Source organism: Emydura macquarii, unplaced genomic scaffold, assembly GCF_026122565.2.
Source record: "Emydura macquarii macquarii isolate MOO-44397 ecotype Brisbane River unplaced genomic scaffold, CSIRO-AGI_Emac_v2 contig_2722, whole genome shotgun sequence".
Classification (NCBI taxonomy): domain Eukaryota; kingdom Metazoa; phylum Chordata; order Testudines; family Chelidae; genus Emydura; species Emydura macquarii.
Genome location: NW_027132859.1, coordinates 1 through 52,036, shown reverse-complemented (window position 1 = coordinate 52,036; position 52,036 = coordinate 1). Strand labels below are relative to the sequence as shown.

General features: G+C 63.6%; 1 pseudogene; it reads left to right on the top strand.

The window, feature by feature from the left end:
- Window positions 1-13,514: 13,514 nt before the first annotated feature.
- LOC137165000 (carcinoembryonic antigen-related cell adhesion molecule 5-like) lies at window positions 13,515-51,896 on the top strand (annotated as a pseudogene).
- Window positions 51,897-52,036: the final 140 nt, after the last annotated feature.

The window sequence follows — 52,036 nt, the reverse complement described above, 5'->3', positions numbered from 1 at the left end:
TTCCTGCTCAGCAATGTCTGTAAGGCAAGAACCTGCAGTGGGCTCTCTCCGCAGGCGAACTCCCAGGCAAACTCCCTCCTTCTCCTTCTGTTAGCCACCCCTCTGTTCGCTGCTCAGCTGGTTCACAGCTGGCTGCCTTTTATAAGCCTGGGGCAGTTGCCCCGCCCCTGCCCTTACCCCGCAAAGCCCCCCCCCCAGCCCTCCATCTGCTGGCAATGCTCCTACTAATACAGCCCAATATGCCATTAGTCTTCCTGGCACCCAGGGCACACTGCTGACTCATATCCAGCTTCTCGTCCACTGTAACCCCAGGTCCTTTTCTGCAGAACTGCTGCCTAGCTCGTCGCTCCCCAGTCTTTACCAAAAAGGTTCTCCTGACCCCAGGGGGTCAGCCACAGCACCAGATTAATGTAAGTTTGGATCTTACCCAAAATCCCACGCTGGCAGCCAATCCTTTAGTATCTAAACTAAAGGTTTATTGTAAAAAGAAAAATAAACCAGGAGCGAAATGTTCAAGGGTTATTGGAATCAGATACACATGACTGAAAGTCCAGACACATCAGGTTCTAGAAGAAATGTGGGGCTGCAGCTTGTACAGTCCCTCAGGTGCACACCCAGTACCTGGCTGGTCTCAGTCCTTTGTTTCACAGCTGTGGGGTGCTGGGGTACTTTGGGGGGCAGATTCACCCCCGTCTCCTTCTCTAGGAAGCTTCGCCAGCCCCATCCGTGCGTCCTTGACCTCGGTCGGGATCGGGGCCACTGGGGCTTGAGATCATGGTTCTGTATTGACTGGTGGGTCCCTTCCTCCCCAGAGACCCTGGGTCCATCTCCCCGCTGCCCCCCAGTCCCCAGCTCTCTATGGGTCCCTGTCCCCTCTGGGGGGGTTTCTCTCTAGCGCACCCTGCCCCAACCCCCGCTGGTGTCCATCTTGCAGTGCGATCTGTGCAAAGTTCCTCGCACGCCCTAGTGCAAACCCCACCCCCTGGCCTTGCACGATGCTGCCATTCACAGGGTGCCCACAAGTATCTGTCCTCTCCCTCTATCGGGGGAGGGGCCCACTCACTGGGCCTGATCCTACCCCACCTTTGGGCCCCAGCCCCACATCCACCCCTGGACAGACTGGAAAGGAGGGAGGAGGCAGGAGCAGAGCCCACCTTGAGATGCTGAAAACGGTGGAGGTTTCTTGTTCCTTCCTTCCCTCTCCCCACCCCACAGCGTCTCCCCTTTTTGGAGACCGAGCAGCCTGCTCTTTCCTAGGAGGGGGGAAGTGAAGGACGAAGCCTGGCAGAGGCTGGGCCAGACTCCATTCCTGTGGCAGTGCTGGCCATGCCTGCCCAGCGTGTCGCTGCATCTCCAGCCTGACTAGCGCAGCCGTGGCCGGGCAGCGGGGGAATTCAGACTGGCGGCAGAAGAACGTTTTGCTAAAGGAGATTTTGACAATAACTTCCCTGGAGTTGAGAAGTAGAATAGTCAGACTGCCCCAGCCATTCATTGCCTCTCTCAAGTCCCGCTTGCCCCAGTCCGGTGCTGCTCCCTGGTCCCCAGTGCGGGTGCGGTCGGTCGGGATCGGGAGATGGACGGGGGCTGTGGGACAGAGACCCTCCCCCGTCATCCTCGGTGCCCCCATGGAGCCGGTGCCCGGCGCTGGTGGGAAGCCAGGGGCTGGGATCAGTTCGTGTCTCAATTTGTATTTTCTTCTCTCCCCACAGTAACAGGAGCAGAGGCAGTCCTGCTGCTGGGGGTGATGGGGACTCTGGGGGCTCTGTGGGGATGCCAGGCCACCCCTGCCCTCCAGCCGGGTCAGCAGCAGCACCAGAAACCTCGCCTTCCTCCTCCTGCTCTGTGAGTATCCCCGGCTGCGCCTCCGCCTCCCGGCTCCCTGCTCTGTCGGCCCCTCACCGGGGTTAGTCCATTTACATCAGGAGCAGAGATCTCCCAGCATGCCGTGCGCCCCTGCTTTGCCAGTCCCAGAGTTCAGTGCGGTCCCTGCTTTGGAGCTTGGCTCATTCTTGTCCCAGCTTCCATGGAGCTGAGGCTGGGGTGTTGCCTGAATCCTGTCACCCTCTTGGCCGGGTTTCGGTGTGTCTGCGCTGCCTTTTCATTGCTTTTGGTTTTGTTCAAGCAGAGGCTGGGGAGGATTCAGGGGAGCCAGAGAGAGTCGGGGTTTGTGCCCTGGTTCCACAGGAGCACAGAGCTGCCAGGTAACAGCACACGCTCCTGCGCCCTGTACCACGGTCGTTAATAAAACCACTGGCTAAGGCTGGCCCCAGGACGCGGCGTGAGAAACGCCAGCAGTAACCTCCCTCCACCCCCGGGACTCCCCGTCCAGCGCAGCCGTGGCCTCCTCCCCGAGCCGGTTCCTCCCCCCCTTAGCAGGCTTGTGCCGATCCCCAGCGCCCCGAGTTTAGCTGCTGACGCCCCCATGGCTCCGTGTCAGACGCGTCGCTGACTCCCCGGGCGCTGGCTTGGCTGCACGGCCCTGAGCGAAACCAGCGGGTCTGCGTCCAAAGAGGGAAACCAGGTGGGTTGGGTCCCCCGGGCTGCGTTCCGGCCCCGTTCCCATTTCCCACCAGCAATGGAACGGTTCTTCCCTTCCCCATGGGGCGCTGAGTGAACTAAGCCTGGCCGCTTGGGACGTGCCAGAGCCCGTGTCTGCCCGTCTGTGCCGGGAGCTCGCACCCAGCAGGGTCAAAGCGCCCAGGGCTCAACATCAGCCTGGCATGAGTCCCCAAGGCTGTGCCAGGAGCTGTGGGGGAGTGAACAGCGAGCCAGAGTCAGGCCCAGGACAGCCCAGTGCATGCTGGGAAGGTCCCAGGTCGAGCCAGCAGCACTAGGAGGAGCCTGGTGCATGCTGGGAGGCCTAGCAGAGACCCCTGAAACCGTGACCCAGGTGTAACCGACGCAGCCTGAGTCTGCAGAGAGCCTGAGCCGATCGTGTGGGAGAGCCCAGAGCTGCCCTGTCCCTGGAGCTGGCTGTTAACTCTGGCCCCTACTGACAACAGTGCCACGCTGGGAACACTTTGGCTTCTGGTGACTTGGGAACATCCAGCCAATGGCTCAACCCCCAGCTCTGCCTCTCCCCCCCCCCGTTCCCAGCTGCAGATGGTGCAGAGAACGGGCAGAAATGCTGCAATCGGTTCAGCAATAACCGGGGGAAGGCGCTGACAGTGCTCAGCAGCGATGGGAGGGGGTGGAGGGTGGGGGCTGGGCAGGAGTGTGAGCCCCGGCTTCCTGACACCCCCCAGGACGTGGCAAAGTCACACACACAGACCCACAGGCTGCTCACACACAGGCACATGCACACCCTGTTCCCTAGCAGCTGAAGGGGAAGTGGGCGGGTGCGGTGGGGGGGGGGGGACGGTCTCTGACAGGAGGGGCCCTGTGGGGCTGCCCTGCCCGTGGGTCCAGGCTCACGGCACACACTCCACGCCCCCCGGATGGAGACGGGTCCTGCTGCAGACCCAGGACAGGGATGCGAGTCAGGCTGGGTCCAGCCGGGCCATCCCCCAGCTCACCAGGAGGGGGTGGCAGCAAGCGCCCAGCCTGGCTGGGCCCCAAGGCAGACACTTGCACCAGGGTCTCATGGGCCCTGCTGGCCCCAGCATCGCGCTGGGACCTCCAGTGGTCCATCCCCTTCGCGCTGCCCCCTAGGACCTCTGGGAACCCCTGCTGTGCAGCCACGGCCCAGCCTGCAGGGCAGCCTGACCCCTGGGGTGGGGTGACCCTGCCTGGGCGGGGTTTAAACACACCTGGGCTGAGGGGGCGCAGACCAGCTGTCTTGGCGTGAGGGAGCCTTGTCTGCCCCTGCCACAGGTCAGCAGCTGGCGCCCCCCCACGGGCAGCACAACCTGCCCCTCAGCCCTGGGCAGTGCTAGGGGCCCCAGCTTCCCAGCATCCCCTGGGGTACCCAGCCCCTGCCGTTGGACCCTGGCCGAATCCCCAGCTCCGCTGCCCCCCAAGGTCTGGGACCCCCAGCTTAGCAGTGCCCCCCCGACCAGCGCCGCTCACCCCGTGCCCCCCCCGGCCATTCGATCAGAGCAAACAGGCTGCGTTCATTGCGCAGAGACCAGCGCGTGGAGAAGGAGCCGCTGCAGTTCATGGGACGATGGGTTACATGGAGAACAAAACGGGCACGCGCCTCCCAGAGCCCGGCCGCCCCGAACACGGCCCTGGCAGCTCCTGCGGGCTCAGCGCCCCACAGCCTGTCTGCCCGACCCACGGCCGGCCTGGCTCTGACGCTCCCTTCAGCAGACAAACGCGCTGGCAGCTGCTCTCCTCGGTGAGGGATCCCGGGTGCCCCGAGATATATCCCCCTCCCGTGCCCACACTCACAAACACGACACCCCACACTGGGGCTTTGCCCCCTCGGCTTCTGCCCCGGCGCTTGTGCAGACGTTGCTGGGCCTGGCTCCGGGTGCAAATAGCCTCTCTGGCGAGCTCTGCCACACTCAGCCCCACGGAGCCAGGCGGGGAGAGACTGGCCCAGCACCTCCTGGATGGGACCCTGGCGAACACTACACACCCCCAAAGGGCCAGGCACCCACCTGCAGTCAGAGGCGATTCCCAGCCCGCGCGGGAGTCGGGGGTTTGTTAGGTCTCAGGATCCCAGCGCAGACACACTTTGTGAGCAGATACATTAGACGTTACGGTAGCGACCAACTGGAGAGCGACTGAGCCCCTCTCGTGCCCTGCTTCCCCGCACACCCCAGGGGACAGCCCCTCCTCCCAGCCCCCAGACACACCTCCCTTGTCCCTCCCCTGGCCTCTGTCTCTTTCCCGGGCAGTCCCATGTTTCAGCTGGTCTGACCCAGGGGGTCCTGGCCAGGTCTGCAGACGTGTGGCTGGGGAAGACCCATCCTCCCTCTAGTGGCCTCTGCAAGGATCACACACCCGGGTCACCGACACATGAGTAACATGGGGGAAACTGAGGCACGCATAGCACTCAGAGGAAACACTGGGGCATCTCCACTTCAGCGCATCTCTCCCCTTTGAGACCAAACTGAACAGGGTCATCTCAGCCGGTGACCTGGGGAAGTTCAGGGCCCTCTCCCCCGTGACAGAGCATCAGCGCTAACATAGGCCCTGCCCGTAACGTGGCCACCCCCACAGCGAGATCCTGGCAGGTCAGACTCCATCTCACGAGCTCGGCGTTAGCCCCTTTCATCGGGTGTCGCCAGGGCAGAGGCGAGGGGCCATGCACACAGGGATGCGCCGACCGAGCAGGTACGGCTGCAGTTTCATGAGTCCCGCCATGGCCAGGCCTCCTTCTCTGTGACATCACAGCTCTGCACCCGGGCAGCAGCGTCTGCTCAGTACACACTGGGGGCCTTGCCCCCTTGGCGTCCGTTTGCATCAGCCCCGCACCAGCCCTGTGTCTGAGGCGTCTGCGAACACTATAAAGGGCTTGTGTAAACCTGGATTGGCCAGAACCGGGCCCTGGATCAGATCCTCTGTCAGCGCACACAGGCTTTCTGACACTCTCGGTCCAGACCCCCTTGTCTGGCTCCCCTCCCTACACAGCTCAGGGATGGGGGCTGTGGAGCTGCAGTGAGGCACAAACCTCCGGTAGCACCCGCCCCCCCCCGCTAAAGGCCTGGACCTGGGTCTCAGTCTGGGGACAGGCCAGTCTCTGCTCACCTCCACCGTAGCCAGCTCGGGCTATAGGCAGCCGCTCCCCACCTTGTGGCCCAGGTCTGTGACCTCGGCCATCCCCACCTTACCCGTCTCTGCCGTCACTGTCAGCCCTGCCTCCGTCCGGACACCCAGCCCCGCCTCACCCGGGACACAGGGTCTGCCCAGCTCTGGCTGAAGACGCAGGTATCGTCGCTGTGCACCAGGGCAAAGCTCTCCATCCCCCTCGGGAACTGGGCCACCAGGCGCTGGGAGGTGGCAGGTGCCCCCGTGAGGCCGAATGGCAGGACCAGGCACAAGGGATCTTTTCCAGAGAACAAGGCCATAGGGCAATATACCAGTTTATTGTGAGAAAACACAACTGTATTAATAGCTAATAACTGATACCTAACACTCACACACACACACACACAGACACACACCAAATGTTCCGCAGCGGATCAGGTGTATTTACCAGTCCTGATCGTAGCTGGAGCTCATAGCTTGAGTTCGTAGCTGGTGACAATGTTATAGAACAAGCAAGGTAAAGGCCTTACTTTCGTTGCAGTGGTAAAGAAGGAATACTTTAAAGCAGCGTTTATCAACCTTTTTGATAGCAGGGACCATCTTGCTGTCTTCTGCTGTCTTCCTAAATTGGGCCAGGAGGATCTCAGGGACCGGCGCCGGTGCAGGGATTGGTCGTTGAGAAACACGGCTGTAAAGGAGTGGGATTTCCATTGTGGCGATGAGGAAACGAGTGACATAAAAGACAATTTCTATCACAATTTCTGTCAGTGACAGTAAGAGGAGAAGTGACTTAAACAAGAACAGGACGAGCGGCAGGTGGCTGGAAGACAGTTTCACCAGTTTTAGCGGCTTTCTCAGTGAGTGAGCGACAGCGGCTCTGTCAAGCGGCTCTTCCGGAGCGCCCTGCAGCGGGTTACGAAGGGGGCGGGTTAGGAATGAACGCAGTTTCATTCTATGAGTGTCTGTTCTTAATTTAATTTAAAAAATTATTTTAAAAACAATTCATGAATTCCTTTGATTTTTGCCTGTGCCCCTGCCCAGGAATCACAGGGGATCTTCCCCCTTCTCCTCCCACGGGCCACACCCGGCCGGCACCGGCCCCTTCCCGGCACACTCCTGCTCCCCGTGTGGCTGTGATACCCCGGTACCCGTGCGCCCGGTTACTCAGCTCCATCACGGCGCTCCCCGCACTCAGCTGTTCGACGACCTTAAAGAGCCCATCCCTGGTGGCCTGGAGCATCTTCCTCTGCAGCGGGATGCAGCCCATCCCCAGTCCCAGTGCCGTAGGAGGGGCACACGCGGTGCAGTCGTACCAGACTCTGCTTCCCTGGCCTGGCTACGTTCTCCCTGGCCAGGCCATGAGCTCAGTGAGCTTCTCCTGGAAGCTAGCACGTGCTGCACCCCCGATTCCCCCTCGGGAGAGGCCTTCGCCTCCCATCACCCCTCACCCAGCGCAGGGTCCCCTCCCCCTCCTCCCGCACAGCGACTGGAAGGGGCAGAGCCCCGTGCATTCCTGGGGCACCTCCCGGTATGTGACCAGCAGGGGGGCAGGTACTTGTCCCAGTCCTGGGGCGCTGGCCATAAAAGTCCTTCAGCATCAACTGCAGGGTCCATTAAACCTCCCCACCCGCCAGTTCGATTCCGCCCTCCCCGCGAACAGCCTGGCTCCAGTGCCCCATTGGCTGCTGGGATCTCCTAGCAGGGGTGGGGCCCAGGCAGGTCACCCCCGGGGGCTTTCGCCCACCCCGGAATCTCTCCTGGGAGGCCTCGGGGGTCAGCTCAGACCGGAGCAGCAGAGCCTCCTCGACCCGCTCTAACCCCAGGCCCACCCGTCCGTCCGTCTGTCTGTCTGAACAGCCCGATGGCTCTTGCCCCAGGAGGGGGTCAGGTGCCGCAGCCAATCTGCAGGGCCCCGGGGCAGGTTACAACCTTCTCGCAGGCCGTGAGGTAGCACCTGTGCCCCTCCCCCTCCAACGGGGCAGCAAGTTAGCGTCTCTGTGCCCTGCGGAGCTGCCCCCCGGGGTCTCTCCCGCTGCCCACGGCCCCGCCTCTGCTCTCAGCCAGCTCCAGGTCCTGCCGCCTCTGCCTCTCCTTCTCCTTCCTCCCACGCTGCCTTTGCGTCTCTGCGGCTCTCGCTCTGTCATTGCTGGGTCGGTCGATGTGCAGCCCTCACACACCCGTGCGTCTTGAGGACCCTGCCGGCCGCTTGGCTGCTCCCAGACCCCTGGAAACCCCGTCTGGGTGGGGTCATCCAGCTGCGCCCTGGTGAGCCTCCCCTCTGCACAATGTGCTTCCTACGGAGATGCTGGCACCGCATCTCCCGCCGTTCCCGCTAACGCCCCCCACTGCTCCCGCAGCACTGCCTGCCCGACGCGCTCGCCCACGGGTCCCTCCAGCCCCCTCTGCTGCCACGTGTGATGGGCCCCGGGCACAGGGTCTGGAGCCACTCGGGGCGCAGTCGCCAGGACTCTAGTGCGTCAGTCTGCCGCCTCGGGGGCCCTGCTCTGCCTGAACCCCCCTGTGGGTCCCCTGGATGGGCCCCTGGAGAGCTCGTCCATGCCTCCAGTGGAGCCAGGTACCCACCTTGCAGCCAGAGGCGATTCCCAGCCCGCGGGGGGATCAGAGGGTTTATTAGTTCTCAGGATCCCAGCGTGGAGAGACTTTGTGAGCAGCTAATTAGCAGTTACAGCAGTGACCAACTGGGGTGTCTCGGAGCTGTGCTCCCAGCCCTCCTCCCCCACCCGCATGGGGGCAGCCCTTCCCCCAGCCACCACTGGCCAGGTCTGGGTACCTGTGGCTGGGGAAGGCCCATCTGCTGGCATCATTAGGCTTCAGGGTTAATGCTCCCAGGGGTGAGTGACAGCTGATCCCCCCACCCCCGAGTGCTGTTGGGAGCAGGGGGGAGGGTTTGGGGCAGCCCTCAGAAGGAGGCGTCAGTGGGCGGTTTTGCCCCTGCCAGTGGGTTCAGAGGTGGGGGTGAAGGAGCCGCTCACGGACACGAGACGGGAGCGTCCCCTCGACCGGGGTTTTATTGAGGGGGCAATGGCGACACGCCCCCGCTGGCTCCACTCAGCGCCCCACGAGCCCCGGGCAGGGCAGCTAGAGGGGCAGCAGCAGCCCCTTTGCCAGGCTCTGCTGCCGGCACCGGGTCGGGAACTCGCGGCACCGCTGCTGTCTGCGCCTGTGCTGCTGGCGCCCTCGGCCCCTGCCCTGGGGGTGACGCCCTGCGGGAGAGACGGGGGGTGTTAGCAGGAGTGTCTCGTACTCCCCCCTAGACCCCAGAGCCCCTCATTGCCAGACCCCAAACCCGGGACCCGTCCCCACCCGTCCCCACCTTCTCTGCACCCCGCTACCAGCCCCAGTCCCTCCCTCAGTGCCAGCCCCAGTCCCTGCCCAGCCCCTGTCCCAAGCCCCATTCCTTGCACCCTGTGACGAGACCCCAGCCCCTGTCCCCTCCCCCAGTTCCCCCCATTCCCTGAGGCCGGTTCTCTGCCCCTATCACCCCGAGACCCGAATCTCTGGCCCCGCCCCCGACCCTGATCCCCGGACGCTGGGAGCTGCTCTCACCCCTGCCCTGCCCCTGGGGGGCGATGCCGTTGCAGGGGCACCGCCCTTTGTGTCTGGCCCCGGCCCCAAGATCTCCTCCGAGCTGGCGCCGTGACCCCGACCGGCCTGAAATGACAGGAGACGTCACCAGGTGCAGGGGTGTACGGCACCCCCCCCCCTCACCCCAGCTGGCGGGGACACTGACCTGGGCACTCGCAGACGCCTGCTCCGGTCCCCTGCCTGCGGGTTGGGCTCGGCTCCCCCTCCGCGTCGGGTCCCCCACCGGAGAAAGGAAGCTAAACGCTACCAGCGCTGAGACGCGGCCCCTCTGGGCTGGGCACAGGGGCTGCTCACACAAGGATCCCTCGCCGGTGCTGAGATGCAGCTGGCTCTGGGGTGGGGCGTGGCCTGGGGGTTGGCTACACAGGGCCCCCCATCCCTTCTCACCTGGCACGTGGGGCCAGCTGGCGGCCATGCCTACAGACAGCAGCAGCAGGAAGAGACGCGAGAGTTGCTCCATTTGGGCAGCGCTGTCTGGGGGCTGCCGCAGCCTTTATACCCGGCGGCTGCCGTCCCGGTGCCCGCCCGGTGCCCATTGGCTGCGGTTGGGCCCAGTGGGGGGCACCCATCGTCCTGTCACCCTGACGGCTCTGCCGGGAACCGAGCAGGAAGGATTAGTGCAGAGCGGTTACTGCTGGGCCGACGCCCAGAGCCTGCAGTGCCCCAGGGCTTCCCCATTCCAGAGCCGTCCCGCCAGCCCGGGCACCCCCAGCAAGGGGAATGACACCGAGAGCCGGGATAGAACCCAGGAGTCCTGGCCCCAGACCTGCCACTGCTCTAACCGCTAGACCCCTCCCCCCTCCCAGGGCCAGGAGAGATACAGGAGTCCCAGGAGACCCAGTTCCCCAGGAGCTGCGCTGGGGGACACAGGGCCAGCTGTGGGGTGAGGTGGGACCCTGACCCCAGGAGTCGGTGTCCCCCCCTCCGGATGAGGCAGGAGGGGCACAGCAGGACTCCCATGCCCTGGGTGCTGCCACCCCCCCTCGTCCCCATCCCCCGCTGGCCCCTGGGTGGCGCTGTGGGGCTGTGAGCTCCGGGTGCCCCATAGCAGCAGCAGGTTCGGGGGTTCCCAGGCCAGGGCTCAGCTGTGCTCTCTGGGGGGTGGATCTGAGCCACTCACCCTGCCCGGGTCCTTCATTGTCCCCCCTCCCCGGGGCAGGAGAGCAGCCAGAATAACCTCCCGAGGGATCCCAGGCTGGGACCTGCCCTTGATGGCGCCAGTTGTGCGGCTTGAGGGGACAGAGGGCAAGGGGCGCGGGAGCGGGCAGGGGGCACCGAGGGGTTGGGGGTGGAGAGAACTGGGGGCACCCGGGGTTGGGCTGGATCCTGTTCGGAGAGGTGAGATCTGAGCAGCGATGACACACGCGGGGGTGGGGGAGCAGCGCAGGGAATCATAATGGGAGGAAACCCCCCCTGTTTCCCTGGAAACAAACCCCAGGGTCCGCAGCTGGTGGGGGAGGGGAGATAATGACCCCCCCTCCCCCCGCACAGGGCCTCTCCCCCCTGACAGCTTCGTGCCCGCCTGTGAACCAGCCCGGCCAGTCTGGGCCAGGGCAGCCTCTGGCATCGCCTGGGCCCGGGAGTGCCAGTTCCCAGCCCGGACAGGCGTGTCACAGAGACCGAGAGACCCCAGCCCGGATCGGGGCCGCTGTGCCCGGCGCTGCACAGACCTGGCTGGGCGAGTGTGTCCCTGTGAGCTGCTCCCGGTGCCGACACAGCCGGGCTGCGTGTGCCGAGCTGCCGGTGTTGCACCACAAAGTGTGGGCAGACAGAGGTGGTGATTCGGGCTGTGCTGAGCGTGCGCACAGGGATCAGACTCCGTTTCCCGCTGTTTAGAGGGGCTGAAAGGGGCAAAGGGCGCACACTGGAGGCGGGGACGGGCAGGATCTAATCCGGGGACAGAATTTTACTGGCCTGGGGGTGAAGCCGATGGAGGCGGGAGTAGGGGAGGGGCTGAGGACCAAAATCAGGGACGGGGGGTAATGAGCCGGGGTTAGCGCAGGGCGAGGCGCTGCCAGCTCGTGGCAGAGGCAAAACCCCAGCCCAGGGAGGGGCAGAGGGGGTCACAGTGACCCGCTGGGATGAGCCTCCTGTGACCTGCCCCCTTTGCAAACATGGGGTGGGGTGGGGGGGCTGAGGGGCTGTTTTGTTTCTGCTCTCATGTGTCTGTGTCTCAGGGCGACTCAGCACTCGCTTGCCAGAGCTGGGTTCTTAAAGGCAGCGGCATCCCAACGGCTAAACCAGCAGCTCCTGCTCCAACGTTCTGGGTGCTCCAGGGGAGCTGAGTCCATGGACGAGGGTCACACCTTTGAAGTTTGCTCTGTTTAGGATGTCGTTCTGATTAGTGTCAGCACGTCCTCCTTTCCCTGTCTGCTCACTGTGCGGCTGCATGTCACTGCGCCGTAGGTTAGTTATTTACACCGCAAACACTCACCCTAGGTGTGTGTCAGGCAAGAAGTGGAGTTACTGCTGGGACGGAGATCTGTCTGTTTCAGATTGTACTTGCTGTGGTTCTTGAGAAGTTCTAGTTGTGTCATTGTTGTATTTAGATAAATGTCTGGGTGTTCTTGGCGTAACGTATCTGGCATATCAATGGAAACAGGGAAGTTTGCTATCACTGTACAGGTCATTAGAGGAAAAAAGATGTTGATAACGCTGGATCATAGCTTTACACAGCTGGTTTTGAAGACACGTCTGATCGATCTTGGTTCTCGGTTGTGTATTTGGATACAATAATAAAGGTTTGAAAATTAGAAGAAAACCTCGTTCTTGGTGTAGTAGCAAAACTGAAACATGGACGAAGGAGGCTAAGGAATGGGATAAAGTAATACCAGGGAACACACTCATGGTAAGAACAGACTAGGTCGGCCTGCTGGGGACGGGCGCGATACATGAACGGGAGCATATCACCCAGTGATGGAAAACTTTCAAATGAAGGAAATATAAAATGGCCTGTCTGGGGCTCGTACTCCACGCTTCATGAACAGCAATACAGCAGCAGGGCAGTACTCCGCCCGCCTGGCCAGCAGGGTGATTGGACAGTGAAATGGTGTGGGAGATTACAGAGACTGTCAAAATAGAGAACTGAATAGAAATGGTGGATTTCAGCTAGCCCCAGATTGAGTCAGTATGTGTGAGTGTGTGTGTGTAAGTATGTGTCAGTGTGTGTGAGTGTGTGTCAGTATGTCAGTGTGTGTCAGTGTGTGTATGTGTGAATATGCGTGAGTGTGTCAATATGTGTCAGTCAGTGTGTGTGTGAATGTGTGTGTGAGTGTGTGTGTGTAAGTATGTCAGTGTGTGTATGTGTGAATATGTGTGAGTGTATCAATATGTGTCAGTGTGTGTGAGTATGTGTGAGTATGTGTCTGTGTGTCAGAGTGTGTGTGAGTGTGTGTCAGTGTGTGTCAGTATGTATCACTGTGTGTGAGAGTATGTGTCAGTGTGTGTCAGTGTGTCATCTCAGGGCGGGAGGCAGAGAGAACATTTCCAGGAACTGAACTGTAAGCGTCTTGGGGCAGCTACTCCTGGGACACAGAAGAGCAGAGGAAATCTTTGCTGTAGCGGTAAGTGGAGCAGGGATGTGGTGCAGGAGGTGAATACAGACGGAGGACTTGGTACCAGTGTAAAATGAAACTCCCATGTGGGAATGAAAACAGCAACTTGGACCCCGAGTTAAAGGCAGATTACTGCAAGTGACGTGTGTGAACGGTGCATGAACTGAAATCCTGCTGAGGAAAATCGAAAGGAGTTGAAATGGTGGCAAGTGGCTGTAAAAACAGAATTGGGAAAGAGAAGCAGGAGTGTGAAGAACAGGTCAACTAACTAAACACAGAACAAAGCACAAATGACAAAGTCATTCAGAAGCAGGGAGAGTTTTGCGGCGGTGCTGCGGGGTCGCAGGTTTCCTCATCTGGCATCGGAAGTGCCAGAAACAGAGACGGGCACCAAATCTGTCCGCCCCCAGTCTGCCAGTGTGTCCCTGCGAGCTGCCCCGGTGCCGACACGGCCGGGCTGAGTGTGCCGAGCTGCCGGCCGGACCGGCGTGTTGGCGCTGCTGCCGGTGCCCGGCCCAGCCACAGCCCAGGGGCCCCCGAGACCTCCACGTAGCCCGGGCCCGGCCCCCCGGCTCCCAGCTGCCCCTGCTCGAACGCCCCCCCCCCTTCGGTGCCAGGTCGCTCCCAGCGGGGCGGGGGAGGGATCCCCGCCCGAGGGCGGCCTAGTCTCCGCCCCGCGGCTCAGAGCCCGGCCGCTGGCACAGCCGCTCCCGAGAGAACCCAGGCGTCCGGTCGGCCCCGCGCCGGGCTCTGTGCAAGGCACCGCAGTAGCGACCCCCGGGAGGGGAAGGGCCATGGGGCGCCTGCCCGGGAGCTGGGACCCCCCCGCGTGGGGCGGCCCCTGGGTGGGGCTGCTGCTGGCAGGTGCTAGCCGGGCGGGGGGGCCCGGCAGCTGTGGGGCAGAGGGCGGGGTCACCCTCGGGGGTGTTAGCTCCAGATTGGGTCCCCTGCGCACCCAGGGAGCCTGCCCCGCCCCCAGGGGTGCCCCGTCTGCCTGGCAGCTGGTGCCCGGGTGCCCTGAGTTTGCATCGTCGTTTCTATCCCCCCATCTCCACGGAGCCATCGGCAGCACCTGCCACTGGGCAGCGACAGGCAGAGCTGGGCCCCGAGACCCGCACCCGGCACGGACGCGCCCAGACCCGCTGCACGCACCTGCTGGGCTCCCTTGCAGGACGATGCTGTCGCCATCGCGACGTCGCTGCCTCCGTGTCCCCGGCGCAGACCCAGCCTGGGGGTCCCGTTCCCAGGGGCCGGGCAGGTCCCCCCAGGCGGTGCCGCGCTCTGGGAGGCCGGGTCTGGACCAGCCCAGGTCTGCTCCGTGCCCCACGGCTGGTGGGTCTCCCCTGGCAGGGCGGTCGCTGGTCGTGTCCCCACAGACCCACTGACCCCCCAGGCTCCGGCCTCTGCTTCCCCCGCAGCCTCCGTCCTGAGCTCCTGCCTCCAGCCGGCGCCGGCCCAGCCCATCCTCATCACCCCGCCGAGCCCCGCGGTGGGCGGGGACGTCAGCCTGGCCCCGCAGCCGCCTGCACAGAACGTGTTGCTCTGCAAGTGGTTCCGATCCGCGATCACTGATGAGAACAGACGGATTTTCACTTACATCCCAAACACCCCCCCACAGAACAACGGCCCGGCCCACACGGGGCGGGAGACAGCGGGGCCCGGCTGCGCCCTGAACATCGCGGGGTTAACGCTCAGCGACACCGGGAACTACACGGTGCAGGTGGATCTGAACAATGGTTCTTCCCGCATCATCACAGTGGGTCTGCGCGTCTACGGTAAGTGTCACCCCCGGGAGCTGCGCTGACCCTGGGCCAGGCCCCCGCCCCACACCCTATCTCTGCCTCAGCGATGGGGTTCTGGCCGTCTCCCCTGGGGGATGAGCCCACCTAGGACGGGGGGAACCTGCCCCCAAACACAGACACTGCCCAGTACGGGGTGTCCGGGGACCCCGGCTCCCTGGGAGATGGTGCCCCCCAGAGATGTGGGGCTCTGCCCCCCCATCCTGCCACTGGCCTCCTGGCCCCGGCTCTCCCTGGCAGTGCCAGCTGTGCCAGCGGGTTGGGTTGAGCCGCTCTGGGCATGGGGGGAATCCTGGGCTTCCCAGCACCCACCAGAACCTGCCGTTCCCGCCGATGCCCATTCAGGGGCCCTGGGTGAAATGAATTTGCTGGGTCTCAGCTCAGTTCCTGGCCGCTGAGTGCGACCCGGCCCCTCACTAGCAGCTGCAGCAAAGCGCCCAGGGCTGGGCCGGAGACCCTGAGATTCCCTGGGGCTGGGGACACACGCTGGGGAGGGGCTGAGTGTGATGTGGGGGGAGCTCCCCCTCCTGCTCCCTGCATCGACACCACTCTGGGCACACAGGAGTCAGGCTGTGGGGCGCAGTTCCCCCCACTCTGCCCGGTGTCCCCAGTGTCCCTGGTGCCCCCCACCACATCCTGGTGTCTCAGTGACCCCCCACCCCAGGGCCCCCTTCCCCCGTAGCCTCACCAGACCCCCTTGGTGCCTCCCCCCATCCCAGGATCTCTGCCCCTGTCCCTGCCCTGCCATCCCCAATGAGGTTAACCTGCCTGGGGAGGCGTCTCCATGGCAGGGCTGGGTCGTGCTGCCCCCGGGGAGCTGGCACTGGCGGCTCTGCCTGGGGAGGGACGGGCTGCGGGGGGGGGAGGGTTGGCACTGGCTCCACTCCTGGAGTTCTGGGGCGCAGCCCCCAACACTGGGAGAGGGAAATGTCTGGTGTTGGGGGGCAGTGGGGGAGGGGAGAAGGGTCCATGTTGGGGGTGGGGTGGGGAGGGAGCTGTGGGGGGATGTCTGAGCCGGGGTTGAGCCACAGCCCCTCCCCCCTCGTGTGCAGTCCGTGCGTCTGTGATGTGCTTGGGGATGCTGGGATATGGGGCGAGGGGGGCAGATTCTCCCCTTCTCCTTCTCTGGGACGCTCCCCCAGCTCCATTCCTGCATCCAAGCCTGCGGTCAGGATCAGGACCACTGAGGCTGAGATCAAGGTTCTGTATTCGGCTGCGGGGTCCCCCCCTCCCCACAGACTCTGGGCCCCCAGGTCTCTATCAGCCGCTGTCCCCTCTGGGGGGGCGGTTTATCTCTAGCACACCCTGCCCCACCCCACCCCAGTGCCCATCTTGCAGTGTGATCGGTGCAAAGACCCTCGCACGCCCTAGTGCTGCTCCCCGGTCCCCAGTGGGGTGCGGTTGGGATCAGGAGATAGACGGGGGCTGTGGGGCAGGGATCTGGGGGCAGCCCCCCCCCCCGGTGCCACATGGAGCCGGGCCTGTCGCTGCTGGGAAGCCAGGGGCTGGGATCAGTTTGTGTCTCGACTTCCAGGGGCGCGCGGGGCTGTTTGTATTCCCCCCCCCTGGTAACTGCGGGCAGAGGGAGCCCTGCTGCTGGGGCTGACGGGGACGCTGGGAGCTCTTGGGGGGTCAGGCTGCCCCATCCCTGACTAAGCCCATGGGGCCCGTTCCCGGGGCAGTGGTTGCAGAAGGAAGTTGAGTCTCTGCACCCGGCCCAGCCGCCTTTGGGGGGGCGAAGGCTCTCGCACGTCCCTGTGCGGATCACGAGATGGTGCGAGGGTGGCTGGACTCCTTGTGCCGGCTGCCGGAGGGGGGAGGGTCCTGCCCCCACTAACCCCCCCGCCGTGTGCTCCACCTGCTCTGTGAGTATCCCTGACTGCACCTCCGCCTCCCGGCTCCCTGCTCTGTCAGCCCCTCACCGGGGCCTCTGGGCTCCAGCCTCCTCCGGCCGGGTCTGCTTTCTTCTGTGTGACCCCGGCCATCTCTGCGCACCACCTGCCTAGGTTGGAACCGCTCTGCGCCCTCTGCCCCTCGACTGCCCCCTTCTTATCTCTGCCCATCCATCGCCCCTGGGCCCTGCCTGGCTGGGAACCTGCCGAGAAACTGGGGCTTCATCTTCTTGTGCTGTGGGAGCCCGGACTCCTGGGTTCAATTCCCAGCTCTGCCGCTGGCTCCCTGGGTGCCCTGGGCCAGTCCCTGCCCCTCTCCTAGCCCGGTTCCCAGGTAACGTGGAGACTGATCCTGCCTTCGGCTGTTTGCACTGGGAGCTCTTCAGGGCAGGGACCATCTCAGCGTGTCTGTGCAGCGCCTGGTGCGATGGGCCCGGCTTTGGTCGGTGTCTCTGCCGTGCAATGGGGCAAATCCACCCTGGCATAGGGCAGATCGACTCCTGGATCTAGCGTCTGCCCCAGGGCGGTGCCCAGGCCATGCAGCCCAGCCAGGCACCCAACCCATGGGCAGCCCCTCTCTGCCCCCAGAGCCCCCAGCCCGACCCCTGGCCCCATAGCACAGAGCCCTGCAGCTGGGCCGGGGCTTGGACGCTGCGAACACCTGTTCTCCTCGGAGCGGCTGGCCCAATGCAGGGGTGGAGGCCCTGACAGGCAGAGTCTGGGCTGAGATCCGGGGGAGGGGGATGGGAAGAGCTGGGGGAGCTTCCTGCAGGGGGGGCGGTCCTTGCCCAACAGCAGAGACCCACCAGCTGTGCTGGATGTTTGCCCCCCTCCTCCTTCCTCTCCATTTGACCTGGCGGAGGTGGGGGGGAATTCCTGGCGGCACCGGGGGAGGGGCGGCTGGCGAGTTCCCCTGCTTCCAGCTGACATTTCCTGCCATAGCGTCACTCTGGGGTGGGGGTGGGGGGCAGCTGGGTCCTCGGTGCCTGGCTAGACCCACCCTGGGGTCAGGCTGTGACAGGGAGAGGCCCCAGTGAGACACCCTATGGGGGGTGGCACTGCCAGCCCACAGCGTCTCTAAGCCCCCCTCAGATCACCCCAGGGAACCGTCTCCTCCATGTCCTGTGCCCCCCACCCCGGTAGCTGGGAGCTGTGAGCCCCTCCCTCTGTGAGCCCCGGTATCGCCTCCCCAGCGGGCCCAGGCCCGGGAAACTCTGGAGATTTGGTCTCCCCGTTGATAGGAAAGTCCCTGGAGAAGCAGGCGAGGGGTTAATGGGTAACTTCCTGGGGGAAGCAGGAGCTCAGGGCAGCTGCTGCCTCCTGGGCGGAGAATCTCTGCCCCGGCAGTGCCCCTGGTGGGTCGAGGGGCCTGGAGAGCCGGGCAGGACAGCGGGTGGCTTATAACCCCTAGAACAGCTCCTGCGGCCGCTCTTTGCACCCTGCGTGTGCCTGTTCCCCTGAGCCCGTCTGCTAATCACCCCTCCCCGCACACCCCGTTTGCCAGGAACCTGCGGACAAAGCGGCTCTGGTTTGGCGGTAACAGGCAGGCTGTGACCGGTCAGTAAATCATTAACAGACTCTGCCTTTGAGCCGGCAGGGGCCATTCCACCGCCTAGTCTGGCTTCCTGCACAGGCCAGGCCAGAGACTCCCCAGTTACCCCGGGGCCGACCCCAGAACTTGCACTGGGGGAAGCATCTTCCAGAGAGGCCCCAGCCTGGATCTGCGCTGGAGAGTCCAGCCCAGCCCTCGGGAGCTCAGCCCAGTGGCCAGTGGCCCTCGCTGGGCCCAGTCTGGGCCTTTCCCAGCTGGGCCGTGTCTGCCTTCGACGTCCAGCCGTCCCGTGTCCGGCCTTTGTGCGCTAGACGGGAGCTCTCCCGTGCCTGGTGCGTTCTCCGCACACAGGTGCTGCTGTGCTGTTCTCAGCCACCCCCGGCTCTGACACGCCGCACACGTCCAGCTCTGCCGGTCGCTCCTGCAAGGCATTTCCTGCAGCCCTTCTGTGGCCCTTCTCTGCCCCCGGATTTAATGCCCAGGAATCAGTCGTCACAAAGAGTCCCACAGCTCAGCCGGGGGCTTCTCAGCACCTGCCCCAGCTTCTAGCGACGGGCCTGGAACATCCTCACACCCGCTGCTGTGTCTGATCCGACCTTGAGCAGCTCCCGGCTCAGCCTGGCTCAGCCATAGACCCCGGATCTTCCTGCAGAGCGGAGCTGGGCCGTGCACACCAGTGCCTTTCCGGCTGGGTCCTGCAGGAGGCCGGATCCCCGCACCCCAGGGCGGCCCTGTCCTCTGACGCCAGCTCTGGCTATTTGGTGACGGGTGCGTGGGGCTCTCCCTGCCCTGTCGAGGTGCGTGACCGGCTCGTGTTTGCTCCACACGGGCCTGACCCCCGTGATCAGCCCGGCCCAGCAGCTCTACGCTGCCGGCTCTGACCTGAGCCTGTCCCGTGTCACGGACGCTGACAGAGCAGGGCAGAGCAGGGGCTGCGAATGGGCGCCTGCCACGTGCCCAGGCAGCCGGAGGTGCCGTGTCTCTGCCGGGTACCAGGGACTTTGTCCTGTTGCTGCACCCGCGGCTGGGCAGCCCTGCGGGGGAGGGGAGCTGTGTCTGCCCAGCTGCTTCCTCCTTCGCTCTCTTCCTCGTGCTGATATTTGCCGTTTCATTCCTTGGGAGAGTATCTGCAGCTCAGCTCTGCCCTGGCATCGCAGCCGCCCCACCCCCGGCACCGCCAGCTCCCAGCTGGGGAGGGTGTCACGGAGCCACCGGCCCTGTGCTGCGCCCCCAGCTCCGGGACAGCCCCTCGGGGACCCTTCAACGTGCCAGACCCCAGGGGTCCCCTTGTCCCGCTGTCTGGCCCGGCTCACAGCTGTGAGTGCCAGTCTCAGGTCAGACTGTCAGAAAACAGGGCACAGGACGTGCTGCTGGTTTGGTCTGTCACTAGATTTCACCCAGCCAGGAACCGATGCGACGCCTGGGTCACTGCGCCCGGCTTACGGAGGAGCCGCAGACACGGCCCTTGGCTCTGCAGCCAGTTTCTGGTAACACACGGTATAGGGGAGCCAGCATTTGTCAGTCCAAACGGCAGCAGCGATGGCCCAGCTGCTAGTTTCCCATGAGTCTCCCAGTGTTGCCCAAAATGGTTCTGGGGCCTCTGTCCTTTCGCTCAGAATCTCCCGGTCAGAATCCATCCGTGCAGAGACGCAGGGTCATTCCCTCCAACCCGGGTGTGTAGATCTGGTTCCCAGCAGAGGAGCTGACAGGCAGCGTCACCCCTGGGCTGGGCTGAGTAGCCAATGCAGACGGGCTGGGAATTTCCTTTGTGGCTTCCCGGCCCTTGCTTTGAAGTTCCCCTGCTGCTCTCTCCACAGCTCTAAGGGCCAGTCCCGGGTGATGGGCAAAGGTCCTGTAAATACACGTGAGCGTCACAAACATCCTGCACTGGGGCTCAGGCACGTTTACACACCCGTCAGTTCACACCTGGACGCTTACACACCTGTCGAGCTGGGCAGAGGCGTGCGCAGCACATTTCATTAGGGTGTGTGTGACCCGTCTGTGCCCAGGGCAGCTACCTGAAAATACCAAGGTCTGGGCAGGCTGCAAACGGAGAGCAGATTCTCCCAGCACTGGTGGGTGACACTGAAGTCAGGCTTCCCAACCAGGCACAAACTGCACTTCTGAATCCCCACAGAAGCCAGTCCACAAATACACACAGCCCCTTTACTGCATTGCAGCTCCAGGCTCCCAAATCAGCACTAGGTCCAGTAAAGAGACCAGTTATTTAACTCTCTGCTCTTTACTACAAAGGTTCCCTCTGATCTCAAGGGGTCAGCCACAGCACCAGAGCAATGTAAGTTTGGATCTTACCCAAAATCCCACGCTGCCAGCCAATCCTTTAGTAACTAAACTAAAGGTTTATTGTAAACAGAAAGAAACAAACCATGAGAGAAATGTTAACGGATTAGAGCAATCAGATACACACACATGATTGAAAGTCCATGTACATCAGGTTCTAGAAGAATTGTGGAGTTGCAGCTTGTACAGTCTCCTCTGGTGTGCACCCAACACCTGGCTGGTCTCAGTCCTTTGTTACACAGCTTCAGTTGCAGGTGACTTGATCCAGAGGTGGGTAGGTGACTGAAGCTCAGGATAGAAGGCAGAATAGTTTCTGTGGTTTGATGTTATAAACCCTCTGTGCCTGGCCATGCGGCTTGTGGGAAGTTACAAGAACTAAAATGGAGTCCAGAGTCACATGGGCCAATCCTGGGAACTCTTCAGGGACTTTTCATGTTCTGTATTTGAATTACCCGCTGGTGGAATTCTCGCCGTGTCGTAGTCTGCGCCGGGAAATATCCCAAGGAACGGTATTTCGGCGGCAGATCACGGCGTGTTCCCATCCCCCACAAAATCTAGAAGCTCCTTCTTTTCGGTGGCAGATCGCTCTCTCTTCCGACCTCCGAAAAGTCACGCGCCCTCCAATCTCTTGGCAGCAGCTCTACCCTCCAGCGAGATGGCGCCGCGGGACACATCGAAAAGGTTCGCGAGTCGGATGTTTGATACCCCTACATTAGGGTGTGCGTGGGCACACCCAGCACACCCCGTGTGCACGCCTATGGATCTGGGAACAGTTCAGCACAGGGTGTACCTAACGCAGACCAGCGAGTTACAGACCAGGGGAGATAATCCACACCGAGGAGTGCACGGTGTGAACGCCCCATGAGCTGTGCCGCTCCTGCCACCCTCGCACCCACTGACCTGCCTGCGGCTCTAGCCCGAGCTGCTGCGTCTGCTTAGCCAGCGTCACACCCTCGTCCCGAGATGGAGCAGGGACACCGGGCAGCGTTGGCACAGCAGTCGGGTGTGTCGGTCCCCGGCCGCGGCCTGGAGAGCCCAGCGCTCTGTGCGGAGATGGGGAGGTCAGCACCCACCGCCTCTCGGGGCAGGGATCCTCCGCCGGCGGGAGAAGCTCTCCCCTCGGACAGGAGTCATCTGCACGGAGCCTGCAGCGGTTAGTGTAGACAAGCCCCAGCCAGCTCCCAGGCGAGTCGCCCCCACCTGTCTGCAGTGTGGGTCAGACCCGGCTGTCCTGTCACTGCCCGCACCAATCCCCTCCCCGTGCGGGCTCTGCTACTTCACTGTCTGCAGCCACGTCCCTCTGCGCTCGGCGCTGTGCAGGGCCCAGCCGCACCCCGGGGCCTCTGTCCTGCAGGGGCTGCTCCAGCCACGCCACAGCTGGGCTGGACGCTGCCTGTCGGCTTCCAAACGACGCCCGACCCCTGCCATCAGCGCGTCCTGTGTCTGCTCTCTGCCCGTCTCGCCCTCCCGGCTCCGTTCTGCCTCCGCTGTGCCCACCCCATGGCCTCCGTCCTCTGTGGGCCCCCATCGTGCCCCACTGCAGCTCCCGCAGCGATTCCCTGCCCTGCTCGCCCAGCGCCTCGGGCTAGTTCCCTCCTGGCCGGGCTAGTGGCCATGGCACTGCTGGGGTGCGGGGGTCTGTGCCGGCGTTGGCCTTCGGGCCGGCTCCAGGCCCCAGCCCGACCCTGGGTCTGAGTCCCTGCCTGAGACCTGGGGCCCTGCTGGTCCAGGCAGGGTCTCCTGGGGGGTGAGGGGCAGACGGGGCGGGGGGCGGGAGGCTCCGTCTGTCTGAGCCGCTCTTTCCTCCTTCGCTCTGTTGATTCTGTCCCAGGATTTACCGGTTCCCCCCCCCCGCTGCGTCCGCCCCTCCCCCCCCCGCGTCCCTCTGACCCCCAGCAAGGGGTGCTGTCGAGCACGTCAGCCAGCAGGTGGGGGGGAGCTCGGGGTGCACACGGTGACGGGGGATCTGAGGGAACAGACTGGGGGGACGATCCTGCCCCAGCAAGGGGGGTACAGACTGGCCGGGTGTCCTTGGACCTGCCTCTGGGCTCCGGACACCCCCTCCCCTGTCGGACTCTCGTGGGACGTGGGCAGACCCAGGGTATCTGGGGCTGTGGGGCCCTTGTTGAGCTCTGGGGCTGGGCAGGAATGGGGGATGGAGCTAGGCCAGCGTGTGAACCCCTCCCACTGGGTCACCCCGATCTCCCCGGGTCAGTGAGAGCGGCTCTGGCAGGCTGCCCATGGTGCCACCCCCGCCCCACGGCCCGGTTCTGGGATGGCAGCTCCGTCGGGTCGGGGGGGGGGGGGGGGGGCAAAGACCCAGCACAGGGCCGTGCCCACGGGGCAATGCCGGCAGCACCAAGCGCCTTGTGGGGTCGTGACCCTCCTGTCAGGCCTGAACCATCATGGGCTCGGCTTGAGAATCCTGCTGTGGGTGCAGAGCCGGCGCCTCGTCTCCCTTCGAACCACAGCCGAGAGTGTCCCGAACATCACGGGACTCCGGGAGCCAGAGTCTTGGGGAGGCACCAATAATTGTGACTCGACGCCGCGGAGAGGGAACCAATGCTGGAGCCCGGAAGGCAACACCCGTCTCCGCAGCTCTGAGGTGCAAAGGGTGAAGGACCCTTCCAACAGCACCGCAGGAGACTGGGCTGGGACCTTCCCACAATGCCGTGGGACAGCGGTGCTGGGACCCTTCCCACAATCCCACACGGGGGGACACCAAGACCTTCCCCCAGCCTGGATGGACGGACAGAGGGGCAGGACACACGGTAACGCTCTCTCCGTTCCCTGCACAGAAATGCTGCCCCAGCCCACGGTGACGCCCAACCAAACCCAGGTGCTGGAGAACGGGACCTTCACCCTGACGTGTAACAGCTCCCCCGGCACCGACACCCTGCTCTGGCTCCGGGACGGGTCGCACCTCGCGACTGATCAGCGGCTGAAGCTGTCCCCCGACAACCGGACCCTCACGGTGCTGAACGTCAGCCGGGGCAACGCTGGCGCCTACCAGTGCGAGGTCAGGAACCCCGTCAGCACCAACCGCAGCGAGCCCAGCACCGTGACGGTGGCCTGTGAGTAACCGTAGCCCCATCCCCCGGCCGTGTTGCCCCCGGCCCTGCCGGCATCACCAGGCGCGGAGATGCAGCCACCTCTGGTGTGTTGCGCGGGGGCTATTTACATGGGGATCCCTCACTGGTGCCCTCCCTCCCCTGATGCCCTCCTTCTCTGTAGATGGGCCGGGCTCTGCCAGGATAGAGCCGCCGGGACCCATCACCCACCCCCTGGGGTCCCCTCTGACCCTGACGTGCGTCTCTGACTCTGTCCCGCCCTCGCACTATCGCTGGTTTCACAACGGCACCGACGCTAACGAGACCCGGAGCAGCTGGACCTTTAACCTCACGAGCTGGGCTCAGCAGGGCACGTTCGCGTGCCAGGCCCACAACCCCGAAACCAACCTCACTGCGCGGGTGTCTGTCGCCGTGCGGGTCGTAGGTGAGTCCCTGGGGCTGAACCCAGCGCGGCCTCCCTGTCCAGCACCAGAAAACACCCTGCTGAGGGGCCGGGGCTGGGCCGGGTTGAGGAATGGGAGGGGGCTGAGCCGTGGGCTGCCAGGAACTCTTGGGTAATCCTTGGGCCATGGTGTCTCTCTGTACATGGTCCCTCCCTCTCCTGCTCAGCCCTGCTCCTCCCTAGGGCCAGGTGTGGGGAGGACGGACAGGGGCTCGGCTGGGATCCGTCTCCCCCAGGGCTGGGGGGCTCTGTTGTGGCTGTGCGGCAACGGATCCGTCAATGCACCGTCCAGCCCCATCGCCTCCCGAATCCCCCCGACACCAGCCAGCGAGAGCTGAGACCCCCGCGCAACCAGCGCTGGGCCTTCAGACCCTCCTGCCACCGTATTCAGGGTCAGGTCTGGCGCCTAAACCCGTAGGGTTGGGGGTCCCTGGCTGAGCTGCCCCCAATGTCTCTGGGGGGAGGGGCAGCTGGGGGTCCCACCACATGGGCCCTCACCTTGGAGCTGAGAGGGAGCAGCATTGGGCAGTGGGGTCGGGGGTCGGGGGAGGTCGTAGCTGGGCTCCCTGATACAACCCCCCCTTCATCCCCTTCTCCTCCAGCATCTCCAACTGCAGCCCCGGGAACGTCTCTGTCAGCCGGGGTCATCGCCGGGATCGTCATTGGGTCGCTGGCCGGGGCGGGGCTGCTCGGGGGCCTGGTCTATTTCCTCTGTGAGTAACAGCCCCACCCGCGAGAGCCTGGACTCCTGGGTTCTCTGAGTGGGGGACGGGCTACTGAGTTAAAGTGGCGGGGCTGGGAGCCAGTCCCCCCAATTCCAGCATCTCTGATGATTTCACCCCCCAGGTTCTGGCCGCCAGAGCAAGACCCCCCAGAGCAGTGACACGACCCCCCCAGTGTACGAGAACCTGCCCCCTGCAGCGCAGGCGGGGCCAGCGGTGAGTGACAGGCACTAAGCTCCGCCCCTGAGACCCCAGCCTGGCGCCCCCTTCCCAGAGCTGTGCCGGGGCCCTCACTCCCGACCCGCAGCCCCCGGCTAGCCCAGTCCTGGGCTCCCCCTCCCCATCCCCCAGCTCCGCTGGGCCCCTCACTCCCGACCCCAGCCCTCTCCTTTCCCACTCTCTGCTGGGGGGCAGCAACGTCCCAGTCTCCCAGGGCGCGTCAGCTCCCGGCCCCCCGGGCTGCGCTGGGGGGTCTCTCGGGCGCGTGTTAATGACCCACCTGCCTCATTCTCTGCCCCAGGCCCAGCCCGGGAGCCCCCCCGACACCGGCCCCACGTACGAGGTAAGGGCTGATCTCGGGGGCTCCGAACTCGGGGTGGGGAGGGTGCCCCCAGTACAGGCCCCGTAGCTGAGAACGGGGCTGGTTATCACATCCACGCAGTGGGGGGCAGAATCCGGCGGGAGGGTCCCCCCCACGTGAAAGGCTGGGAGCCCCCAGGCTGGTGAAAACTCTGGGGGTGCCCAGCTGCGGATGGGGCAGGGATGGGCCTGGGGGGGGGTTGCCCGGGCCCGGGGGAGGGGGGGGGTCCCGCAGGGCGGGGACGTCTCTGGCTCACACCTCCCCATTTCCCCCAGACGCTGCAGCCCGGACAGCGGGACGTGTACGACCAGCTGAGGAGATGATGCCCCCCAGTGCCCTGGTGCATGCTGGACGACCTGTATCGGGGGGGGGTCTCTGCTGGGGCGAAGGGTCAGACCCACCTGTCCCTTCACAGCTGCTTTGACAAGTTCACTAAAAGCCCCTCCCCCCCCGATTGGCTCGGTGTTTCCAGGGTCTATGGGGGGAGGGGGGTCGTGGTGTCTGTTTGGGGCCCTTTGAGCCAAGGCTCCCTAGATCCAGCCCCCAAATATCCAGCCCCCCTTGTGCTGTCTGCTGGGGAGACAGAGACGCCGGGATCCCGCGGGGGGGAGGGTGGTGCCATGACCCCCCCGAGGTCTCTCCCCAGGTGGCTCCTGGCTGAACCCAGAGCGGCTGCAGCGTGCGCCCAGGAGGCAGCGCAGCCGGGCCGTGTGCCCGACCTGGGGGGGCAGCGCAGCCGCGGGGCCTCGGGACGCAGGAGATGGGGCGAGCCGGGATCTCCTGCATTCAGAGCCAGCCGGGCCGGGCGGGAGCAGCTCGTTAGTGTGAGAACCGTGTCCCCCCGGCCCAGCCAGCCCCGAACTCAGAGCAAAGCGCAGCGGCCCCAGGAGCCCAGCCTGCCCCGGGCAGAGAACGGAGGGACCCAGGGGCACCAGTGCCCAGGCCCTGCGATGGCCGGGGGATGCGTAAGTGAGAGACACCAGATAACCCTGCCCGTGTCCCGCGCCCCACGCAGGAGGGAGGGAAAATCCCCCACGGTCCCAGCCAGTCTTGGGGGGAAGGATTCCCCCCCATACGTGGCGACCAGCTAGACCCTGGGCATGTGAACAGGAACCAGCCAGCCCGGCGCTTGCGAGGAAGGAAACAAAAACACCTCCCAGAATACACTGCAGGGAAATTCTCACGTGTAGCCCCTCCGCGCCCGGCCTCGTACCTGCACTATCGACTGCATCCCGGGTCCCTCCCTCCCGCCTGGCCGGGCAGCCAGACCCTCCTGGCGAATGGGCCCATCCCCCTCGGCACTTGTTACATGTGTAAAGGAAAAGCCCAGCTGGATCTTATTCAGGGGCCAAGGCAACACGCCGCCTTCATTGTAGGTGTCAGCACAGCCCAGAGCCGCCACATTCCCACACACACAGACAGTTCTGCCAGCTGCCGTGCATGCCCAGTCCTTCTCTGCCCTGCTCCAGCAGCCAGTGGCCAACTGGGCCGGGCACGAGGAGGAGCCGGGCTCGGTCGGTGGCGGATCCGCTGCTCCGAGATGACGATTGCAGAACGAGACCCGAAGTGTCCATGTTTTTCCCAGCTGTGACACTTGCCGCTGGCTCTCGTGGGAGTCTCTGGGCCTGGCTGTGTCTTGCTGCCCTGGGGTCAGCATCGCTGTGACTCCCCAGCGAATTGCAAGCCGGCCTGTTCTCTGCTGTCTGTGCTTTGTCTGGGCCAGGCTGGAGCCCGCTGCACGGCAGGGGCGTTGACAGGCGTTCTTCAGCCGGCAGGGGCAGGGTGCCAGGCGCTGTCTTCAGTCCCCTTCCGGTTGTCAGAGCAGTTTCGGTTGGTGTCTTTTTATGCCCTGCGCATCCATTCCTCACTCGCACACACAGAATTCATCAAGGCGTGGTTAGCTTCAATAGCACCAGTTTCAGGCCAGAGTTTCACTCACTTTAAGAAACTACCAGGCTGGAGCCCACGTCTGCCGCCCTGCCCAGCCCTGCCCGTTGTCAGAACAGCAAAGGGGAAATCTCTCTCTAGCTCACTAATGCAATAAACGAAGGCGTCTACAGCGCATTCATTTGTTCAGCTCCTGGGGGGTGGCTCATACAGAGACGCTGCCCCTCCTCCACCCCCCCGCCATCAGCGAATTTCACGCGCACTGTTACCAGATTTGTCCATTACCTGGTGGTACGCTCATTTATTAGGGTTACCTTCCTGGAAAGGGGTGTGATTCTAGGGGTGTGATTCTACTAATGCACTGCTAGTGTTACTTGTGTGTTCATAGGGCTACAAGTCCCCTCCCAGTGGAGCTCTCCTGCAGGACCTAAGGTTTCCAGGGCTGGGTTACTCCAGCCCCAGATACAACTAAACCCCCCACAGATACACACACACATTCCAGATTAACCGAGTGTGTCTGAGTGGACCAGGCTATCAGCACTGTCAGCCGACCCCTTATGTGTCCCTGCACTCAGCAGACTGGTGACACAGCACCTTCAGCAGCCACCCTTATATGCCACTTTGCACCGCACCAGAACAGAGCGCACTTCTGAGCAGGCTGGGTCCGAACAGCACTTTCAGCTGCCCCCCTTATTTGCCCCTGGACTCATTCACTTCTCAGCTGTCCCCCCCCCCCCTCCTTATGTGCCACAGGTTCAGCACGTGGCTATTCCCACTTGCACTCTACAGTTGTTCTAGCAGTAACCCCCTTGATGAGCAAACCCCACAGGATTTTGGGCACTGCAGGGATCTTTGGCTCAGGTAAAAGAAGCGTTACTGCAGAGCAAGACAGGGACCAAGAACACAAAGGAGTAAATGAAGTTTGGAGAGAGAGAGAGAGAGACTGGCACCCAGCGTGATTATAACAGTCAGTTTATTGCCAGGTGTATAAAACTATGGTACTAACAGTGATACCAGACAAGGAGAGAAACACAATCACACGCTTACAATACTGCACAGTTACAGGTGGGTATTGGAGAAGCTAGCCCGGGTGTGATTACAAAAGTAGAAAGTTACACCTGGACTGAGAGAGAGAGAGAGAGAGAGAGTTAGGGGAAGAGAGGGGGGTCTCACCACTCCAATCAGCTCAGAGGTTCCCAGCAGACAGGCTGTTCAGCTGAGGGCCCGGAGTGCCTGAGACAGGCAGAGCCCCTAACACCATCAGTCAGGAAAACGGGGAGGCCCAGTGGAGCTGATGCAGCATTTGGATCCAGGCATCAGAACCCAGGTTTGAACTTGGGCAGGGGTTTTTGTAGACACCAGGTTTGTTAACGGGTAGACAATGACTCCAGGGAGTATCCCAGGGGGGTTTCTTTCTGCTGGACAATAGGAGCTGGTCACTCCTGGCTCTGGGCCGTGTTCCTGGAGGGAGCTCACAATGCAGCCAGGCAGAGTCAGTGTCCGGAGATCAATAACTGGAATGGGCTGATACCCGCCGAGCTGGGTGTGTGCAGGGGTGGGTTCATTTACATCAGGAGCAGAGATCTCCCAGCATGCCGTGCGTCCCTGCTTTGCCAGTCCCAGAGTTCAGTGCGGTTCCTGTTTTGGAGCTTGGGTCTCCATTGGCTAGGCTAATTCTTGTCCCAGCTTCCATGGAGATGCGGGGTCTGTTCTCCATTCGATCTGCTCATCGAGCTGCCTCCTTTTTACAGCTTCCATGTAGCTGAGGCTGGGGGAGATGCGTCACCCTTGTTGGGAGGGTTTCGGTGTGTCTGCTGCTGCCTTTTCATTGGTTTTGGTTCAAGCAGAGGCTGGGGGGCATTCAGGGAGCCAGAGAGAGTCGGGGTTTGCGCCCTGGTTCCCCAGGAGCACAGAGCTGCCAGGTAACAGCACACGTTCCTGCGCTCTGTGCCACGGTCGTTAATAAAACCACTGGCTAAGGCTGGCCCCAGGACGAGGCGTGAGAAACGCCTGCAGTAACCTCCCTCCACCCCCGGGACTCCCCGTCCAGCACAGCCGCGGCCTCCTCCCCAGAGCCGGTTCCTTCCCACCCTTACCAGGCTTGTGCCGATCCCCAGCGCCCCGAGTTTAGCTGCTGACGCCCCCGTGGCTCCGTGTCAGAGCCCATGGGACAACCCCCCCCCCCGTTCCCAGCTGTGGGTGGTGCAGAGAGCGGGCAGGAAATGCTGCAATCGGTTTGGCAATAACTGGGGGGAGGAGGGAGGTGCTGACGGTACCCAGCAGTGATGGGAGGGGGTGGAGGGTGGGGGCTGGGCAGGAGTGTGAGCCCCAGAGGCCTGACACCCCCCAGGACACGGCAGAGTCACACACACAGACCCACAGGCTGCGCACACGCGGGCACACGCACACCCCGTTCTCTAGCAGCTGAAGGGGAAGTGGGCGGGTGCGGTTGGGGGCGGGGGAGAGACGGTCTCTGACAGGAGGGGCCCTGTGGGGCTGCCCTGCCTGTGGGTCCAGGCTCACGGCACACACTCCACGCCCCCCGGATGGAGACGGGTCCTGCTGCAGCCCCAGGACAGGGATGCGAATCAGGCTGGGCCCAGCCGGGCCGTCCCCAGCTCACCAGGAGGGGGCGGCAGCGAGTGCCCAGCCCTGCCGGGCCCCAGGGCAGACACTTGCACCCGGGTCCCATGGGCCCTGCTGGCCCCGGCATCGCGCTGGGACCTCCCGTGGTCCAGCCACTTCGTGCCGCCCCCCAGAGCACCCCCGGAGCCCCTGCTGTGCAGCCACTGCCCAGCCTGCCGGGCAGCCTGACCCCTGGGGTGGGGGTGACCCTGCCCAGGCCGGGTTCAAACTCACCTGGGCTGAGGGGGCGCAGACCAGCTGCCCTGGCGTGAGGGAGCCTTGTCTGCCCCTGCCTGGGGTCAGCACCTGGCGCCCCCCACGGGCAGAACACCCTGCCCCTCAGCCCCGGGCAGGGCAGCGCTAGGGACCCAGCCTCCCAGCATCCCCTGGGGTGACCACCCCCTGCCGTTGGACACTGGCCGAATCCCCAGCTCCGCTGCCCCCCAAGGCCCAGGACCCCCAGCTTAGCAGTGCCCCCCCGACTAGCGCCGCTCCCCCTCTCCCTCCCCACGGCCATTCGATCAGAGCAAACAGGCTGTGTTCATTGCGCAGAGACCAGCGCGGGGAGAAGGAGCCGCTGCAGTTCATGGGACGATGGGTTTGTGACCCGTCCCGTGCCCAGGGCAGCCACCTGAAAATGCCAAGGTCTGGGCAGGCTGCAAACGGAGAGCAGATTCTCCCAGCGCTGGTGGGTGACACTGAAGCCAGACTTCCCAACCAGCCACAAACAGGGTCACATGGTTACTAGGGAGCTGGTGGAATCTCCATCTTTAGAGGTTTCTAAGCTGTGGCTTGGCACAGCCCTGGCTGGGGTAGTTTATCATAGAATCATAGAATCATAGAATATTAGAGTTGGAAGGGACCTCAGGAGGTATCTAGTCCAACCCCTTGCTCAAAGCAGGACTAACCTCAGCTATATCATCCCAGCCAGGGCTTTGTCAAGCCTCACCTTAAAAACCTCTAAGGATGGAGATTCCACCACCTCCCTAGGTAACCCATTCCAGTGCTTCACCACCCTCATAGTAAAAAACTTTTTCCTAATGTCCAACTTAGACCTCCCGCCCTGCAACTTGAGACCGTTGCTCCTTGTTCGGTCATCTGCCACCACCGAGAACAGCCTAGCTCCAGCCTCCCTGTGACCCCCTTTCAGGTAGTCACAGGCTGCTATCAAATCCCCCGTCACTCTTCTCTTCTGCAATCTGAACAAGCCCAGTTCCCTCAGCCTCTCCTCATAAGTCCTGTGCTCCAGCCCCCTAATCATTTTGGTTGCCCTCCGCTGCACTCTCTCCATCTTGTCCACATCCTTTTTGTACTGGGGGGCCCAAAACTGGACACAATACTCTAAATGCGGCCTCACCAATGCCGAATAGAGGGGAATAATCACTTCCCGTGACCTGCTGGCAATGCCCCTCCTAATGCAGCCCAATATGCCATTAGCCTTCTTGACAACCAGGGCACACTGCTGACTCATATCCAGCTTTTTATCCACCGTTACCCCCAGGTCCTTTTCTGCAGAGCTGCTGCCCAGCTCGTCGGTCCCCAGTCTATAGCTGTGCATGGGATTCTTCCTTCCTAAGTGCAGGACTCTGCACTTGTCCTTGTTGAACCTCATTAGATTTCTTTTGGCCCAATCCTCCAGTTTGTTTAGGTCACTCTGTATCCTATCCCTACCCTCCAGGGTATCTACCACTCCCCCCAGCTTAGTGTCGTCCGCAAACTTGCTGAGGGTGCAATCTACCCCATCCTCCAGATCATTAATAAAGATGTTGAACAAAACCGGCCCCAGGACCGACCCCTGGGGCACTCTGCTTGTGACCGGCTGCCAGCTAGACATGGAGCCATTGATCACTACTCGTTGAGCCCTATGCTCTAGCCAGTTCTCTATCCATTTTATAGTCCATTCATCAAACCCATACTTCTTTAACTTGCTGATAAGAATACTGTGTGAGACAGTATCAAAAGCTTTGCTAAAGTCAAGGTATATCACATCCACCGCCTTCCCTACATCCACAGAGCCAGTCACCTCATCATAGAAAGCAATCAGGTTGGTCAGGCATGACTTTCCCTTAGTGAATCCATGTTGACTGTTCCCGATCACCTTCCTCTCCTCCAAGTGCCTTAAAATGGATTCCTTAAGGACCTGCTCCATGATTTTTCCAGGGATTGAGGTGAGGCTGACCGGTCTGTAGTTCCCTGGATCCTCTTTCCTCCCTTTTCTGAAGATGGGCACTAGATTTGCTTTTTTCCAGTCGTCAGGGACCTCCCCCTGTTGCCACGAGCTTTCAAAGATAATAGCCAATGGCTCTGAAATCACCTCAGCCAACTCCCTCAGCACCCTCGGGTGCATTGCATCCGGCCCCATGGACTTGTGAATGTCCAATCCTTCTAAATAGTCTTGGACCCGTTCCTTCAGCACTGCGGGATGTTCGCCTCCTTCCTATTCTGTGCCACCCAGTACAGCAGTCTGGGAGCTGATCTTGTCTGTGAAGACAGAGGCAAAAAAGGCATTGAGTACCTCAGCTTTCTCCACATCCTCCATCACTAGGTCGCCTCCCTCATTCTCTAAGGGGCCCACACTTTCCCTAATCTTCCTCTTGTTGGCAACATGCCTGTAGAAACCCTTCTTGTTCCCCTTCACGTCCCTTGCTAGCTGCAACTCCAATTGCGCTTTGGCCTTCCTGATTTCATTCCTGCACGTTCGAGCAGTGTTTATATAATCCTCCCTAGTCATCTGACCAAGCTTCCACTTCTTGTAAGCTTCTTTTTTGTGTTTAAGTTCGCCAAGGACATCTTTGTTAAGCCAAGCTGGACGCCTACCATATTTGCTATTCTTTCTGCACATCGGGATGGTTTGCTCTTGTGCCCTCAATAAGGTCTCCTTAAAATACAGCCAGCTCTCTTGGGTTCCTTTCCCACTCATATTAGCCTCCCAGGGAATCCTGCCCATCAGTTCCCTGAGGGAGTCAAAGTCCGCTTTTCTGAAGTCCATGGTCCGTATCCTGCTGTTCTCCTTCCTTCCTTTCGTCAGGATCCTGAACTCGACCATCTCATGGTCACTGCTGCCCAGGTTGCCACCCACTTGTACTTCCCCTACCAAATCTTCCCTGTTTGTGAGCAGCAGGTCAAGAAAAGCACGGCCCCTCGTTGGTTGCTCCAGCACTTGCACCAGGAAATTGTCTGCAACACTCTCCAAAAACTTCCTGGATTGTTTGTGCTCTGCTGTATTGCTCTTCCAGCAGATGTCAGGGTGATTGAAGTCTCCCATGAGAATCAGGCCCTGTGAACTGGAAACTTTCCCTAGTTGAGTAAAGAAAGCCTCATCTACCTCGTCCTCCTGGTCTGGTGGTCTGTAACAGACACCCACCAGGACATCACTCTTATTGTTCTTGCTTCTAAGCTTAACCCAGAGACACTCAACTGACTTATCTCCAGTTTCATACTGGAGCACAGAGCAGTCATAGTGCTCTCTTACATACAGTGCAACTCCTCCCCCTTTCGCCCCTGCCTGTCCTTCCTGAACAGTTTATACCCATCCATGACAGTGCTCCAGTCGTGTGAGTTACTCCACCAAGTCTCAGTTATTCCAATCATGTCGTAGTTTCTTGACTGTGCCAGGACTTCCATTTCTTCCTGCTTGTTTCCCAGGCTTCTTGCATTTGTGTACAGGCACTTGAGGTAAGTAACCGGTTGGCCTACTTTCACAGGATGAATCGGGAGGCCTCCCCTGCTGCACCCTCCTCCTTCTGCTTCCTTGTGGTGTCCCTCTTCCCCACTAACCTTCGGGCTTAGGTCCCTGTCCCCCGTCGAAACTAGTTTAAAGCCTCCTCACTAGGTTAGCCAGCCTGTCTGCGAAGATACTCCTCCCTGTCTTCGATAGATGAATCCCGTCCCTTCCTAGTAATCCTTCTTCCTGGAACAGTTTAGCTGAGGTTGGTCCTGCTCTGAGCAGGGGCTGGACTCCTGAGGTTCTTCCAACCCTAATAGTCTCTGATGCTATGAATCACTTGCTGGGGAAGCGTTTTCTGCCCAACTCCAGCCACCAGGTCCCCCCGAGGAGCCGCCAGGCACTGACCCCAGAGAAGCAGGCGGCAGCAGGAGGTGCTGGTGGCGTTGGTGACGCTGGCAGGGCGGCCGGCGGAGCCAGGAACGGCCGGCGAAGCGGCTGGACAGCAGAGCCGGCAAAGGGCATTTCCCCCCCGCCCCCCCCCCCCCAGGGCAGGCGGTGACCTGTGCAGCTCCCCTCTGAGCGCTGGCTCTGCGCTGACTGAGGGCACCTGTGACGGGGGCTGGGCGGGGGGGTCACATTAAAGGAACTTCTGGTTCCTGCAGTTCAGACCCTGAGGCCAGTGGAAACGGCCCCATGTGCTCCGGGCGGGGGTTTTCCTCGTGGTTCAAGCGTGTGGCTCCTGCTCCGGCGTTTCCCGCGGTACGGCCGGGTCACTGTCCCGTGTGTTAACGTCTCTGTCCCACGCTCAGTCTCTGCAGGTGAGCGGGGCAGCGCGGCCTCTCGCGGCGCCCAGGGGTGGCTGTGACTGTCCCGGGTGCTGGGTCGGGGCTGGAGACGGTTTGGGGTCCATTGTCGACAGGACCCTAGACACTGAACCTGCCCTTGCTGCTGTGACCCCGACTGGCAGAGGGAGACACAAGGTATCACCCAGGTCCCCTCCTGCCCCGTCACTCCCGGCTCACAGCCTCTGACCTCTGTACGGTCACCCCCTCCGGCCCTTCCTAGAGCCGGCACTGTGCAACCCTCTGCTGGGAGTGGGGGTACCTCCTCCTGCCCTCACTGAACCCCAGCTCCACCACCCTGTCATCGGGACACCCCAGGCTGCCTCTTCCTGCTCGCACCCGCAGCTGGCTACAGGCGCTGACCCCAGCTGCCATCACTAGGCTTCAGAGTTAACGTTTCCAGGGGTGAGTGACAGCTGCTACCCCCACCCCCCGTGTGCTGTTGTGAGCAGCGGGGAGGGTTTGGGGCAGCCCCCGGCAGGAGGCGTCAGTGGGTGGTTTTGCCCCTGCCAGTGGGTTCAGAGGTAGTGGTGAAGGAGCCGCACATGGACACGAGACAGGAGCGTCCCCTCAACTGGGGTTTTATTGAGGGGGCGACGGCGAGACGCCCCCGCTGGCACCACTCAGCGCCCCACGGGCCCTGGGCAGGGCAGCTAGAGGGGCAGCAGCAGCCCCTTCGCCAGGCCCTGCTGCCAGCACCGGGTCGGGAACTCACGGCACCGCTGCTGTCTGCGCCTGTGGTGCTGGCGCCCTCGGCCCCTGCCCTGGGGGTGACGCCCTGCGGGAGAGACGGGGGGTGTTAGCAGGAGTGTCTCGTATCCCCCGCTAGAGCCCAGACCCCGCTCAGTGCCAGACCCCAATCCCTGCCCCCTCCCCTCTGTGCCAGCCCCTGATCCCTGCACCCATCCCCACCCCCTTCTCTGCACCCGGCTACCAGCCCCCGTCCCTCCCTCAGTGCCAGCCCCAGTCCCTGCCCAGCCCCCGTCCCAACCCCCATTCCTTGCCCCTGTGACCAGACCCCAGCCCCTGGCCCGTCCCCCTGTTCCCTGAGGCTGGTTCTCTGCCTCTGTTGCCCCTTGCCCCGAATCCCTGACCCCGCCTTGGTCTTGCCCCCCAGACGCTGGGAGCTGCTCTCACCCCTGCCCTGCCAGTGGGGGTGACGCTGTTGCAGGGGCTACTCACACAAGGAACCCTCATCGGTGCTGAGATGCAGCTGGCTCTGGGGTGGGGCGTGGCCTGGGGGTTGGCTACACAGGGCGCCCCATCCCTTCTCACCTGGCACGTGGGGCCAGCCGGCGGCCATGCCAACAGACAGCAGCAGCAGGAAGAGATGCGGGAGTTGCTCCATTTGGGCAGCGCTGTCTGGGGGCTGCCGCAGCCTTTATACCCGGCGGCTGCCGTCCCGGTGCCAGCCCGGTGCCCATTGGCTGCGGTTGGGCCCAGCGGGGGCACCCATCGTTCTGTCACCCTGACGGCTCTGCCGGGAACCGAGCAGGAAGGATTAGTGCAGAGCGGTTACTGCTGGGCCGACGCCCAGAGCCTGCAGTGCCCCAGGGCTTCCCCATTCCAGAGCCGTCCCGCCAGCCCGGCACCCCCAGCGAGGGGAACTGACACCGAGAGCCGGGATAGAACCCAGGAGTCCTGGCCCCAGACCTGCCACTGCTCTAACCGCTAGACCCCTCTCCCCTCCCAGGGCCAGGAGAGAACCCAGGAGACCCAGGAGACCCAGTTTCCCAGGAGCTGTGTTGGGGGACACAGGACCAGCTCTGGTGTGAGGGGGGGCCCTGACCCCAGGAGCCGGGGGTCCCCCCCTCCGGATGAGGCAGGAGGGGCACAGCAGGACTCCCACGCCCTGGGTGCTGCCACCCCCCTTCGTGCTCATCCCCCGCTGGCCCCTGGGTGGCGCTGTGGGGCTGTGAGCTCCGGGTGCCCCATAGCAGCAGCAGGTTCGGGGGTTCCCAGGCCAGGGCTCAGCTGTGCTCTCTGGGGGGTGGATCTGAGTCTCTCCCACCTCCCCGGGGCCTTCCCTGTCCCCCCTCCCCGGGGCAGGGGCGCAGCCAGAATAAGCCCTCGAGGGATCCCGGGGTGGGATCTGCCACCGCTGGCGCAGCCCGGCTGGGGGGTGGGGTAGAGGGGAAGGGGCGTGTGAGGGGGCCAAGGGGGCACTGGGGGCACCCGGGGTCGGGGCTGGATCATGTTTGGAGCAGGTGAGATCTGGGCTCTGCGATTACACGCGGGGGAATCGCAATGGGAGGAACCCCCGGTTCGCTGCAAACAAACCCCAGAGCCAGAGTCGCGGGGCCGAGGGGAGATTCCGGCCCCCCGCAGAGGGACTCTCCCCCCCGACAGCTCCGTGCCCGCCTGTGACCCAGCCACGGAACCGGCCGGGCCAGTCTGGGCCGGGGCAGCCTCTGGCGTCGCCTGGGCCTGGGGCTGCCAATTCCCAGCCCGGACACGCGCGTCACGGAGACCGAGAGACCCCAGCCCGGATCGGGGCCGCTGTGCCCGGCGCTGCACAGACCCGGCCGGGCGAGTGTGTCCCTGCGAGCTGCCCCCGGTGCCGACACAGCCGGGCTGAGTGTGCCGAGCTGCCGGCCGGACCGGCGTCTTTGCGCTGCTGCCGGTGCCAGGCGCAGCCACAGCCCAGGGGCCCCCCGAGAGCCCCCGTACCCCGGCCCCGGCTCCCAGCTGCCCCTGCCTGAGCGGAGCCGGGCCGCTCCCAGGGGGGCGGGGGAGAGATCCCAGCCCGAGGGCGGCCGACTCGGAGTTAGCCCGGCCCCGGGGGGCGGGGACCGGAGCTGTCTATCCCCGCCCGCGGCTCAGAGCCCGGCCGCTGGCATAGCCGCTCCCGAGAGAACCCAGGCGTCCGGCCGGCCCCGCGCCGGGCTCTGTGCAAGGCACCGCAGCAGCGACCCCCGGGCGGGGAAGGGCCATGGGGCGCCTGCCCGGGAGCTGGGACCCCCCGCGTGGGGCGGCCCCTGGGTGGGGCTGCTACTGGCAGGTGAGAGCTGGAGGGGGCGGGGGGGGGGGGGGCTCGGCAGCTGTGGGGCAGAGGCCGGGGTCACCCCTCGGGGGAGTTAGCCCCAGGGTGGGTCCCCTGCGCCCCCAGGGAGCCTGCCCCGCCCCCAGGGGTGCCCCGTCTGCCTGGCAGCTGGTGCCCGGGTGCCCTGAATTTGCATCGTCGTTTGCTGCCTGGTGGGATCCCGGCCCCGGAGATCCCCCAACCGACAGCCTGTAACTGCCTGCCTGTCTGTGTGTCTGTCTATCTGTGTGTCTGTCTGTCTGTCCCCACACATGCCATCTCTATCTATCTATCTCTGTCCTCCCCAGGACAGCCCCCAGTGGTGTAAATGGGTGGATATTGTGTCTCTGATTTACACCCTCCGGGCTCTGTCCCTTTCTCATCAGATGTCCCTGCCCAGAGCCATGTCCCAGGAGCTGCCAGCCCCAGCTGCTGCCCCGACCTCTCTGTCTCTTTCCTGTCCCAGTTGCTTTGGGGACACCCCCATCTCCACGGAGCCATCGACAGCACCTGCTCCCCCTGCCCCCCACCCCGCTCTGCGATTGGGGAGCAACAGCCAGAGCTGGGCCCCAGAGACCCGCACCCGACATGGCCCCGACACTGGACACGCACAGAGCGATTCTCACACACACAAACACTCGCACACACACACTCACACTCTCTCCCCTGGACCAATGTCCCATGCGGAAGGGGTTTCGGACGATGTTGTCACCATCGCGACGTCGCTGCCTCCGTGTCCCTGGCGCAGACCCAGCCTGGGGTCCCGTTCCCCCAGTCGGGTGCCCAGCTCTGGAAGGCCGGGCCTGGACCGGCCCAGGATCTGCCCCGTGCCCAGGCCTGTCGCTGCCAAACTGAGACTCTGCTTCCCCTGTAGCCTCCGTCCTGAGTTCCAGCCTCCAGCCGGCACTGGCCCAGACCATCCTCATCACCCCGCAGAGCCCCGTGGTGGGGGGGGACGTCAGCCTGGCCCTCGAGAATCCCCCCCAGGACTTCCTGTCCTGCAGCTGGTACCGAGCAGCGACCACTGAACCAACCAGAAGGATCCTCACTTTCTACCCCCACACACCCCCCGTTCAGACCCAGGGCCCGGCTCACACAGGGCGGGAGACAGCGGGGCTGAACTGTACCCTGAACATCGTGGGGTTAACGCTCAACGACACTGGGAGCTACACGCTGCTGATGGACAGCCCCCCAAACCCTGTCCTCGCCTCGGTCAATCTGCGCATCTCTGGTAAGTGCCCCGGGAGCTGCGCTGACCCTGGGCCGTGTCCCCTCTCCCCGTCTCAGGCCCAGCGCTGGGTTCTGGGCATCTCCCCGGGCTGAGCCTGGCTGGGCCGTAGGGGATCCTGTCTACACACAGACACCGTGGGGGATCCTGCAACTACTTGCCCCACCCTCTGCTTTCCCGGAGAGATGGTGCCCCCTCCCCAGATGTGGGGCTCTGGCTTCCCTGCCCCCATCCTGCCACTGCCCCTCCTGGCCCCGGCTCTCCCTGGCAGTGCCAGCTGTGCCAGCGGGTTGGGTTGAGCCGCTCTGGGTGTGGGGGGATCCCTGGGCTTCCCAGCACCCACCAGAACTGCCGTTCCCACCGATGCCCATTCAGGGGCCCTGGGTGAAATGAATTTGCTGGGTCTCAGCTCAGTTCCTGGCCCCTGAGTGCGACCCGGCCCCTCACTAGCAGCTGCAGCAAAGCGTCCAGGGCTGGGCCGGAGACCCTGAGATTCCCTGGGGCTGGGGGCACATGCTGGGGAGGGGCTGTGTGTGATGTGGGGGGAGCTCCCCTCCTGCTCCCTGCATCGACCCCACTCTGGGCTCACAGGAGTCAGGCTCTGGGGCCCAGTTCCCCGCACGCTCCCTGGCGTCCCTGGTGCCCTCCAGCCTGTCCTGGTGTCTGTGACACCCCCTGTCTGTCCCAGCCTCTCCAGCTCCCCCGGTGTCCCTGGTGCCCCCCACCCCATCGTTATGTCTCAGTGACCCCCACCCCAGTGCCCCCTTCCCCCCAACCTCGCCAGGCCCCCTTGGTGCCTCCCCCCATCCCGGCATCTCTGCCCCCTGTCCCTGCCCTGCCATCCCCAGAGAGATTAACCTGCCTGGGGAGGTGTCTCCATGGCAGGGCTGGGTCGTGCTGCCCCCAGGGAGCTGGCACTGGCGGTTCTGCCTGGGGAGCGACGGGCTGCAGGGGGCAGGGGGTGGCACCATCACTGATCCCTGTTCCTGGAGCTCTGGTGCTGGGGGAGGGAAACTTCTGGTGTTTGGGAACAGTGGGGGAGGGTTGCTCCATGGCAGGGAGAAGGGTCCATGCTGGGGGTGGGGAGGGGGCCAGGGAGGGGTGTCTGAGCTGGGAAGGTGCTGGTGCCCCTTTCTTACACCCCCCCATGCGCAGTCGGTGCTGCTGTGGGGTGCTGGAGTACTTTGGGGGGCAGATTCACCCCCGTCTCCTTCTCTAAGAAGCTTCCCCAGCCCCATCCGTGCGTCTTTGACCTCGGTCAGGATCAGGGCCACTGGGGCTTGAGATCATGGTTCTGTATTGGCTGGTGGGTCCCTCCCTCCCCAGAGACCCTGGGTCCTTCTCACCCCCACCCCCCAGTCCCCAGGTCTCTGTGAGTCCCTGTCCCCTCTGGGGGGGGTTTCTCTCTAGTGCACCCTGCCCCAACCCCCACTGGTGTCCATCTTGCAGTGCGATCTGTGCAAAGATCCTCGCACGCCCTAGTGCAAACCCCACCCCCTGGCCTTGCACGATGCTGCCATTCACAGGGTGCCCACAAGTAGCCTCTGTCCTCTCCCTCTATCGGGGGAGGGGCCCACTCACTGGGCCTGATCCTACCCCACCTTTGGGCCCCAGCCCCACATCCACCCCTGGACAGACTGGAAAGGAGGGAGGAGGCGGGAGCAGAGCCCACCTTGAGATGCTGAAAACGGTGGAGGTTTCTTGTTCCTTCCTTCCCTCTCCCCATCCCACAGCGTCTCTCCTTTTCGGAGACCGAGCAGCCTGCTCTTTCCTAGGAGGGGGGAAGTGCAGGACGAAGCCTGGCAGAGGCTGGGCCAGACTCCATTCCTGTGGCAGTGCTGGCCATGCCTGCCCAGCGTGTCGCTGCATCTCCAGCCTGACTAGCGCAGCCGTGGCCGGGCAGCGGGGGAATTCAGACTGGCGGCAGAAGAACGTTTTGCTAAAGGAGATTTTGACAATAACTTCCCTGGAGTTGAGAAGTAGAATAGTCAGACTGCCCCAGCCATTCATTGCCTCTCTCAAGTCCCGCTTGCCCCAGTCCAGTGCTGCTCCCCGGTCCCCAGTGCGGGTGCGGTCGGTCGGGATCGGGAGATGGACGGGGGCTGTGGGACAGAGACCCTCCCCCATCATCCTCGGTGCCCCCATGGAGCCGGTGCCCGGCGCTGGTGGGAAGCCAGGGGCTGGGATCAGTTCGTGTCTCAATTTGTATTTTCTTCTCCCCCCCCGACAGTAACGGGGGCAGAGGGAGCCCTGCTGTGGGGCTGACAGGGACCCTGGGAGCTCTGTGGGGGCCCCTGCCCGAGGTGGAGTGCGCATCCCCTGCCCGGGGGAGGTCACTGACCCCGTAGCTCTCATCTGCGTGACCCCGGCACCGGTGCCCTCCGCTGGCTGAGGCCGGGCAGCCCCTTGGCTGGGCGAGTGCCTGGCGCTGAGCCGGGATAACCGCCCCCTCCCCCGGCCAGCGTCGCCCGCAGTGACACCGGGCCTGGTCGTGCGACGCCTCCAGCCGGGTCAGCACCAGCACCAGCCACCTCGCCTTCCTCCTCCTGCTCTGTGAGTATCCCCGGCTGCGCCTCCGCCTCCCGGCTCCCTGCTCTGTCGGGCCCCTCACCGGGGCCTCTGGGCTCCAGCCTCCTCCGGCCGGGTCTGCTTTCTTCTTTGTGACCCCGGCCATCTCTCCGCACCGCCTCCCTGGGGGGAACCGCTCTGCACCCTCTGCACCTCAACTACCCCCTTCTTACCTCTGTGCCCCCCAGTGAGACACCCTATGGGGGGTGGCACTGCCAGCCCACAGCGTCTCTAAGCCCCCCTCATATCACCCCAGGGAACCGTCTCCCCCATGTCCCGTCCCCCCACCCCGGTACCCGGGAGCTGTGAGCCCCTCCCTCTGTGAGCCCCGGTATCGCCTCCCCAGCGGGCCCAGGCCCAGGAAACTCTGGAGATTTGGTCTCCCCGTGGATAGGAAAGTCCCTGGAGAAGCAGGCGAGGGGTTAATGGGTAACTTCCTGGGGGAAGCAGGAGCTCAGGGCAGCTGCTGCCTCCTGGGAGGAGAATCTCTGACCGGCAGTGCCCCTGGTGGGTGGAGGGGCCTGGAGAGCCGGGCAGGGCAGCGGGTGGCTTATAACCCCTAGAACAGCTCCTGCGGCCGCTCTTTGCACCCTGAGTGTGCCTGTTCCCCTGAGCCCGTCTGCTAATCACCCCTCCCCGCACACGCCATTTGCCAGGAACCTGCGGACAAAGCGGATCTGGTTTGGCGGTAACAGGCAGGCTGTGACCGGTCAGTAAATCATTAACAGACTCTGTGTTTGAGCCGGCAGGGGCCATTCCACCGGCTAGTCTGGCTTCCTGCACAGGCCAGGCCAGAGACTCCCCAGTTTCCCCGGGGCTGACCCCGCAACTTGCACTGGGGGAAGCATCTTCCAGAGAGGCCCCAGCCTGGATCCGCGCTGGAGAGTCCAGCCCACCCCTCGGGAGCTCAGCCCTGTGGCCAGTCGCCCTCGCTGGGACCAGTCTGGGCCTTTCCCAGCTGGGCCGTGTCTGCCTTCGACGTCCAGCCGTCCCGTGTCCGGCCTTTGTGCGCTAGACGGGAGCTCTCCCACGCCTGGTGCGTTCTTCGCATGCAGGTGCTGCTGCGCTGTTCTCAGCCACCCCCGGCTCTGACACGCCGCACACGTCCAGCTCTGCCGGTCACTCCTGCAAGGCATTTCCTGCAGCCCTTCTGTGGCCCTTCTCTGCCCCCGGATTTAATACCCAGGAATCAGTCGTCACAGAGAGTCCCACAGCTCAGCCGGGGGCTTCTCAGCACCTGCCCCAGCTTCTAGCGACGGGCCTGGAACATCCTCACACCCGCTCCTGTGTCTGATCCGCCCTTGAGCAGCTCCCGGCTCAGCCTGGCTCAGCCATTGACCCCGGATCTTCCTGCAGAGCAGAGCTGGGCTGTGCACACCGGTCCCTTTGCGGCTGGGTCCTGCAGGAGGCCGGGTCCCCGCACCCCAGGGCGGCCCTGTCCTCTGACGCCAGCTCTGTCTATTTGGTGCCGAATGCGTGGGGCTCTCCCTGCCCTGTCGAGGTGCGTGACCGGCTCGTGTTTGCTCCACACGGGCCTGACCCCCGTGATCATCCCGGCCCAGCAGCTCTACGCTGCCGGCTCTGACCTGAGCCTGTCCCGTGTCACAGACGCTGACCGGGCCGCGCGGGACGCGTGGTGTCACGGTGGGATGCAGACCCAGGCAGAGGGGTCGTCGTCCGCGCTCCTGCTCCTCCGTCCCTGAGACCCACTCGGGCGCGTAGACCTGCAGAGCCCAAAACGGCTCACGCACGGCTACTGCGGCGCCAGCCTGGAGAGCCTGGGGCTGGGTGAGCAGCCGGGCACCGTGCCCCACGCCCGCCTCTGTCTTGGCACGTGCAGCACCGTGGCTCCGTCAGTCTGTCCAGCTGCCCCAGCTGCCCCGCGTCTGTCCTGTCTCCAGCCGGACTCCCTGTCTCCATGGGACATCCCCTGTTGCCTGTCGCTCTGTGCACCAAACCTACGGGTTTGACCCATTACTGCGCTTGGGCTCTCCCTGTCTCTGTAGCCAGTTCTGGGGTCTTCAGGTCTGCTCTGGATTCACCCCTCGAGCTCTGTTTCCCAGGGAATGATCTCATCTGTCTCCAATCTGGATCAGACGCTGCATCGCCTGTCACTGCCTGCGCTGATCCCTTCCCTGCCCGGGACAGTCTGCCCTGCTACTTCACTGTCTGCAGCCACATCCCTGCGCGCTCGGGGCCTGTCCAATTACCTGATCATTTCCTGTCACTCACTGACCGACCCAGCGGCTCACAGACCTGGGAACCGGATCCAAACGAGCAGGAGATTGGTCTTTAAATCAGCCTTTAAATCCAGCCCCTGGTGGGGCCGTAGCTTCACTGTCTGGACCCAGGGTCTCGGGTTGCGATTTCCACCTTTTCATCCCAGTCACGTGGGCCAGAAACTTGTTCTTTATTCAATGCAAGTGAAGATTCTCCTGAAACTCACAGGACTCCAGGAGCAGATGATTTAAAAGAGGTCACCCAGCATAGTAGGAGTGCGCCGATGCCTTCCATCTGCGACCCCGTTGATCCATGTCTGTGATGATCTGTGGTGGCCCTGATCCCAGGCAGACGGAGGGGCAGGACACTCGGTAACGCTCTCTCTGTTCCCTGCACAGAAATACTGCCCAGCCCACGGTGACACCCCACCAAACACTGGTACCTGAGAACGGGACCTTCACCCTCACGTGTAGCAGCTCCCCCAGCGCCGACACCTGCTCTGGCTCCGCGTCAGAACTTGTGTCCAGTGACTGGAGCTGTTCCCCGGGAACCGGCCCTCACGGTGCTGGGTGTCACCCGGGGTGACGCTGGCGCCTACCAGTGCGAGGTCAGGAACCTCATCAGCACCGAGCGCAGCGAGCCCAGCACCGTGTGAGTCCCCCGGCCATGCTGCCCCCGGCCCTGCCAGCATGGCCCGTCCTCGAGATGCAGCCACGTCTAGGGTGGGGCACGGCACCTGTTTTACCTTTGCTGGCAGCCTCTCTACCCCTCATCCCGTCCCTCTCTGTGTGGATGGGCCTGACTCCGCCAGCACAGACCCTCCAGGACCCATCGCCCTGCCCCTCGGGTCCCCTCTGACCCTGACGTGTGTCACCGACTCCGTCCCAGCCCCGGGAGCAGCTGGACCTTTAACCCCACAGCCTGGGACCAGCTGGGCACATGTGAGTGCCAGGCTCACACCCTGTCACCAGCCTCACTGCTAGTGCGAAGACTGAGGTGCTGGGTGAGCAGCCGGGCACACGCCCCACGCCTGCCCCCATCTCAGGCACTCGTCACTGGGGCTCCGTCTCTGTCTGTCCGGCCGGCGCCCAGGCTGTTCTGGATTTCTCCTGTCTCCAGCCGGGCTCCCTGTCTGCGTGGGACGTCCCCTGTCGCCCGTCACTCTGTGCACCCAGCTCACGGATCGGCGCCGTTCCTGCCCCCTGGGCTCTCCCCGTCTCTGCAACCAGGTCTGGGATCGTCGGGTTTGTTCTGGATTTACCCTTCGGGCTCTGTTCTCCAGGGGACTCCCCCACCTGTCTGCAGCCTGGGTCAGACACCGGCTGTCCCCTGCCACTGCCTGCACCAATTCCACTCCCCGTGCCAGGGGCTCTGCTATTTCACTGTCTGCACCACATCCCTCCGCGCTCGGGGCCTGCCCAGCTTCCTGACTGTCTCCTGTCACTCACTGACCCACCCAGCAGCAGCACAGCACCAGACCTCGGAACCGGACCAACCCAGCATCAGATCTGCTGTAAATCACACGAGTCACACCGAGCTCCTGGCCGGGCTGTGTCTTCGCTGTCTGGACCCAGCGTCTTGGCTGGATGCAGTTTCCCCCGTTTCCCCCATGTCAGCGTCCCCCATTCCCCGGCCAGGTGCTCTGTGCTCCCCTGTGCCCAGGCCAGGTGCTCTGTGCTCCCCTGTTCCCTGGCCAGGGTCCCACACTGCCTTGCTCATGTCAGCTGAGCGCTGGGGGTTCCCAGTGTTTGTATCCACATCCCCCCCCCCCCGTGCAGTGGGATCCTGGCCCCTGCGGCTGTTGGCAGGGATGGGTCGGGGTCAGGGCGGTCCCCGGGCGAGAGCCGCATGGGCAGGCGTAGCCCACGTCAGCGCTGCAGAACTCGTGCTGCGAATGGGCGCCTGCCGCGTGCCCAGGCAGCCGGAGGTGCCGTGTCTCTGCCGGGTACCAGGGACTTTGTCCTGTTGCTGCACCCGCGGCCGGGCAGCCCTGCGGGGGAGGGGAGCTGTGTCTGCCCAGCTGCTTCCTCCTTCGCTCTCTTCCTCGTGCTGATATTTGCCGTTTCATTCCTTGGGAGAGTATCTGCAGCTCAGCTCTGCCCTGGCATCGCAGCCGCCCCACCCCCGGCACCGCCAGCTCCCAGCTGGGGAGGGTGTCACGGAGCCACCGGCCCTGTGCTGCGCCCCCAGCTCCGAGACAGCCCCTCTGGGACCCTTCGAGGTGCCAGACCCCAGGGGTCCCCTTGTCCCGCTGGCTGGCCCGGCTCACAGCACAGGACGCGCTGCTGGTTTGGTCTGTCGCTAGATTTCACCCAGCCAGGAACCGATGCGACGCCTGGATCACTGCACCCGGCTTACAGAGGAGCCGCAGACACGTCCCTCGGCTCTGCAGCCGGTCTCAGTAACACACACGGTACAGGGCAGCCAGCGTTTGTCAGTCCAAACGGCAGCAGCGATGGCCCAGCTGCTAGTTTCCCATAAGTCTCCCAGCGTTGCCCAAAATGGTTGTGGGGCCTCTGTCCTTTCGCTCAGAATCCCCCGGTCAGAATCCATCCGTGCAGAGACGCAGGGTCATTCCCGAAAACCGGGTGTGTAGATCTGGTTCCCAGCAGAGGAGCTGACAGGCTGAGTAGCCAACGCAGACGGGCTGGGAATTTCCTTTGTGGCTTCCCGGCCCTTGCTTTGAAGTTCCCCTGCTGCTCCCTCCACAGCTCTAAGGGCCAGTCCCGGGTGATGGGCAAAGATCCTGTAAATACACGTGAGAGTCACAAACATCCTGCCCTGGGGCTCAGGCACGTTTACACACCTGTCAGTTCACACCTGGACGCTCACACACCTGTCGAGCTGGGCAGAGGCATGCGCAGCACATTTCATTAGGGTGTGTGTGACCTGTCCGTGCCCAGGGCAGCTACCTGAAAATGCCAAGATCAGGGCAGGCTGCAAACGGAGAGCAGATTCTCCCAGCACTGGTGGGTGACACTGAAGCCAGACTTCCCAACCAGCCACAAACTGCACTTCTGAATCCCCACAGAAGCCAGTCCACAAATACACACAGCCCCTTTACTGCATTTCAACTCCTGGCTCCCAAATCAGCACTAGGGCCAGTAAAGAGACCAGTTATTTAACTCTCTGCTCTTTACTACAAAGGTTCCCTCTGACCCCAAGGGGTCAGCCACAGCACCAGAGCAATGTAAGTTTGGCTCTTACCCAAAATGCCACGCTGCAGCCAATCCTTCAGTAACTAAACTAAAGGTTTATTGCAAAAAGAAAGAAATAAACCATGAGAGAAATGTTAACGGATTAGAGCAATCAGATACACACACATGATTAAAAGTCCATGTACATCAGGTTCTAGAAGAATTGTGGAGTTGCAGCTTGTATAGTCTCCTCTGGTGTGCACCCAACACCTGGCTGGTCTCAGTCCTTTGTTACACAGCTTCAGTTGCAGGTGACTTGATCCAGAGGTGGGTAGGTGACTGAAGCTCAGGATAGAAGGCAAAATAGTTTCTGTGATTTGATCTTATAAACCCTCTGTCCCTGGCCATGTGATTTGTGGGAAGTTACAAGAACTAAAATGGAGTCCAGAGTCACATGGGCCAATCCTGGGAACTCGTCAGGGACTTTTCATGTTCTGTATTTGAATTACCCGCTGGTGGAATTCTCGCCGCGTCGTAGTCTGCGCCGAGAAATATCCCAAGGAACGGTATTTCGGCGGCAGATCACGGCGTGTTCCCATCCCCCACAAAATCTAGAAGCTCCTTCTTTTTCGGTGGCAGATCGCTCTCTCTTCCGACCTCCGAAAAGTCACGCGCCCTCCAATCTTTTGGCAGCAGCTCTACCCTGCAGCGAGATGGCGCCGCGGGACACATCGAAAAGGTCCGCGAGTCGGATGTTTGATACCCCTACATTAGAGTGTGCGTGGGCACACCCAGCACACCCCGTGTGCACACCTATGGATCTGGGAACAGTTCAGCACAGGGTGCACCTAGCGCAGACCAGCGAGTTACAGACCAGGGGAGATAATCCACACCGAGGAGTGCACGGTGTGAACGCCCCATGAGCTGTGCCGCTCCTGCCACCCTCGCACCCACTGACCTGCCTGCGGCTCTAGCCCGAGCTGCTGCGTCTGCTTAGCCAGCGCCACACCCTCGTCCCCACCTCTGAGACAGAGACCCTGGGCTCCAGCCCCTGCCTCACCCGGGAGCTCTGCCCGGGCCGGCCAGGGGAGCCGGGCTCCTGGGAGCCTCGTGCCCGCCACAGGGATCGATGCCCTCGGCCCGGGCTGGGAGGGATGCCGGGCAGCATTGGCACAGCAGTCGGGTGTGTCGGTCCCCGGCCGCAGCCTGGAGATGGTCAGCGCAGAGTCCGGCCCGGTCAGCCAGAGCCCGGCCAAGCTGCCCCCCCCGGCCAGGCTCCCCTGGGCTTGGTCTGCACGACCAACTTCCGTCCTGTGCCCCTGAGCGACGCAGACACCCACCTACCCCGGTGCAGACAGCGCTACCGCGGGCAGGGCTTCTCCATCAGCACCCACCGCCTCTCGGGGCGGGGATCCTCCGCCGGCCGGAGAAGCTCTCCCCTCGGACAGGAAGCGTCTGCATGGAGCCTGCAGCGGTTAGTGTAGACAAGCCCCAGCCAGCTCCCAGGTGAGTCGCCCCCACCTGTCTGCAGTGCGGGTCAGACCCCGGCTGTCCTGTCACTGCCCGCACCAATCCCCTCCCCGTGCGGGCTCTGCTACTTCACTGTCTGCAGCCACGTCCCTCTGCGCTCGGAGCTGTGCAGGGCCCAGCCCCACCCCGGGGCCTCTGTCCTGCAGGGGCTGCTCCAGCCATGCCACAGCTGGGCCGGACGCTGCCTGTCGGCTTCCAAGCGACGCCCGACCCCTGCGATCAGCGCGTCCTGCGCCTGCTCTCTGCCCGTCTTGCCCTCCCGGCTCCGTTCTGCCTGCGCTGCACCCGCCCCATGGCCTCCGTCCTCTGTGGGGCCCCCATCGCGCCCCACTGCAGCTCCCACAGCGACTCCCTGCCCCCGCTCACCTGGTGCCTCGGCCTAGTTCCCTCCCGGCCGGGCTAGTGGCCATGGCACTGCTGGGGTGGGGGGGTCTGTGCCGGCGTTGGCCTCCAGGCTTGCTCCAGGCCCCAGCCCCACCCCGGGTCCGTGTCCCCGCCTGAGACTTGGGGCCCGGCTGGCGCTGTCTGTCTGATCCGCTGTTTCCTCCTTCGCTCTGTTGATTCTCTCTTGGGATTTACCGGTTCCCCCCTCCCTCTCCCCCCCCGCAGCCCTCTGAGCCCCAGCAAGGGGCGCTGCCGAGCACATCAGCCAGCAGGGTGGGGGGAGCTCGGGGTGCACAGGGTGACGGGGGCCCTGAGGGAACAGACTGGGGGGACGATCCTGCCCCAGTGAGGGGGGCACAGACTGGCAGGGTGTCCTTGGACCTGCCGCTGGGCTCCGGACGCCCCCTCCCCTGTCGGACTCTTGTGGGATGTTGGCAGACCCAGGGTGTCTGGGGCTGTGGGGCCCTTGTTGAGCTCTGGGGCTGGGCAGGAATGGGGGACGGAGCTAGGCCAGCGTGTGACCCCACCCCACTGGGTCGCCCCAATTTCCCTGGGTCAGGGAGAGCGGCTCTGGCAGGCTGCCCGTGGTGCCACCCCCACCCCACGGCCCGGTTCTGGGACGGCAGCTCCTTCGGGTCGGGGGAGGGGGCAAGGACCCAGCACAGGGCCGTGTCCACGGGGCAATGCCGGCGGCACCAAGCACCTTATGGGGTCGTGACCCTCCTGTCAGCCACAAACCATCATGGGCTCGGCTTGAGAATCCTGCTGTGGGTGCAGAGCCGGCGCCTCGTCTCCCTTCGAACCACAGCCAAGAGTGTCCCAAATATCACGGGACTCCGGGAGCCAGAGTCTCGGGGAGGCACCAATAATTGTGACTCAACGCTGCGGAGAAGGACCTTCTGCCGGAGCCCGGAAGGCAACACCCGTCTCCGCAGCTCTGAGGTGCAAAGGGCGAAGGACCCTTCCCACAGCACCGCAGGACACTGGCCTGGGATCTTCCCACAATGCCGTGGGACGGCGACGCTGGGACCCTTCCCACAATCCCACAAGGGGGCGACACCGGGACTCTTCCCCCAGCCCGGACAGAGGGGCAGGACACACAGTAACGTTCTCTCCGTTCCCTGCACAGAAATGCTGCCTCAGCCCACGGTGACGCCCAACCAAACCCAGGTGCTGGAGAACAGGACCTTCACCCTGACGTGTAACAGCTCCCCCGGCGCCGACACCCTGCTCTGGCTCCGGGATGGGTCGCACCTCGCAACTGATCAGCGGCTGGAGCTGTCCCCCGACAACCAGACCCTCACGGTGCTGAACGTCAGCCGGGGCGACGCTGGCGCCTACCAGTGCGAGGTCAGGAACCCCGTCAGCACCAACCGCAGCTAGCCCAGCACCGTGACGGTGGCCTGTGAGTAACCGTAGCCCTGTCCCCCGGCCGTGCTGCCCCCGGCCCTGCCGGCATCGCCCAGCCGCGGAGATGCAGCCACCTCTGGTGTGTTGCGCGGGGGCTATTTACATGGGGATCCCTCACTGGCGCCCTCCCTCCCCTGTTGCCCTCCTTCTCTGTAGATGGGCCGGGCTCTGCCAGGATAGACCCGCAGGGACCCATCACCCACCCCCTGGGGTCCCCTCTGACCCTGACGTGCGTCTCTGACTCTGTCCCGCCCTCGCGCTATCGCTGGTTTCACAACGGCACCGACGCTAACGAGACCCGGAGCAGCTGGACCTTTAACCCCACGAGCTGGGCTCAGCAGGGCACGTTCGCGTGCCAGGCCCACAACCCCAACACCAACCTCACTGCGCGGGCGTCTGTCGCCGTGCGGGTCGTAGGTGAGTCCCTGGGGCTGAACCCAGCGCGGCCTCCCTGTCCAGCACCAGAAAACGCCCTGCCGGGGGGCGGGTGGGACTAGGGCTGGGTTGGGGAACGGGAGGGGGCCGGGCCGTGGGCTGCCAGTGACTCTCGGGGGACCCTTGGGCCATGGTGTCTCTGTACATGGTCCCTCCCTCTCCTGCTCAGCCCTGCTCCTCTCTAGGGCCAGCTGTGGGGGGGCCGGACTGGGGCTTGGCTGGGATCCGTCTCCCCCAGGGCTGGGGGGCTCTGTTGTGGCTGTGGGGCAGTGGATCCGTCAATGTAGCGTCCAGCCCCATCGCCTCCCGAATCCCCCCAACACCAGCCAGCGAGAGCTGAGACTCCCCCGCACCCAGCGCTGAGCCTGGGGCACTGGGGGGCACTGGCACCACTGGGCAGCCCCAGGAGACATCCCAGTTCCTGACCTTCAGACCCTCCTGCCACCGTATTCGGGGTCCTGATGGGCCCAAACCTGCAGGCTCGGGGAGGGCTGCGGGGAGGGGCAGCTGGGGGTCCCACCACCTGGGCCCTCACCTTGGGAGCTGAGAGGGAGCAGCATTGGGAAATGGGGGTCTGGGCGGGGGGGTTAGGGTTAGGGGGTCATGGCTGGGCTGCCTGATCCAACCCCCTTCTTCCCTTCTCCTCCAGCATCTCCAACTGCAGCACCGGGAACGTCTCTGTCAGCCGGGGCCATCGCTGGGATCGTCATCGGGTCGCTGGCCGGGGCGGGGCTGGTCGGGGGCCTGGTTTATTTCCTCTGTGAGTAACAGACCCCTCCGGGAGAGCCAGGACTCCTGGGTTCCATGCCAGGCTCTGGGAGGAGACTGGGGATCTAGTGGTTAGAGCAGGGGGCTGGGAGCCAGGACTCCTCGGTTCTCTGAGTGGGGGGAGGAGCTGGTGAGTTAGAGCAGTGGGGGCTGGGATCCGGGCCCCCAATTCCAGCATCTCTGACGATTTCCCCCTCCAGGTTCTGGCCACCGGAGCAAGACATTCCAGGGCAGCGACACGACCCCCCCAGTGTACGAGAACCTGCCCCCTGCAGCGCAGGCAGGCCCAGCGGTGAGTGACAGGCACTAAACTCCGCCCCTGTGACCCCAGCCTCGCGCCCCCTTCCCAGAGCTGTGCCAGGGCCCCTCACTCCCGACCCGCAGCCCCCAGCTAGCCCAGTCCTGGGCTCCCCCGCCCCATCCCCCAGCTCTGCTGGGCCCCTCACTCCCGACCCCAGCCCTCTCCTTTCTCACTCTCTGCTGGGGGCAGCATGTCCCAGTCTCCCAGGGCGCGTCAGCTCCCGGCCCCCCGGGCTGCGCTGGGGGGTCTCTCGGGAGCGTGTTAATGACCCACCTGCCTCATTCTCTGCCCCAGGCCCAGCCCACGAGCCCCCCCGACACCAGCCCCACATACCAGGTAAGGGCCGATCTCGGGGGCTCCCAACTCGGGGTGGGGGGGGGGGCGGAGCTGCCCCCAGGACAGGCCCCGTGGCTGAGAACGGGGCTGGTTATCACATCCCGCAGTTGGGGGGGGGCAGAATCCGGCGGAGGGTCCCCCCCCCATGAAAGGCTGGGAGCCCCGAGGCTGGTGAAAACCTCTAGGGGTGCCCAGCTGCAGATGGGGCAGGGATGGACCCGGGGGGGGGGGAGGGGTTTGTCAAGGCCTGGTGGGGCCTGTCCGGGCCCGGTGGAGGGGTGGGTCCCCCAGGGTGGGGGTGTCTCTGGCTCACGCCTCCCCATTTCCCCCAGACGCTGCAGCCCGGACAGCAGGACGTGTACGAGCAGCTGAGGAGATGATGCCCCCCCAGTGCCCTGGTGCATGCTGGGATGACCCCTGTATCGGGGGGGGGTCTCTGCTGGGGCGAAGGGTCAGACCCACCTGCCCTGTCACAGCCGCTTTGCCAAGTTCACTAAAAGCCCCTCCCCCCGATTGGCTC